This window comes from Ochotona princeps, chromosome 17 (genome assembly GCF_030435755.1).
Source record: "Ochotona princeps isolate mOchPri1 chromosome 17, mOchPri1.hap1, whole genome shotgun sequence".
Lineage (NCBI taxonomy): Eukaryota > Metazoa > Chordata > Mammalia > Lagomorpha > Ochotonidae > Ochotona > Ochotona princeps.
In genome coordinates, this window is record NC_080848.1 from 20,127,460 (window position 1) to 20,182,841 (window position 55,382).

Here is a 55,382-nt window from a genome sequence, read left to right on the forward strand (position 1 = left end):
TTGGGCCATCCTCTACTGTTTTCCTAGGCCACAAGCAGGGAGCTGGATGGGAAGCAGGGCTGCCGGGATTAGAACTGGCGCCCCTATGGGATCCTGGCGAGGATTTCAAGGCAAGGACTTTAACCACTATGCTGTCGTCCTGGGCCCTATTTATAACTTTTTGAAAGGCAGAGTTACACAGAGAGAGATCTTCCATCTGCTGATTCAGTTCCCTAATGGCTGCAATGGCCAGACCAGGCCAGTGCCCTGCAACTCCATTTGGGTCTCTCTCATGGTTACAGGGGCCCAAACACTTGGGCCATCTTCTCCTGCTTTCCCAGGGGCATTAGCAGGGAGCTGGGTCAGAAGTGAAGCAGCTGAGATTCTAACCAGTGACCAAATGGGATGCCAGGATTGGAGACTGCAGTGTCATCTGTAAGGTGACAATCCAGACCCCACACTCAGTAATTTATTCACTATTTTCCACCATCTATTCATCTCAGTTGAATGTCAGTAGCCTTGTGAGAAGATGGAATCAGCATTGTTCACCGACTTGCCTGAAACCCAACACTCCTCCTGGGGCCTTCCCCGAGCTGTGGAGATGGCATGGAGCAGTTTCCTCCAGATTCAGTTGCTACTCCTCTAAGGAAACACTTCTGACTTTGACCTTCCTTAGACAGAGTGGGCAGCGTTTAAAGAAACACCTGCAAAATGGTAGGAAGGTTTTATTCAAAAGCAGAGGACAGAGGCCATGCTCAAGGTCACCGAGTGACATAATGCAAGAAGCAAAGTGGAGAGGTAAGTGGACAGGAGGCTGGGGAAGGGGAAAGCTTGCTAAACTGATTTAGCAGGATTCTTGTGCAAGGCAGGTGTGGTAGGCCAGTGCTCAGTGATGAGGGATTCTCTGGACTTGGCAAGATTCCTGCTTGCTGAGCCTATTCTTAACTGGAGTGTTTCTTTTTTATAAGATTTATTTTATTTTTATTGTAAAGTCAGATAACAGAGAGGAGGAGAGACAGAAAGATCTTCTGTCCACTGATTCATTCCCCAAGTGATGGCAATGGCCGGAGCTGAGCCGATCCAAAGCCAGGAGCCAGGAGCCTCTTCCAGGTCTCCCATGCAGGTGCAGGATCCCAAGGCTTTGGGCTGTCCTTGACTGCTTTCCCAGGCCACAAGCAGGGAGCTGGATCGAAAGCAAGGCTGCCAAGATTAGAACCAGTGCGCGCAAGGCAAGCACTTTAGCCGCTAGGCTACCACACCAGGCCTTAAGTGGAGTTTTATAAAATGCACCACCACCACAGAATTAACTCTAAAGATTTTTTGGTGCTCATTTATCATCATCTCCTTGACATACAAAGTCAGTGAACCAGCTCTTGCACTGGCTGGCTCACACCCAGCCAGGGCTGGGCCAGGCCGATACCAGGAATAAGGATCTCCAATGTGAGTGGCCTGGGCTGGCATCTGTTGTTCTTGCAGGCCTGATGGAGCTGACGGAGGGCAGCAGCCAAGAAGCCAACCAGCACTGTGATGTGCAGCCGCCTAATTGCCTGTCAGTGCCCCCTCCCCAGATTCTGTGATAGGAAATAAGAAAAATTAGGGGCCCTGGAAGATTGTGGGCCTTCTCTGGGGATAGGTGGGAGCATGACTGAATGCCAAAGTGTTTGTGGAAACAGCAAATGACCTCTTTTCTCGGTGTGGAGTTTCCTCTGTTCAGAACCCAGAGAAATAAAGGATTAAAAAAATGAGTAATGAGGCTGTTGCCACAGCATATGGGGTAAAGTGTGGCTTGTGACGCCTGTGACATCAGACCCCATATGGGTGCCGGTTTGTATCCCAGCTGCTCCACTTCCGATTCTACTTCCTGCTAATATCCCTGGGAAAGCAGCAGAGGTAACCTGAACCCACATGGGAAAACCACAGGGAGCTCCTGGCTCCTGATTTCCCAGACCTGGCCAGCGCCAGCTGTAGTGGTCTTTGGGGGAGTGGACCTTCCTAACTCTATCAAATAAATAAATACATATATAGATAAATACATGCTTAATTTAACAAAAATCAATAGTGATAAACACACATCATTCTAGGGGATAAATGGATTTCTTGGGGTGAGATTGCTGCCCCAGGCTGCGAAAAGTCATGAAGACAACTTGCCTGGCGGCCCAATTACCTAAGCACTACAACTCCCATCAAGCACCGCGAGAGGGCGGGGCTAACCGTGACGTCATGGGCGGGGCTTCCTAGAGTTTTGAGCCCCGCCCCTTCCCGGTGCCTGCCCAGTTGCTGTTGGCGTCGCAATCGGCTGCTTCCCACGGTGAGTTTCAGAAGTGTCAGCGGGCAGTGAGGTTCCCCGAATGCAGACTTTGCAGGCCTGAGAAAAGGCCGTGGGTGGGCAGAGGTTTCGGTTTCGGCTTTCACCTCAGTCCACACGAAGGAGATAGCAAGTGGGAGTGGCGTCCTGGAGGCCCCGAGCCCCTGCCGTGGGGTTGGAGGGCTCCGGGGTGTTGGACTCCTGAGGAGGGCAGGCCGCCGTGCTAGGGACAGGAGAAGCCCCTCGGAGCGGGGGAGGGTCTGCAGGCGGCTGCCGTGACGTCAAGGCCGCCGGCTGGGGGAGGGGAGAGGGCCTCGGACACGTCACGCCGGGTCAGTTCCTGCCTCGTCGGACCTCAGTTTTCCCGTCTGCCAGTAGGTTTAGCGCCTGAAGCCTCTCTCCCGTGAGCAGGATGCGTTTGAAAGAGGCGACATCTCCAGGCAGCCGGAAAAGGAGGAGGTGCGGCCACCCGCTCCCTCTCTGGCCCTTGGACCCTCCTGGACGCGCCCCTCCTCCCCCACTGGCCCGACTGAGTTTGGGGGGCTGCATCGCCACTGCCTTCGACCTCAGCCACCCCTGAGGGGTGCAGGTCTATGGTCGGAGCTAAGTGCGACACGATGGGTGATGTGTCTGTCGTGTCTTATCTCCACTGCTGCAAAAATAGTTAGAAGCAAAGGACTCCAAGCAGGTCTCGCTAGTTCTGTAGAGTCAGAAATATCCAGATGGCTTTCCTTCCCAGGAGTTTCCAGGAAGCTTGGAGACTCTGCCCTTTGGCTGCCGTGCTAGGGGAAGGGCCTTGACCAGGGTGGTGAGCAATCGGGGATGCCCGTCATGATGAGGTCATTGTCTCTGGAGTGACACACTGCATCTAGGTTCTTGAAACCATTGATCTAATGGCACGCTTCCTGTTTTTCTCAGAGGAAAAGAGACAGTGAAAACCAACTGTTTTCCTTCCTTTTCCTTCCGCTTAACATCTTCCTTATTGCTGGAAAGATCCGTTGAGATTTTCTGGCCAACCCCATGCGTTTTTGTATTTATTTTTCTTTTAAAGATTTTATTTTTTATTATTATTGGAAAGCCGGATATACAGAGAGGAGGAGAGACAGAGAGGAAGATCTTCCATCCGATGTTTCACTCCCCAAGTGAGCCCCAACGGGCCGGTGCGTGCCGATCTGATGCCGGGAACCAGGAACCTCTTCCTGGTCTCCCACGCGAGTGCAGGGTTCCAAAGCTTTGGCCGTCCTCGACTGCTTTCCCAGGGCACAAGCAGGGAGCTGGATGGGAAGTGGAGCTGCCGGGATTAGAACCGGCGCCCATATGGGATCCCGGGGCATTCAAGGTGAGGACTTTAGCTGCTAGGCCACGCCGCCAGGCCCATTGTATTTATTTTTCAAAAAAAAGATTTATTTATTTTTGTTGGAAAGGCAGATATGCAGAGGAGGAATGACAGAGAGGAAGATCTTCCATCCAATGATTCACTCCCCAAGCAGCAGCAATGGCTGGAGCTGAGCCAACCCGAAGCCAGGAGCCAGGAGCTTCTTCTGGGTCTCCTACATGGGTGCAGGGTCCCAAAGCTTTGGGCTGTCCTCAACTGATTTCCCAGGCCACAAGCAGGGAGCTGGATGGGAAGCAGGGCTGCCGGATTAGAACCGGTGCCCATATGGGATCCTAGTGCATTCAAGGTGAGGACTTTAGCCGCTAGGCTACCGCACCAGGCCCAGACAGACCCATGCATTTTGCTAAGCTGCAAAGTGAGGTCTCCAAGTAGGGAATGTGACTGGGCAAGATGGCAGACCTAGCTAGTGGCAGAACTGGCCTCATCTTCTTTCCTCTGCCCTTCCAGCACTGTCCCTGACTGTGTCACACTGGGTTATTCTCCTAGAGGAAAAAGTGGGGAGTTTCAGCTCCATGGAGATTTAGCATACGTCTTTGAACCTTTCTGTCTTTTCTGCTTGCCTGCACCTCATGTCCCCTAGTATTGCTAGCGTTGTGGTGTTGTGGGGTACAGGACAGGAGCCTTCTTAGAACAAGCTGACTGGCCAGTTCAAACAGCTGATGAGTGGAACTGCTGGGGTGTCAGCTTGAGGCATTCTGAAGTATCAGATCAGTAGCTGGACGTTTCGGTCAACAGGCAGTACCTTCATCTTCGCAGGGTCAGTGACTGTGCTGTGCTTGCTGCCTGTCGAGAGGCCAGCTCAACGGCCGCACTGTCCACTGCCCGGGTTCTCTGAGGGAGCTTGTGTGTAACGGTGTCTGCTGGGGCTAGGCAGGAACCAAACTCCAGTCATTCCTTCCATGTTGCTGATAGCTAATGGTTTTAGAAAGTGAAGTGACAGAGTCAATGTGGGTGTGGCTTCTGCTCCTCTCGGATTCTACTGCCCCCAGAGAAAGGGGGGAGGGCATTCCTCTTCCCTCTGGGAGCACTGCGAACACTGGTTTCCCTTTGTGAACTAATGGAGGCAAGCCACATAGAGCCTTATCATCTCTGGAAATAGGTGCCTACTGGCAGAAAAATACTAACACAGAAATGCCAGGCATGGAAAAGTGTCTCCGCTTTTTTTGGTGTAGTTGGTAGATTCACTCAGAGCAGAACTAGAACTGGCTACTGTTCGTTTTCTTTTCTTTTTTTTCTCTTTTTTCCTTTTTTTTTATGATTAAGCCACTACCAACACCGGCATCCTATGTAAGCCCAGTTCAAGTCCTGGCTGCTCCACTTCCAATTCAGCTCCCTGCTGATGCGCCTGCGAAAACATGGTGCATGTGCTTGGAGCACTGCCACCCGTGTGGGAGACCCCAGTGGAATTTCAGGCTCCTGGCTTCTGCCTGGCCCAGACCCAGCTTTCACAACTGGCGGAGAATGAACCAACAGATGCAAGATCTCTTCCTGTCTATTTTTTGTCTCTGTAACTCTGCTTTGCAAATAAATAAATATATTTTAAAAATACTTGGGCCCGGCATGGTGGCCTAGTGCCTAAAGTCCTCGCCTTGAATACCACAGAATCCCATATGGGCGCCAATTCTTTTTTTTTTTTTAAGATTTATTAATTTTATTACAAAGTCAGATATACAGAGAGGAGGAGAGACAGAGAGGAAGATCTTCCGTCCAATAATTTGCTCCCCAAGTGATCCCATATGGGATCCCAGGGCATTCAAGGTGAGGACTTTAGCAGCTAGGCCACGCCGCTGGACCCAGGGCACCAATTCTAATCCCGGCAGCTCCACTTCCCATCCAGCTCTCTGCTTGTGACCTGGGAAAGCAGTCAAGGATGGCCCAAAGCCTTGGGACCCTATACCCGCATGGGAGACCTGGAAGAAGTTCCTGACTCCTGGCTTTGGATCAGCACAGCACCGACCGTTGTGGCTCACTTGGGGAGTAAATTATTGGACGGAAGATCTTCCTCTCTGTATATCTGACTTTGTAATAAATATAAATAAATCTTTTTTAAAAAACAAGTCTTTAAAAAAAATACTCATTGGTTGAAAATGTCAGGTTCTTTTGGAAAGCAGAAGCCAGTTCAAGAGGGTTTTTTTGTTTTTGTTTTTTTAAAATTTTTTTTTTTTTTTTTTTGGTTTTTATTGGAAAGTCAGATACACAGAGAGGAGAGACAGAGAGGAAGATTTTCTGTCTGCTGATTCACTCCCCAACCAGCTGCAATGGCTGGAACTGAGTTGATCCAAAGCCTGGAGTCCAGAGCCTCCTCTGGATCTCCCACGTGGATGCAGGATCTTAAAGTTTTGGGCTGTCCTCGAACTGGTTTTCCAGGCCAGAAGAAGGAATCTGGATGGGAAGCAGGGCTGCTGGGATTAGAACTGGCACCCAAATGGGATCCTGATGTGTTCGAGGCAAGGACTTTAGGCACTAGGCTACTGTGCCAGGGCCCTTTGTTTTTGTGTTTTTTTTTTTTTTTTTTGTTTGTTTTTTTTAAAGATTTATTTTATTTTTATTACAAAGTCAGATATACTGAGAGGAGGAGAGATAGAGAGGAAGTGGAGCTGCCGGGATTAGAACCAGCAGCCATATGGGATCAAGGCGAGGACCTTAGCCACTAGGCCACACTGCCGAGCCCTCTTTGTTTTTGTTTTTAAACATTTATTTATTTAAAGGGCAGAGTTGGGCCCTGCATGGAGACCTAGTGGCTAAAGTCCTTGCCTTAAACACACTGGGATCCCATATGGGCACCAGTTCTAGTCCAAGCAGCCCCGCTTCCCATCCAGCTCCCGTGGCCTGGGAAAGCAGTTAAGGATGGCCCAAAGCCTTGGGACCCTACACCTGTGTGGGAGACTCAAAAGAGGCTCCAGAATCCTTGTTTCGGATCAGCTCAGCTCTGGCTGTTGCAGTCGCTTGGGAGTGAATCAAGGGACGGAAGATCTTCCTCTCTTGTCTCTCTCCTCTCTGTATATCTGAATTTGCAATAAAAACAAAAAAATCTTTAAAAATAAGTAAATAAAGGGCAGAGTTACAGAAAGAAATCTTCCATTCACCAATTAACTCTTCAAATGGCTACAACTGGGGCTGGACCAGGCCAAAGGAGTCAGGACCTTCTTCTGGGTCTCTCATGTGGGTTCAGGAGACCAAGCATTCAGGCCACGCTCACTCAACTCTGTCGCTGTCCCGCAGCGATGAACTTGGTGCACAGAGCCAATAATGATACGCGTGGACCCTGACTGATGGTCAAAGCTGAAATGTATTAGTGGCATCAGACTTTCTACACTGAGGGTCATATAGGATAAGGGTGGAGGTATTAAGTTTAGCAACAAAACTCTTGTACTCCTTGGAACTCCTTTTGTCTTGTATATTCCACCAAGTGTTCTCATACACATGCTGTCCACTCAACTGTTCTTATACAAATGATATCCAATCAGTTATACAAAAGGTAGCCATTCGATTGTTCTCATGCAAATATTATCCAATCAACTGTAATCCTGTGCTTGCTGACCTTCCAGGGTCACAATGTCCTCCTACAAGCTCAGCATTAGCAGTGAGCTGGATGGGAAGTAGAGCAGCTGGTCTCGAACCAGTAATCATATGAGATGCTGGCATCGCAGGTGGCAGCTTTACTAGCTAGCTACACCATAACACTGGCCTCAGGGATCTCTCTCTCTCTCTCTCTGTCGATAAGAAAGGCAGATCAGATTTATGGAGGGAGAGAAGTAGAGAAGATCTTCCATTCACTGGTTCACTCCCTAAATGGTCGCAATGGCCAGAGCTGAGCCGATCTGAAATCAGAAGCCAAGCGCCTCTTCCAAGTCTTCCATATGAATACAGAGTCCCAAGGCCTTGGCCCATCCTCTACTAGTTTCTCAGGCAAATGCAGGGAGCTGAATGGAAAACAGAGCAGCCAGAACACACACTGGCACTTACATGTATCATGACGATTTAGCCATTGAGCCATCACCGGCATAAGGGGACTAATTTTTAATATGCATTTCTATTATTGCCAACTGCTTTGTGGGCCCTAACCATTTTGGAGGTTGAGCTGGGGGGGTGGGGAAAGCAGGATTGTATCAGGGCCAAGTAAAGTGCTCTGACCGTGTATAGATCTCTGCATTTGCTCCCCGTGCTTAATTCTGTTTCTCCCCATTGTTTTTTTTTTTTTTTTTTTTTTCCTGATCCATTCTTTATGCAGCCAGGCTTTGATCTGGGCATCAGTAGAAGTAGGTAAAATACCATGTCACAGTTTCTAAGGGACCTGATACTTCCCACCCCTTCTTCATTACTCAGTAGCTCTTTGGGCTTCTAAATTTAACTTTTGCTCTTCTAGGGTTTCTTCTCTTCCCCTATAAATCATTACTGGAATTAGAAGTAGATCACGGCGAGATTCTGTGGTGGGACAAGTCATTGAAGGAAGAGCAAGTTGATGCTAAAATCATTCCAGTTTTTCTTCCGTATCCTCCTCCCTCCTCTCCCCACTCTGCAAACACTAATTTCTAGACTGCTTTGTCAGGAAGATAATTTCCCAGTCTATGTCTTCCGGGGAATTTCCTCATTGAAGGGACTTTGAGGATCACTGACCTTAACAAGCAGTAGAAGAGGCAGGCGTTTGATGCAGTGGTTGTCATCACCTGGGAGGCCCACATCTCTTATCAAAGAGTGCCTGCGTTCAAATCCCAGCTCTGCTACTGACTCCAGCTCCCTGCTAAGGCACACCTTGGGAAGCAACAGCTGGTGGCCCAAAGACTTGGGTTTCTGGCCACCCACAGAAGACTTGATTGAGTTCCAGACTCCTGCTGGCTTTGACCTGACCCAGCCCTGGCTGTTGCAGGCATTTGGGGAATGGACCTCTGTTTCTGTCTCCTGCCTTTCAAATAAATATATAGTGTTTTAAACATCAGCAGATGCGTTCTCCCCAAGACAATTTGCATGTACCCAGTTCAGAGAAGTGGAGTGAAGTTCTAGGCTCATGCATGGCCCTTACTGTCTTCCTCTTGGAGAAAAGGAGAGAAGCCACTGCTGTTCTCAGCTTACTTCATCCTCATCCCTTCTCCAGTGTTATTATTTCTCCATTGGCAAAGTGAGATTCATTTAAGAGAGTGGTCTTCTGCCTTAGTGACAGGAGGGGGCACCAAGGGAAGAAAGGCCTCCCCCACCCCCTTCTCCAGTCTAAGATTTATTTATTTGTATTGAAAGGCAGATATATATAGAGAGAGGAGAGACAGAGGAAGATCTTCCATCCAATGATTCATTCCCCAAGTGACTGCAACAGCCGGAGCTGCACCAATCTGAAGCCAGGAACCAGGAGCTCTTCTGGGTCTCCCACATGGGTGCAGGGTCCCAAGGCTTTGACCGTCCTCAACTACTTTCCCAGGCAGGGAACTAGATGGGAAGTGGGGCTGCCTGGATTAGAACCAGGGCATCCCAATGCGTTCAAGGTGAGGATTTTAGCCTCTAGGCTAATGCACTAGGCCCTTCTCCAGTCTTATTGGAGGAGAATGCTAACTAACCTTTATTTGGAGAATAGCTGAGTTCTAAATACCCAGTGTTCTTGGATACTCTGGGAATCCTGGGAAGGCAAGGAGATCTCTGAAATGGGAACCGTCCTGCATTTTTGATAAGAAAGGAACCAAAGCTGTTGACGTTTCCAGACAGATGGGGATAGGTTTTCAATGAATAAAAAAAGGTCGTTTCCTTTGCATACTCGAGCCTCAGAAAACCAACTATGTCATTTTTATATGTGTGTCTGTCCTTTCTTCAGTGTTTTACTCGTGAGCTAACTTAAATTGATTGTTTTTCTGCCAAAGAGAGACTGTACTAAGCCACCCGTGTCCTTAGCTGATCTTGCCTTTCAGAGTAACATCCATTTGCGAAACAGCTTGCTAGAGTTTGAGTGTAGGGGAGGTGGGTAATGGAGTGTGAATTTGATAAGCTCTGAAGGAAGTTAAATCTGTGCCTTTTTTTTTTTTCTTTCGGCAACATGCCACTTGAACCAGCCATACCAAGAATTGACATCACACAGGGAACTATCTCCTCACGCTATTTTAGCAAAGAGAAAATTGAGAGCTATAGCCCCTCCAGGGGATCCTAAGGGATTAAAAGCAAAATTTAAAAAATGAAACCAAAACGAGAGGTCAGCCCTTGCATCACCTTACTGCCGTGCACTGTCAAAGCCCCTCCCTTTTTTTTTCAGTTCTGTGTCTACATGCTTGCTTCTCTTTGCTCTTTTGTTCGGCAGTTACTTTTAGCCGCTGCTGTGCCTGTGGCCTTGTGTTGTGTGTGTAGCAGTGGGAGTGTTGGGAAGGAGCTGGGAGGAAAGTGTGTAGGTGAATTGAGGAAGGCCCTGAATTCTCTCTTGTCTGCAGGTGTTTTTGATCTCTGGTCCACGGACAGATGAACTGTTCTGTGCTCAGAGAAATTGGTGCTGCAGGCTTGGAACCGGGGACGTGCTGGCCTCGGTAGGAGTGGGACTCTGTAGGGAGAGAGGGTTTGAGAAACCCTCCTCACACAAGAGGCAGCTCCGATCATTGCGAAGTCAGGACAGAAACTGCAGTGTATGCCTGCCTTGAAAAACTCAGGTTTGAGGTTGAGGATGTGGTGAGACTGTTACAAACGAGAAAATCAGTGCATTTCTTAGTTCCTCAGCTTCATCTTCCGAATGGACAGTTCGGCACCCAAGAGCGCCCTTGCCTGGGCCGTGGGGAAAAAACCCAACCCTCTGGTAGGTTATAGGGTGAGTGAGTGAGAACTAAAAGAGCTGTGTAGCACTATTTGTTTCTGCTGTTGTTGCTATGATTGTTATACTTTGAAAGAATGTGTGTGTGTGTGTGTGTGTGTATGCCCTCTCCCAACGAGTTCCAACGGCTGGATCGGTAAAGTATCTGGCTTGTGTTTGCATATATGCAATCCTTTGCTGCGGCCGCTGTGTGTAGCTGCACTGATGTTTTAATTCCTGGTAAAACCCTTGGATTGAGAATCATGGTCTCACTGCGTGTTGGACAATGAGGCGTTTAGAAGATAGTGAAGCTTGTTGAGGGGTGGGAAGGGTCAGGTGGCACGAACACTTTGGTTCTTTTATGTATATTTTGCTGCCACCCTTGGTCCCATTTTCTCTGCATTCTGAGATCTAGAAAGATGAAATACGAGCTGTTAGAGGGCGGATCCAGACCTGCTTGCTGCCATCCCATCAGGGGCTACCCTCTTCTGTTGCTGTCATGCACCCAATTTCTTTCGTCTGGAATGGCCCCAGTTGCAAACCCACTTGTCAAGATCCTGTTCTTCCATTAAGGCTTGGCTAGGATACCACTCACACCTTGAAGCTTTTCTTCATTTTACCAAGCCCACTGCATTCATTTGAATTGCAGAATTTTCTGCACCTTAGGATTGATTGGTTTGAAAGGCAGAGCAATGGAGAGAAAGGGAGAGACAGAGAAAAAGACATCATCCACCTACTGGTTTGCTCTCCCAGTGGCCTCACCTGCCAAGGCTGGTCCAGGCTGAAGCCAGGAGTGTGAGACTGCATCCAGGTCACTCATGGGTCATCGCATACTTTCCTAGGTGTACCATCAGGGAGCTGGATTGGAGGTGGAGCAGTTGGAACTTGAACTGCCACTCAGGCATGGGACCCGCAGGCATCAAAGCAGTGGCTTGGCTGTGCTGTCCCCTGCACTTGTGTGGTATCCTTTTTTTTTTTTTTTTTTTTTGAAGATTTATTCAGTTTATTACAAAGTCAGATATACAGAGAGGAGAAGAGACAGAGAGGAAGATCTTCCATCCGATGATTCACTCCCCAAGTGAGCCGCAACGGCCAGTGCACGCCAATCCAAAGCCAGGAACCTGGAACCTCTTCCGGGTCTCCCACACGCGGGTGCAGGGTCCCAAGGCATTGGGCCGTCCTCAACTGCTTTCCCAGGCCACAAGCAGGGAGCTGGATGGGAAGTGGGGCTGTCGGGATTAGAACCAGCGCCCATGTGGGATCCCCGGGGCGTTCAAGGCGAGGACTTTAGCCGCTAGGCCACGCCGCCGGGCCCGTGTGGTATCCTTTGATGCTTACTCATAAACTCATCTCTCCTCTGCTCTGGAGCAGGACCCCTTTGAGGGCAAACACCATGCCAGAAGCAGCAATGATAGTAATAATCTCTACCATCTGTTAGTGCCTCCTTGGTGCAGACTGCTGAATACTTCATTCTGGCGTTCAACACACACCTACTTTGTCTCAAGTGTTTCATCTAGCAGGTGTTAACTTAAAGGCCGGTTAATTTACACTTAAGCCACACACAAACCCAAATAGGGTATGTGTAAGGGTTAATTGTAAAGGTGACTGTACTCCTGGAAGTCCTGTACAAAGCTAGCAAATGGAAGATCTCTCCTTCTTTCTCTCTGTAATTATTACTATCAAATACATAAATCTTAGGAAAAAAAGATCTGTAGCTCCTACAGTTCCCTGCTCAGGTTCTGTTCTTTAGGCTGTCCTGTTGGTTTGAGGAAGGAGGAACAAATTAGCCAAGAGCAGAGAGTAAACACACGTGACAGTAGTCGTGTCTGAGACAATGAGGTCCACGGTATTCTGAGCAGCTTCTTCCAGCGCAGCCTGGTGTAAATGGGAAACGGCTGAAACTAAAAGAGAAAGCAAGCCGTGTGATCTCGATCCTTGTCAGGAGTTTGTTTTTCCTGTCTTGCCCTGAACGGAATGTTCCCTGGGCGAGAGCCCAGAAGCTTCTGGCATTTCAGCAAGAACTTTCTGAGTGTCATTTCATATCCCTGAACAGGACACCGACCATGGACAAGACGATGGAAGATCCCCCCACATCTGCCGTCTTGCTGGACCACTGCCATTTCTCTCAGGTCATCTTTAACAGTGTGGAGAAATTCTATGTCCCCGGTGGGGACATCACGTGCTACTACACCCTCACCCAGCATTTCGTCCCCCGGCGCAAGGATTGGATTGGCATCTTCAGAGTAAGTGGTAGCCTGTACCAAGCGACCAGGAACTGGGGGGGGACTCTCGTGCCTGAGAGCACGGCCATGAAGTGTTACCAACAGTTCATCCTTAACATTTGTCCAGTGGGGAGATGCTAAGCTGGGCTCTCCAGCTCCTCCCTCATTTGACACCACGGCCTATTGTAGAACTTGGGTGTTAGTTTCAATTTTCAACTAAAATAAGATGGCAAACCATTCCATCTGTTTGTTTTGTTATCTCTTTAAAGACCAAGTATACATGTTCCTATGGTGATGGATTCATGAATGATTTGACTGAGAAAGGCAGCTCCTTATGTCTGTGACTTTAAGCATCGCTGTGCGTTTAAACACTGTTTGGTCATATGGTGTTTGTTTCCATACAGACTTCACAAATCTGGATTTCCTGAGAAATCCTTCCATCTGCCACACCCAGAAGGTTTAGTTCTGAGTGTGTCTGATTTCTTCGAAAAGGTTTCCAAGGATGGAAAGTTTATGACCTACCTCTGTGGCCTCTTGCAGTGTCTTATCACCCTCTCAGTTCAGAAATAGCATTTTGAGAATTTCAATCAACTTCCTGTCTGTGTCCTTCATCCTCCTCCTTCCTCTTCCTCTCTTTCCTCTCCCCCCTTAAGTACACACACACACTCTAATGACAAATCTCCCATTTCCAGAGATAGAAGAGAAAGGTCACAAGGTCACATAATGTATACTGCAGGGTCCCGACAGCAATGACGTTTGATTTGGCACCTCAGTGTGTCACGTGCCTGTTCGCCAAGGCTGTCCATCTGCAGTCAGGCACCACACTCGATTTCCCTTGTCCCTGCTCGGATTCCTTTTCCGTGATGGTTTGGAGCTCAAGCTTATTGATGGAGTGTTTGGAGGTAGAAATACTGAGCCTCTGAAGGGACGCTGGCAGCAGCCCTGAGCCTGCAGGATCCTGAAACATCAGACTGTCCGGTGTTGTGTCACAGAAAACTGACACACCCAGGGTGTTTTCCATCTCGGAAAGGAGATAGTGGGTGTCTGTCTTCTTCCCGCGACAGAGCAGAGTGTGCATCTCAGCATTGTCTGGGGAGAATTTTCAGTGAGGGGTGGAGGTTAGGCTACCACTGGTGATGCGTGGATTCCATACCAGACTGCCTAGGGTCAGGCCCCAGCTCCGCTCCCAGTTCCAACTTCCTGCTAATGCACACGCTAGGGGACAGCAAGAGATGTGACAGGAGATGGCGGCTCAAGTGGTGGAGTGCCTGTCCCCCACATGTGAGATCTGGTGCAGCCCCAGCAGTTGTGAGCATTTGGGGAATGAGTCGGTACATGGCAGATCTATCTCTGAAATAAATAAATAAAGTGAATGAATTGTGCAAGAAGAAAATGTTTTCTGTGAAAGATCTCTACCTTCTCTGTGAAGTACATACAACAGCCACTAGCCACATTAGTCCCAGAACACAGTTAACTCTTGGGTCTGCCCAGGACTGATTGGGCCACTGAGCATTAAGCAACAACAAATGTGAAGGAGGACTCCCTAAAGTGCCCCTTCCCAGGGTGCTGCAGGGTCTAGGAGCTCTGGGACGCAACCCCCAGTAGTGGGGGCTGTGTTTATGAGACCCTCAAACACGCCATGTAGCTTTTACCGTTAGCCTTTTCAACCCAGCTCCAGTTGTTTCACCTGAAAAAAGCAAGAATTTGTTTCTAGTTCCTTCTCTTACCACAGGGGTCATTCAGGATCAAAATATGGCAGTGCATGTAGTTTGGCTTCTTGTTTCCAGAGTGTTCTCTCCGTGAGGATGCAGTAGCTCCCTTCCTGTCCTCTGGTTTCCTTCTAGCCTGCACATTAGACCCGAGCCATCTCTTACCCCTCTGCACATTCAGTAAGGACACTTTCCACTTAGCCAGCTTTTTGCTCAGGAGCTTGTTTTGCTGGATCCTTATGATTTGTTGTGCCCAAACCTAGCAGGGACCTTTCCAGCTGCCCGGTTCTTGCTATCTGTATCACCGAAGGGCCTTTAATAAGTGTACATTAAGAAAAATACTCAAGGGGATGGTACGATTGCATATCAGGTTAATCCTTTACCTGCTAGCACCAGAATCCTATATGGGTACTGGTTCGTGTCCCAGTTGCTCCACTTGCAATGCAGCAGAGGTTGACCCAAGTACTTTGGCCCCTATACCCATGTGGGAGATGTGGAAAAAGCTCCTAGCTTTGGACCAGACCAGCTTTAAGCCATTGTGGCCATTTGGGGAATGAATCAGTGGATGGAAAATACCTCTCTCCCTGTCTCTTCATTTTTTAAAAGATTTATTTTATTTTTATGGAAAATCAGATATGCAGAGAGGAGGAGAGACAGAGAGGAAGATCTTCCATCTGTTGATTCACTCTCCAAGTGGCCACAATGGACAGAGCTGAGCCGATCTGAAGCCAGGAGCCCGTAGCTTCATCTGGGTCTCCCAAACAGGTGCAGGGTCCCAAGGCTTTGGGCCGTCCTCAACTGTTTTCCCAGGCCACAAGTAGGGAGCTGGATGGGAAACGGGGCTGCCGGGATTAGAACTGGTATCCATGTAGGATCCCGGCACATTCAAGGCAAAGACTTCAGTCACCAGGCTACCATGCCAGACCCAATAAATCATTTTTTTTTTTTTTTTAAGCAAAAAGAAACACTGAAAGATTATACCTTCCTGAATTCTCTTCTGGGTGCTTCATGATCTACGTACCCTCTTGCCCTTCTACCTCCCTCCAACACATTGTTCTAAAACCTGCCTTTTTACAGAAGGACTTAGTGAGCCTGGCACAATGGTCTAGCTGCTGAAGTCCTCGCTTTGCACACACCGGGATCCCATATGGGTGCCAATTCTAATCCCTCTGGCCCCACTTCCCATCCAGCTCCCTGCTTGTAACCTGGGAAAGCAGTTGAGGACGGCCCAAATGGGACCCTGCACCCACGTGGGAGAAGGCTCTGGGCTCCTGGCTTAGAATTGGTGCAGCTCTGGTCATTGCGGCTGCTTGGGGAGTGAATTATCGGAAGATCTTCCTCGCTGTCTCTCTTCCTCTCTGTAAATCTGACTTTGCAATAAAAATAAAATGAATCTTTAAAAATAAAAAAGGAAGTAGTATAACCAGTCAGGTTGGTAATATGACAAGGCCGAATGGGACACAGTAGATGGACAGGCACTTCCGGCTCTGCTTGCTTGTGTACAGGATTTTTTCAATGCTGTAGACTCTCAGGGTCACAGGGAACGCCTGGTAAATTACTACAACACAGTTCTTAACGCTCATGTGACCGTGAGCCTTGATGAAGAGGACAGATTCACTGTAGTTTGTAGATACAGTTCCTCCACCCTCTGTCCCACTTTCCTACTTAGAATTTCCAGAAATGCCACTGGCGGAAGATAGTGCTATCAAGCTTCACAGTCTCAGAACGTTCTCTCCAGCACACTCAACTCTGTGTCTGATGTGATTTTTAGAACTCTTACCCCAGGCGTTTTCACTTCCTTCTGTGTGTGTGTGTGTGTGTGTGTGTGTGTGTGTCTCAGCATTCTCTTAAATAAATAAAATGAATTTTACAGGAAAAAAAATATTCTGTGAAAGATCTCTACCTTCGCTGTGAAGTACATACAACAGCCACTAGCCACATTAGTCCCAGGCCTCAGGGATTCTTGGGTCTGCCAAGGGATGTTTGGACCACTGTGCATTAAGGAACAATGAGATGTGAATGAGGAATCCCTAAGGTGCCCCTTCCCAGGGTGCTGCAGGCTATAGGAGCGCTGGGAGGCAACCCCCAGCAATGTAGAGTTATTAAGTGAAAGAAAGCAGAATTTGCTCTGTGTTGTATGAACCTTGATGAACTCATTCTATTGTATTTTCAACATACGTGAATGAAGTCAGTGCATTCTGAGCAGACAGTCCCTTGAGCGCTGACCTGCAGCCCCCTGTCATTGCAGGTAGGATGGAAGACAACCCGTGAGTACTACACCTTCATGTGGGTCCCTGTGCCAGTTGAGCTACCCAAGGAGTCAAACAAACAGCAGGAAGTGCAGTTCAAAGGTGAGAAGTCGGCTGGATGGAAGATGGTGAAGATAGTAGTCAATGCTAGTTCACTGCCTTGAGCCTGAGCTCTCTGGGGCGGATACAAAGATTGCTGGCCTTAAAGTTTCTGAAATAGGATTAATGTGTTTTTATTACCCACGTCATATTTTCAGCTTACTACCTGCCCAAGGATGACGAATATTACCAGTTCTGCTACGTGGATCAGGATGGTGTCATCCGGGGAGCAAGTATTCCTTTCCAGTTCCGCCCGGAAAACGAGGAGGATATCCTGGTTGTTACCCCTCAGGTCCGGAAGCAGGTCATGTTGTCCTGGATAGGGTGGAACTTGGATCAGTACAATCTTATGAAATATCTAGCAGATACTGGGGAGAACATATGCAACACCCTTCAGGCCCATTCAGGGATGACTTAAGGATGTTAGCAAGAGGCCCAGCGTGGTAGCATAACAGCCAAAGTCCTCACCTTGCACGTGCTGGGATCCCATATGGGCACCGGTTCTAATCCCGGCAGCCATGCTTCCCATCCCAGCTCCCTGCCTATGGCCTGGGAAAGCATTTGAGGGCAGCCCAAAGCCTTGGGACCCCGCACCCACGTGGGAGACCCAGGAGAGGCTCCAGGCTCCTGACTTCAGATTGACGCAGCTCCAGCTATTGTGGCCATTTGAGGAGTGAATCAACAGATGAAAGATCTTCCTGTCTGTTTATCCTCCTCTCTGTATATCTGACTTTCCAATAAAAATGAATAAATCTTAGCAAAAAAAAAAAAAAAAGAATGTTAGCAAGAGTCACAGGGCCTGGTATTGTAGCACAGTAAGTTAAGCTTCCACTTGTATCCTGGCTGTCTACTTCCAATCTAGCTCCCTGGCTTACATGTCTGGAAAGGCAGTGAATGACGGCCCAAGTGCTTGTGCCCCTGCTACCCATATGGAGGACCTGGAGTCTCCTGGCTTTAGCCTGGCTGAACCACTGCCGTTGCGGCCATTGGGTGCAAAAACCAGTAAAAAGATCACTTTCCCCACTTCCTTCCCCATTTCTTCTCCCCACTTGACCTCATCACTCTGCCTTTCAATAGTGTATTTTTTTTTTTTCAAAGATATATTTATTTCCTTGAGAGAGCCACAGAGAGAGAAAGAAAGATCTTCCTCCATTTCGAAATGTCTGCCACAGCCAGGGTAGACCGTGCCCACGTCAAGAGCCTAGAGCTCCATCCTGGTTTCCCCTGTACATGGAAGGGGCCCAAGCACTTAAAGCTTCTGTTGCTTTCCCCAGTGCATTAGCAGGCAACTAGATCAGAAGCAGAGCAGCCAGAACTTGAACCAGCACTCACGGACTGCCAGCACTGTGCCGTGGCACTGGTCCCCAAATAATTTTTTTTTTTTAATAATAGTAACAAGTGATTTCTCCCTTCTCTGAAATTTCATCAGTTATTAACTAAGGTGAGATGTAGATGTGTTTTCCTGCTAGGCTAAACATCTCTTTGTTCTTTTGTAGGGACAGGTGGAAGAGATTGAGCAGCACAATAAGGAACTTTACAAAGAGAACCAGGCATTGCAGGACAGCTGTGCCAGTCTCCAGAAGCAGAACACGGAGCTGCAGGCTGAGCTCCAGAGGAAGCAGGTGTGGCCAAGGGTCATGATGAGCTTGGGTCCTGCAGGCCGGTCCTCTATTACCCACCGCCACTGACTGCTTTGCTTGTGATCTCACTCCCTTGAACTCACAGCTCTGAATAGGCCCCCGCTTGAGAAGGTTTTCGGGATGATTGTATTTAAATTTCATAACAATCCTTTGAGGGGGGATCCTTTATCAGCTCAGTTTTGGAGGTGAGGAACCTGAGGCTTAGCAGGATTCTGTTGTCGGTGGTGGAGACTTGATTCAAACCCAGACGACAGTCCCACTATCTCTTCGCATGGCCTATTTATAACTTGAGTTGTTTGCTCAGTAGCTGGAATGACATCAAGAGCAGAGAGAGTTAAAGTCAGGCTGCAGGAATTCTGCTGCTCTTGATCTGCGCCATCCTCCACATCAGCAGGTCATGAAGGAGAGCTGGTGGTGGGGGAGCTCGGCTGAAGGGGGGTCGGGGATCTCACAGGGCTGCAGCTAGCAGCAGGATCCAGGGTGATTTCAGGGAGCCACATGGTGGCCCCCAGCCCCATGAACGCTGAAAATGTGGCTGTATAGAGATAGACTCAAAGATTATGCATAGAATATGTAAAATATATTTCCTCCTTATTACTTACATGTTGAAATGATGTTTTAGCTAGATTAGTGTATACTGCATAGCCATATTGGGTTATATAAAGTCAATCTCATCTGTTTCTTTTCAATATTTTAAACTAAAAAATTTCAACTATAGATGTGTTTCTTCATCGATCAGACAGCACTGTTCTGAGAGAAGGGAAGAGTGGCTTCTACTGTAGAGCAGTGCCCAGTGTGTAAAAATACTTGATGGATGAGTTAAGGGACACATCCAAGTTCTGTTGAAATTAGAGTAGCTAGTATTTCATAAGGAAAGAACATGTTTAACCTTTCCATCTGGGAAATCCCTTTGCTTTGATATTTCATTCAGTACTTTGTGATACAATGCTTGGTGTACAATAAGTACTATTTCTGGCAGGCCCAGCACGGTAGCCTAGCAGCTAAAGCCCTTTACTTGTATGCGCCAAGATCCCATATGGGTGCTGGTTCTAATCCTGGCAGCTCTACTTCCCATGCAGCTCCCTGCTTGTGGCTTGGGAAAGCAGTTGAAGATGGCCCAAAGCCTTGGGACCCTGTACCCATGTGGGAGACCTGGAGGAGGTTTCAGGCTCCTGGCTTTGAATTGGCGCAGCTCCAGCTGTTATGGCCACTTGAGGAGTGAATCAGCAGATGGAAGATCTTCCTCTCTGTCTCTCCTCCTCTCTGTATATCTGACTTTACAATATAAATAAATCTTTAAAAAAAATATTTCTGGCTACCTAAGATGCTGACAATAGTCTTAGGGTCTGTCCCATTGGTGCCGCCCCAATCCACAGGAGGAACTGGAAACCCTACAGAGCATCAATGAGAAGTTGGAACAGAAAGTGCGAGAGCAGGATTGCTGGAAGACAAAGATGCTACAGTGAGTGTGTCCTGTCCTTCCTGGGTGCAAGGAGCTGGGGTAGAGTCAGACTTCACGGGCTTAGGGGCAGGCCAGCCCACGGGCAGGGTAAGCTCAGGGGTGCTGAGCGTCACCGTCTCCACCTCTACAGGCTGAAAGAGCACAGCCAGAAGCTGTCCTCAGAAAAGGACAAGATGAGCATCCTAGTGGATCAGCTTCAGGTGGGTGATGTCACACCTCCGCTGGATGGCAGTTCCTTGCCTTTGCCACCACCGCAATCCAATGGCCCAGAAAGATGCGTCTCACCATAGGGAGTGCCTCATGTTGAACCTTACAAAGCATCAGAGTAAAGTTTCAAGTTCTATGTTTTCTGTTCTGGGACTAGGTAACCTTCCTCCCTGCCCTATGTTTCATTCAATTTCTTGAAGAGACAAGAGAAAAAGCTGCCCTCTGCTGATTGAGTCCCCAAATGTCCACAAAAACGTGGATAGGGCGGGAACATACTCACCTGACCCATCAGAGCTGGCTGCCTCCCAGGGTCTATCAGCAGGATGCTGGAGTCAGGAGGCAGCGTTGGAGTCCAGGTCCTGTGCTGTGTGATGTGAGCCATCTGATGAATCCCTGGATCAGGCACCTGATCCCACCTGAGTTTTTGTTTTTTTCTGATAGTCACAGTCTCTTAAGGACGGAATCGTTTATTCAATTTGCATTTATCATGAACGCTTAGGTCAGCGACAGCCATTTTTTTTAAGACATTTCTTTCAGCTGCAAAATCTTTCCAAGCTCAGTATTACTCAGAAGCCTTGAGTGTCCAACAGATAACCCCAGAACTACCAGAATTACTCTCATTTTTAGAAAACTGTATTTTAAAAAAGGTTGGCTTTGGGCCCGGCGGCGTGGCCTAGCAGTTAAAGTCCTCGCCTTGAAAGCCCCAGGATTCCATGTAGGCGCTGGTTCTGGTCCTGGCAGCTCCACTTCCCATCCAGCTCCCTGCTTGTGGCCTGGGAAAAGCAGTTGAGGATGGCCCAAAGCTTTGGGACCCTGCACCCACGTGGGAGACCTGGAAGAGGTTCCAGGTTCCCGGCATCGGATTGGCGTGCACCGGCCCGTTGCGGCTCACTTGGGGAGTGAATCATCGGATGGAGGATCTTCCTCTCTGTCTCTCCTCCTCTCTGTATATCCGGCTTTCCAATAATAATAAATCTTTAAAAAAAAAAAAAAGGTTGGCTTTGCCAGCTCTGTGGGTAATCGGGGAACAGACCAACAGATGCAAGACTTTTTTTCTTTCTCTCTTTTCTCCTTTCAAATTAATAAAAATAAGCAGTAAAAGCATGAAGAGTCTTTAAAGAATAGTTCATCTCATTGATCTAAGTTGAATCTTAGAGTATAAGATGGAGCTGACAAAATAAAGTATTTCGGAGAAATACTTGTTGGACTTTGCAAGGGGAACGCATTTCTGTTTCTGTTCACAGAAGTTTTAATCTCATTCCTCGTGAGTTTTCCTTCTTTCTATCCTGGTCGCATTCACTATTTTTTGTTTTAGGCCCAGCTCTCAGCTCAAGAGAAAGAGATGGAGAAGCTCATTCAGGGAGACCAAGATAAAACAGAACTGCTGGAGCAGATGAAAAAGGAAAAGGACCAGCTCTTTCTCAGTTTAAGCGAACAGGTAGCATGATGGAAGACAGTGGTGTTTGTAGGCACCTGTAAGACAGTGTACATGGTTCTTGTCTCTGTTATGTACCTGGGGATCACTGCCCCTAGGAAGGCCTCCCAGGGCACCACCTGAAAAGAGCCAGCTCATGGCCTCCCTCAGAAGCAGGCAGGAGCTGAGCCCCTCCCCTCCCTGTGCACCTGCGTGCGGGGACGCCCCCACCTTGTGTGAGCACATTCTCCCAGCAGTGCTTATGAGATCTGTCTTCCACAGATGGAGCAGCAGAAGCAACTCGAGCACACGGTGGAGGAGTTGAAGGCAAAAGAATCCAGAGTGACCAGGAAACAGGAGGAGCTAACGGCATGTCTGTCTTTGGATGGCTTTGTGGGAGGGGTCTGAGGACAGGAAGGCAGGAGGGCCCGTTTGCAGGAGACAGAATGGTATTCACCTCTGGATGTTTTACCTTCCACCCACAAAGACAGAGAATCTGCCACCCACAAAGTATTAGGACAGGTGGGCATGTCTAGGAGTGGTGAAGGAATAATGAAAGTTAAAAATCATGACAGTTATTGTTAAGTCAGCCCTTGGACCAGGAATCATGTGGAATAACCCCTGCCCTCTCCTTACAGAGTTGTTGTACAGCAGACAGATTAGTGTTTATAAAGAGCCCTATAGCAGCAAAATATAAATAACATTAGCAATCATCATCATTATACATTATTCTGAGTGACAGTAATATAGAAGCAAAAGCCTAGTTCACTTAGAGTGTACTGTAACATCATGTGAGAAAAAAAAAGCCCCATGATGCTGACAGGTACCCGGGAACTCCTTTTCTCTGAATTGATGTCAGGGTAGAAGAAATCCTGGGGATTGTGCAACAGTTGGGGTGGTAACTAACATTCTACACACATCATTCATTCACTCAGTCATAGTCAGTTACTGAGTGCCTACCCTGTGTAAGGTAATGTTTCTTAGCACAGCGAAATGTAGAGCAGAACCAGTAAATCAGCAACTCATGGATCAAGTTCAGCCCACAAACACGTTTTATTCAACTTAGCTGGTGTTTGTGTGGAAGTTCAGTTGCTTACCAGCATTTGAAAACAGAATACCTTCCATGAACAATGTGCATTTTCTTTGAAAAAACAGAGAACCTGGCCACACTGTGCCCACATTCCAGCACCCAGAGTCTGGAGCTATGGCCTCCTTTGCGTGGATCCCGCGTCTGCCACCTGGCTGCAGCCTGCACTGAGAAGTCACCGTAGCCCCTCCTCTCAGTTTACATTCTTGCCTGACCCCTACAGGCCCAGTTCCCTTTGTGACCTCCGCTGTGGCCAGTGCACTCATTTTAAATAATGCAGAGTCCTTTGAAGGTCTGGCTGTTTCTGAGTCCTTCAGGGACAGGCCTGCATTTCTTTGGTTTCCATGAAACAGTTGTCAACACGCAGGGGACTCCCGCCCCACCCCATCTGTATTCCTCATGCTTGCAGAAAGCCTGTGATGCCGAGGACTCTGTCTCCTACTTCAGGAGCCTGGGGACAAGAACACCACAGTGGAGGAGCAGTCAGTGCAAGAGGTGGCACGCCTCGAGGCAAAGGTAGAGGATGGGAAAGCCTGTTTGTTAGAGAAGTAAAAAAAAAAAAGTGCCAACGATTCCACAAACAGATCAGGCAACTCAGGGCTGGCACGCTGGTAGGTGAATGGGGAGGAGGGGCCTAGGACAGCAAGGGGTGCAAAGGTTTGTGAAATCTTAGACCGAGGCCCAAAGATGGACACCCTCACTAAGAAAGCTTATGTTCCTGTTAAAAGTGGAGGGAAGCCAGCCCAGGGCTGGGGGGGAGTGGGTGAGGGTAGGGAGGGGTCCTTGGAGATAGCCACCCTGGCTCGATCATAGTCTGTGCCTCCTGTTGTCAGGGAAGGTAGGTGTTTCTAACCATGCAGCAGGAGTCAGTATAGACTCAGCTAGTCCTGTCTTATCTCTGCCTTTTGAGGAAGCAAAGCAGGACCAGAAGAGCCAGCAGGCGCCCGTGGGGCTGGGGAACAGGGAGCTTACAGTTAGCACTGTCACCAGGTAGCCCCACCCAGGTCGGGCTCCCTCAGGGTCCGCTAGAAGCACACAGCAGTTTGGGCACCAGCATTCCAATAAAAACTCTTGGAACAAAACCACAACTAGCAGGATTAGCTTAAGTGTGTTGGTGAGGTCTCCGGCAGGTAGGAGATGGGAAACACGTGACACAGGTTAGACACCCCCACCTCCCTGAGCCTGGAGCCATGCCGCCCCACCTTCTTGCTTCCTCCCGTAATCTGAGTCCAGATGCCCGCCCTCGTGCCTGTCTCAGGTACGGAGGGAGCCGTGTCCATCTAGACCTCAGACCCCCGAGCTTCCCTGGGCGGACTGAGGTGACTGTTCTCAGGGCTGGGTGACATTCAACAGGGCTCTGCTGTCTGAACATTGTGATCATTTGGTCAGTTTGCTTCTTTGAACCCTTTTATGCTGCCTCTCTTGAGGCCTTTGGGCACCTCGTTACGTCACTTTTCTCCAAGTTAGAATCTTGTCCCAAGCACCACCCTTTCTTCCTGTCTGGGTCCTTTCTGCCATCTCTGCCCTACCCGTTCTGGAAGGCCCCCACTCTGCGTATGGAATGCCATGTGCGATCCTAATCCTATTTTTGTATTGTTGGCAGGAAGAGAACTTTGACCTCCTAAGAAGACTTAGTGATGACAGGATTCTGTGTGACGCTCTGCAGAGAGAGAAAGAGAACCTGGAAAGAGAAAATGAGGTACGCGGGCGTAGGAGGGTTGAAACCCCTGAAGTTTTACAGTGGGAGGAGCAGCGTAGCCCAAAGGTGTTGTGCTAAAATAAAGAGTAGAATAGAGCTTCCATTCCTGGGACAGTGAGTGAAATAGTTGCTCCTAAAGAAAGAGTAGATTTAATCTGGTTTCCAAATCCACCACAAACCCTCCTTGTTCTGTAACCGAAACTTGCATAGGAGCAGCCGCGGGGAGCGCTAAATGATTTCTGGCTTCACGGCTGTTGTAAGTATTGCTTTTTGTGGGTGAGGGTGGCGATGATATCCTGATGTTGGCAATGACCGCGTCGCCACGTACCCTGAGCCCAGCAGAGGGACTAGGGTTACAAAAAAGACAACAGGCAGTGGACCATTCTTGTCAGGAGAATGCCGAATGGCAATGATCTTTATTGAAACTCCAGGCTGCCTTTTGTACTCTGCCTAGCTCCTCCCAGTGTTTATCCTTCCTCAAGTGGCCACCCTAAATCCCTCGAGCTCCTCCCAGGAACATGCGGTTAAGCCAGGGGCTAGATGTATCAGGCCAAGATTGCCCATCCTGTTACCCTTTGAGAAACAAGCTAAGCTGTGAAGTTAACCCTTAGGAGACCGGGCCCTGCATCCTGAGTCACTTTTGTGCTAGTGCGGGACCCCTTTCCTGCAATACATCTGGCAAACCAGGAACAGGAGTGATCTGTAACCTGCGGGGCCGTGGCAGGCCCCTGTCAGATGTCATGCACTCATATATCAGTTCTCTCATGCATCCAGCTGATAGTGGGTATCTGCTGTGTGTTTAACACCAGGCAGATTCGTTTTGATGGATGATTGATTGATTGGGTGTGCAAGATGGAAGGAAATCAGGTAGTTGCACCAGCATAAATAACAACAACAATAATAAAACAAAAAAGCTGCATGCCCATGTCTTCAGGCTGCTACTCCTCCACCCTCACTTCCAGCCACTTTCCATCTGCACACACTCTGTAACCCTTCTGCACTGTGCTTGCAAGGGGCCATTGCAACTTTTTTCTTCTCTTTAATTCCATTTAAACACACACACACCTCATGCAAGAAGAAACATGCCATCTTCATAGTTGCACCACCTTTGGGTCATTGGTGTGTGTTCCCTGCATGGTCACGTGACAGCTGCCCAGGCAACACTGAGACCCGCACCTGCTAAACCCTAAGTGCCCCCTGGAGGATTTCTCCTGGGGCCAGTCTGATGCCACTGTTTTCCTGATTGTAGAAACCTTCTGTGGTCTGCTGTTGCCCCTCACGGTGTCTTGGTTGGGGTCAGTAGGTCTTGGCAGTTTGCGACCCCTTTTATTCCTGGGTTATTCCTACAATAGCACAGGCTATACACGCAGCAAAGATGCAGTGTTTAGAGGCTTTGCTTGCTTAGGATGTTGCAGGGAAGTGTAGATTGCCTATCGTCCAGGACTTTCCAGTGTCTGCACCGTGTGTATCTTGTGCTCGCTTACTCCTATCGGTCCTCATTGCCTTCCTCCTACTTCCCTGCCTTCTCTCATGCTCTTGGTATATCCACTTAAGGGAAAAACACATGGCAACATCATATTAGAAAATTGTCCCCAGAAGGAAATGAAAACATTCTAGTCTCAATATTGAGCAACACTTGTAATAAGGCCCTTGCTACCCTCATATGTCCCCAATGCGGTGGCACCATCCTTCTGTTCATTAACATTTGGAGATGTGTGTGGGTGTAAATGCAGTTGAGTAAGTGTGTTTCAAACCGGAAAGGACTCGGCTCACCTTTGCTGTTCCTGCCGAGGAATTATGCTTGGCCGTCTCTCAGGCCTTGGCAGTGCCGCTGTGGGAATCCAGATGTGTCGGTGTTGGGCACCCCCAACCAGGTGCTCGGTGATTGTTCCTTGCTGCCTCTCAACATGCCTCTGAACACTCTATCCTCAGCACCTGAAGGAGGAGAATAGGCGATTGATGACTTACATGGGTCTGGATTCGGACTCTCTGGCCTATCAAGTACCTCCTTCACATCAACGAGGTGCGGGACAAAACACAGGACTTGTCTTTGGAAACCCCTATTCTGGTAAGACCACTTTGCCATTGCAGCGGGACAAGCCCTCCCTGCCTACTTCCCTTTCCCCAGCTACTTTTATGTTCTGGCTTGTTTTTCTGTGAGATGCTGATTAAGGAAAGACTCATTGTCAAGACTTGGGCAGAAACCAAAGAGTGTGTTAATTGAGAAATAAATCTGAATCCACAAGCCACAAATCAGATCATTTGCCTAGAGGCGGCAGACACAAATTGAGTCCCACGGCTATATTCTCCAATGTATAAATCAGATAAATGTCCTTATGTAGAAGACATAAACATACAACGCTGTAAGCACTAATTAAAGCTTAGCAGTAGAAGCACACGGGGCAGAGTGGGCGGTGCGTTGCCACAGCCGCCCTGATGGCTTGACCAGGGGTAGCCCTGGTGTGTGCACCTCAAGACAAGAAATAGGGGTTGGAGGAGTAGGATAGTGCATGGGAGACCTCCCTGTCTCTGTCTCTTTCAAATAAATATTACTTCATTTTGTAAGTACCTAAAAAAAATAATGGGGGTGGTAGAACTTGGGGTAACATGTCCTTAAAAACATGTCTTAAAAAAAAAAAAGAAAGAAAGAAAGAAATGGGTTTTCTGACCAGAGTGACACCCGTGGTGACTCCCTGCCTGCAAGGGGCGACAGCTCGGGGGACAGACCATAAGTGCATTCTTTTTTTTTTTTTTAAGATTTATTTTTAAAATTTTATTGGAAAATCAGATACACAGAGAGGAGGAGAGAAATATCTTCTGTCCACTGATTCACTCCCCAAGCAGCTGCAATGGCTGGAGCTGAGCCAACCCAAAGCTAGGTTCCTAGAGCCTCTTCTAGGTCTCCCACGCAGGTGCAAGGTCCCAAGGCTTTGGGCTGTCTTTGACTGCTTTCCCAGGCCACAGGCAGGGAGCTGGATGGGAAGTGGGGCTCCAGGATTGGAACTGGCACCCATAAGGGATCTCAGTACATGTGAGGCCAGAACTTAAGCCACTAGTTCTAGGACCTCTAGTACATTCTTTTGAAGTTAGTTCCTTTCCCCAGGAGGCTATTTAGAAAAGTGACTTGTTCTATATAGGGTACTTCAAAACACGCATGTAATGGCAGGGATAAATTCAAACCCTCCTGTGTCAAGGGGAAAAACACTATGTATAAATATTTGAAAGCAACACTGGTAGTATTTTTTTTTTAAGATTTATTTATTTTTATTGGAAAGGCACGGATATACAGAGAGGAGCAGAGACAGAGAGGAAGATCTTCCATCCGATGGCTCACTCCCCAAGCGGCTGCAACTACAGGAGCTGAGCCAATCCGAAGCCAGGAGCCAGGAGCTCCTCTGGGTCTCCCATGCAGGTGCAGGGTCCCAAAGCCTTGGCCGTCCTCAACTAATTTCCCAGGCAGGGAGCTGGATGGGAAGTGAGGCCATCAGAATTAGAACCAGTGACTATATGGGATACCAGCACATGCAAGGCGAGGACCTTAACCACTACGCTATGGGGCCGGCCCCAACACTGATAGTATTAAAGAATATCTAGGGCCCGGTGGTGTGGCCTAGCGGCTAAAATCCTTGCCTTGAATGCGCTGGGATCCCATATAGGCGCCGGTTCTAATCCAGCAGCTCCACTTCCCATCCAGCTCCCTGCTTGTGGCCTGGGAAAACAGTCAAGGACAATCCCAATGCTTTGGGATCCTGCACCTGCATGGGAGACCTGGAGGAAGTTCCTGGCTGCTGGCTCCGGATCGGCACAGCACCGGCCGTTGCGGTCACTTGGGGAATGAATCATTGGATGGAAGATCTTCCTCTCTGTCTCTCCTCCTCTCTGTATATCTGACTTTGTAATAAAAATAAATAAATCTTTTTTTTTTCCCACCATGTTTTTTTTTTTTTAGATTTATTTTATTTTCATTACAAAGTCAGATATACTGAGAGGAGGAGAGACAGAGAGGAAGTGGAGCTGCCAGGATTAGAACCAGCAGCCATATGGGATCAAGGCGAGGACCTTAGCCACTAGGCCACGCTGCCAAGCCCCCATAAATAAATCTTAAAAAAGAAAGAAAGATCTAGAGGGTCCAGCATGGTAGCCTAACAGTTAAAGTCCTCACCTTGCACATGCCAGGATCCCATTTGAGTGCCGATTCTAATCCTGCTGGCCCCACTTCCCAGCCAGCCCCCTGCTTGTGGCCTGGGAAAGCAGTCGAATATGGCCTGAAACCTTGGGACCCTTCACTTGCATGGGAAACCTGGAAAGAGTCTCCTGTCTTCAGATTGGCACAACTCCAGCCATTGTGGCTGGTTGGGGAGTGAATCAGTAGACAGAAGATATTTCTCTCTTTCTTTCCTTCTCTCCATATACCTGACTTTCCAATAAAAGTAAATAAATCTTAAAAAAAAAAAAAAAAAAAAAAGGATACCTAGATTGGGAAGATATAAAGATGCCCTTAGTAATGGAGCCGCCCTCATTGCAGTAGATAGGGGCCAGGCAAATCCTTTTATAGCTAGAACTTAGTGCTTTTACATAGAAATGCTGAAATAAACACAGCAAGGTATTGCCACCCAGAAGGCCAGAGCTGTGGATCAGTGAGTTGAGCCACTCTCTGCAACACCAGCCCTCCATATGGTGCCAGTTGGAGCCCCGGCTGTTCCACTTCCCATCCAGCTCCTTGCTAATGCACCTGGGAAAGCAGCCTGGGCACCTTCACTCACAGGAGAGACCTGGATGATGCTCCTGGCCCCTGACCTCAGCCTGGTCCAGCCCTGGCTGTAGTAGTCATTTGGAGAGTGAGTCAGCAGATGGAATATCTCTCTATCCTTCCTCTGTGACTCTGCCTTTGAAATAAATTAAATCTTTATTTTTCAAATTGTCATCCACTAAGCCACTTCATGAAAAAATAGCTGAATACATAGATAACAGTTTGACAACCCATTCTGAAACTGCTACGTCGTTGCCTCTCCACTCTAAAAATAGGTTATTTTTGGTAGTATTGAAAATTCCATTTCATCATTTTTTTCTTCCTTTCTCTTTATGATTGAATCTGATCCCCTTTTCCAGAAGTAAATGTTATATTCAAAGCATGTGCAAGAAGAAATATTCAAGGGGGGAGAGAAAGGGAATGATGTTTTTTCATTGACTGAAATCTTTATTTCCCTCAGGTATCCAAGAAAGTTCTTCTGCAGGCCTGGTAAGTATTTGATTCATAGGATTTCTCAAATCCTTGAGAATGTTGCCCTTCTGGCTCCAGCTGGCGGGGAGAACCACAGAGAGACGGGACCATTTCAGTAGCTCCAGAGGGCAGCTGTGTCAGTTCCTTCTCAGCCCCCACCCCCTCCACCTCACCCCAACCCCCTGGCGTTCTGCCCAGGATCCCCAGGTGTGATTTGAATCTGGTGAAATAGCTAGGGAGGAGATGTGAGGTTGGCTGCTCCCCAAACAAGGCATAGCCAACGTGCTGTCCAGCCTGGAAGCTATGTGTTTTGTTTTTCAAGTAGATATTTATTTTGTAATGGAGAGGGAGGGAGAGAGGGAGAGAGAGAGAGAGAGACCGAGAGACCATCTGCTGGTTCACTCCTTAAATGGCCACATCAGCTAGGGCTGAGTCAGGCTGAAGCCAAGAGCCAGGAACTCCACTTTCATCACCCATGTGGGTGGCAGGGACTCAAGCCATCATCTACTGCCTCCCCTGTGGCAGTGCCTTCCCTGGATGGGAAGTGGAGCAGCCAGGGATTGAGCCAGTACCCCGGTGTGGGATGTTCTAAGGCAGTGGCCTAAATCACTGTGGCCCCATACCTGCCCCTGAAAGCTGTGCTGACTGCCAAAGCAGCCTTGGGCCCCTTCAGTGCCGGGGCTAGACGAAGCCCCAGGGATCTCTGCAAATATGGGTCTGGTCATTCATGTGCTATTTCTTACGCACCTGAGTATACCGTAGAGAACAACAAGCTGCACATGTCTCAGCCACCCTTTGTATTGGTACTGACCTCTCTGTTCTTCTGCCCAGTTCTCCGACAAGAAGTGCTCCACCTTCAAATCAGACCTCATGGGCGACACCTGCGATCATACCCTGGAGCAGCACCTGCTGACCCGCAGTCTGAGGTGTCCAGTTTGTAGCAAGATCTTCCCAGCAAGAGAAAAGCAGATCTTCGAAGACCATGTGTTATGCCACTCTCTATAGGTGTCCCAGCCTCGTGGATCTATGCTATACATAGATTTATATGCATAGGGTTTATAGGGTAGGGTTCTATGTGTCAAGATCCTGCCTAACCTGAAACTGTCAGGGATTTACTCGGTCCGACTGCCCCTAGTGGTGGGATCACGTCGGTCACCTGAAGGGGGAGTACTAGGGGCTTCTACTTCCATCCCCACAGGAACCTCTAAGTCAGACAGCTCTAGCCGTGCCAGCCTCTCACCCATAGTGCCCGTTCTTGAAGGGTCTCAGTACAAGAGCCTGCGAGCAGAACTCTACCTGCTGTTCATGAGTCTTTACCTGATACTGATTGGATCATTCCCCCAAGTTGTCCCACTGTCACTCCAGGGCAGGCCTCAGCCCTAACCCTGGGCAGCTTCTCCTCCTCCTCCTCCGGCCTCCTTCTCCAGTTGATTTTGCACTAGACTAACAAAACAGGGCACAGCCTGGATACTGAACACAGGCTCCTCGTCTGAATTTCTCAGCTCTTGGAAGAGGCCTATTCCTGAACCTTGGACGAGAATTATTACTCCAATCACAGAAGACCTCCTTTCTTTCTAGATACCTCCGAATGACACTTTCTGATCTGGTCTTTTCTATGCACTACACATAGCTTTCTTTGTTGTAAGTCCTTTTTTAATGATTGGTTGGCATTATGAACCATATGGACTTATAACTTTTTGAGCAGGTGAGTTTGGAGATGGTTGTTAAAATAATGAGACAAGCATTGTTAATGCTAAAAATAAATTACTCCTCTATTTTAGGGACTAAATGACTCGAACCTTTGGTTTATGGCCTTTTATTTTTTTAACTTATGGATTACGCAAGGAGATTATGGGAATGGCAGACCACACCAAAGATTTCTCTCCACAAGCCTTACGCTTCCCACGCAGGAAAGTCCTGGCAGTAACCTGGAGCTGGGGAGGGAAAAGAATGCAGCATTAGTTTGAGGAATCTGGGGCCTGACTTCATGCCCTAACCTGCTGTGCATTAAAAAAAAAAGAGCAGTGTGAATTTTGGCACCCTTTGTGAACCAAGTTCAGTGACCTCCATCCCGATTTGCTTAATTGAACTATTAGAAAGCAATTCCATTTCCTCTCCCCTCGGGGACTGAATAAATGGAAATGACTCCCAGGCAGTCAACCAGCTGGTCTCCATAGAGACATCTGCAGAAACCTCGAGATCAGGAATATGACGTCATGGAGAATGTTGAGCCAGCTATAGCCGTGCATGCCTTTGGGGTTTTTCCCAGTCTCGTTGGAACTGTGCCCTGGATCCACGGCCCTGTCCCAGCCACACAGCTCCTGGCTTTGATATCTTGCACTCCTGCTGTGGCCTCCAGAGTCCCACGTGACACTAACAGTGACGCCACCTCGGCAACACCGGGGTGATGGGACTTGAAGCAGCCTTCCCCTTGCTCCCAGCACATCACCTTCCTCCCTGCCCCAGGTCTGTCGCTCTCCAGACAGCTGCAGTGGAGAGCTGCAATTGTTTTGGCCTCGCCAGCTCTCTGATCAAGCCCAGGCATTGGGAAGGAGCAGCCGTATGACATAATCCCAATTGGTGGCTTCCCCTGACCCATGACCCCTGCTGCTCTGAGGGTGACCATGATTGTCCTCCGTGGCAGCAGGACCCTTCCACAAAGCTGCATGGCAGTGACCCTTATCACAGAGTGGAAAACAAAAACACCTTCAACCAGTTTAGTTTTACCCCAACTGCTCTTACCAAGGCCAAGGAGGATATGTCCCTGCAGGTCTATCAATGCTAAAGAAAACTGCGATTTTACATGATCCATTGTTGTGCTTCCGCTTCCACCTCCACCTTGGATATTAGCTGTAAAACACCTGCCAAAAACAGCAGGAAGTTAAGGAGTAGGCAATACTGTATCTTCATCAGATTTTTGAAATCACAGTATTTATTAAGCTGCAGGTGTTCCTAATTCATTTTCTCTGATATTTAAATGATGTAGGCCTCGCCTTTTTTTTTAAGGTTTATTTTTATTAGAAAAGTAGACGTACAGAGAGAAGGGAGAGATAAAACGATCTTCCCTCCATGGTTCACTCCCCAAGTGCCCACAACGGCTGGAGCTGAGCCGATCCAAAGCTAGGTGCTATGAGCCAGGTTTCCTACATGGGTGCAGCGTCCCAAAGCCTTGGGTCATCCTCCGCTGCTTTCCCACACTGCGAGCAGGAAGTCAGATGGGAAGTGGAGCAGCTGGGACATGAACCGGTGCCCATATGGGATTCTAGCACATGCAAGGCAAGGACCTAGTCACTGACTTATCCTGTTAAGCCCAGTGGCTTCCTTCATGGACAGTGCAGGGACGGGTCACCCTGGCACACATTAGTAGGGAAGAAAACTAACCTGAAGTCAAGAAGAAAGGAGAGCTTGCAGGATGTTTGGTAAACCAAGGCACTCCAGAGCACTGATCACTCCAGCCCTTATTCTTGATCTGGCTGAGACTTAAGAGAAGATGTGGCTGAATGTTCAAGCTTCGTTCTCCTGTGGTTTGAGTGCTTTTTGCAGTGCCAGTGGATGGAACTGATCTAAGCAGACGCTAACCTGGTCTCCTAGCAACAAATGTGGATGAGATGAGAGGCCAGTGCCAAGAGATACAGTCCATTACCTAGGAAAAAAAGCAAAATGCACTTTACATGGAGAGGAAATCCAAAGAGAGAACTCAGCTAATTGCCCTGAGTTAAAGAACATTAAGCCTTTGGTTCAGGGAGGTCACGTCAGCCTCAGTGCTTTCCTTAACTGGCCTCGTGTAAATATTAAAATGTCTGTACACTCTTGCAGGGCTTAATAGTTCAGACTATATTGCACATGTTCCCCAGGCACCTCTCATATCCTCTCCAACAGACAAGATCCCTCCCACCCTTACAGATGAGCAAGATGAAATGTGGAGAAGACAGAAACACCCCAAGCATCTGTCAGGTGCTGAATGGAGGCAGCAAGCGTGGTAGAGCCACACAATGGAGTCGGATTCAGCAGAAAGATGGAATGAAGGGTGTGGCACAAGTGCATGAGCCTTGAAAATATGCCAAGTGAAATAAGCCAGTCACAAAAGGCCACATATTGTGTGGTTTCTTTTATAGGCAAATCTGTAGGCCTGGAAGTAATGAAGGAAATAGAGAGTAACCATGAGTGAGAGCAGTTTCTGGTAGAGTGCACACGGGTATAAAGTTGGCTGTGGACATGGCGGTACAACTGTGTGATTATAACAAACTCCGTCGAATCGCTTCAAATAGATGCCTTTTACACTGTGTGAATTACATAAAGCATAAAGAAGTAAATTATGGTGGTCACACATTCATTAGTGGAGGATCTCTCAGCTACAGATCGCACAGCAAGCACGGCTGAACTTGGCTAGATATGCTTATCTCAATACAGCCACTGCCACATCGTGTGAGTAACGGGAGGTGGGGGGCAGTGGAGGTTCCGCTCCCGTCTTGAACTGGCAGCAGCAGTGTCCTTTGTGATGGAATCAAGATGAACAGGGTCAGGGCAATTCATACTGGTAGCCCGGAGCTTACCATTTGGCCAGCGGCATTAGTGGTCTCTAGGAATTTCTGTAAAGATGAATATCCCCAATAAATTGGGGCGAAGAGCTATCTGCCCACAAATCCGAGGTAATCACATTAGGAGATCCAGCTTGCTCTGCCTAATGTTATCACTTCCCCCTGGGGGACAGAAAGCAGATGATCCTCCAGTGGACCAAGTTTATTTTTCACTCAGTCAACATGGATCAAGTACTCACAGTGCACAGAGCTACCCTCGGGGGTCCCTAGTGGGACCAGGTGTGATGTCCATGCTGAGAAGAATTTTAGACACAGGGGATGCAGAGGCAAGGTGAACCAATGCACACTCCATCGAGTTACACTGGGCAACTTGTACCATAATTTTGGCAGAACAAGCAGGAGGATGAAAGTTACTAGCTAACTAAACAATAGCATCCAAGCTACTCTAACAATAGGTCACAAGGGATTTGGAAAACTAATCACCAGGTCTCAGGCAACAAGATAAGTAAACATGAGTTACAGGAACCAATACCGGCAAACAGATGTAACTAGAAAAGGAATCTAACAGAACTTTATACACAGATATTCAGGCCACAATCACTAGAGGAAGAAGACAATAGGATGCCTCACACCTCTCCAGGCACGCTTTGTCAACAAGGTGGCCCGCAATCTCAGCAGAAACTCTGCCTTCTGCAAAATTCTCAGTCCGCCGAGAATGTTTGAGATTCGGGGTCCTCCAACATTTGTGGTCTGGTTTGGGGAGGGGGGCAATCCTTCAACACTACTATTAGGCCAGAATTAAATATATTAAAAAAAAAAAAAAAAAAAAGAAAGCTCCAGCCAGCACATTAGCTCAATTGGTTAATCCTCTACCTCCAAGCACAGTCATCTCATGTGGGCACTGGTTCAGGATCCAACTGTGCCACTTCCCATCCAGTCTGCAGCTCTCCTCTTTGCTGATATGTTTATCCAACTGCCTTGTGACAATCCCTCAAAGCCCCTCATATTCAACTCGCTGAAAACTTCTCTGATGGCTCCCAGCCTTTCCTGGCTGTCCAGCTTGTCTGTCTGGGTCAGGATGCTGACAGTCACCTGCCCTCCGCTGCCTCTCTGGAATAAGTCCAGTGGTGGTTCCCCAAGGGACTACATACCTTAGTCTCCTAAGCCTATGATTATACTTTGTATGACACAGCCTGGCGTTGTGGTGTAGTGGGAGTTACCTTAGCCAGTGAGGCTGGTTAGTCCTTGGCATCAAGACTCTGCATTTTAAGATTTTTTTTTTTATTGGAATGTCAGGTATACAGAAAGGAGGAGAGACAGAGAGGAAGATCTTCCATCTGCTGGCTCACTGCCTAAATGGCCAAAACATCCAGAGTTGAGACAATCTGAAACCAGGAACCAGGAGCTTCTTCTGAGTCACCCAACCGGGTGCAAGGTCCCAAAGGCTTTGGCCGTCCTGGACTGCTTTCTCAGGCCACAAGCAGGGAACTGGATGGGAAGTGGAGCAGCCAGGACATGAACCAGCACCTGTTTGGGATCCTGGTGCTTGCAAGGCAAGGATGTGGCCATTGAGTCAATAGTGAATGGGTCAATAGGGGCAAGAGCCTTGTTTTCTCTTTAAAAACCATGTCCATAAAAGAAAAAACGTTTGAAATGCATCAGGAGGAAAAAAAAAATATCAAGCGTACCCATGTCAACCAACAATCACAACACTCCGGCCTAGCTGTTTTCTGTAAACAAACTGCAGTGCTCCTGGGTTTGCATCGCAACCGCCCTCTAAATCCTTCCTGAGGCTCTGCTTCCTCCCCATCTTGCCGTCAGGGACTCAGGGTCCAGGACACCTGGAGAGCATGCGGCAGCTGGGGCGCTGGTCCAAGCTCCTCCCCCGAAGCTGCAGGGCCGTTGGGCCTGTGCAAACACCGGGCGCTAGTCGCCGGATGCGTAGCTCACACCCATTGCCAGAGTGCAGTGTACACGACATCTGCTGCCCAGGTCGCTGCTGCACCCTGCTCTGGCCTCTGGCCCCGCGTGGGTGGGCCTCCCCTCCCCTCTCCGCCCCTGCAGAGGATCTTGCCCTCGTTTAACTCACTGGGCTTGTTGCGCTTCTCCAGGTCTCCTTCCGAAACCCTCTTCCCAAATACACCCCTCCTCCCCTTTAGCCAGGATCCCTGCCCTGCCCTGCCCTTGCTTGCTTTTCCAATTAAGTGGCCCTTTCTCTGAGCTCTGCCAGTGGCCCAGTACCCATTCACATCCTGTGTCTGCCCGGCAGCCTCTGCTCCTGCCATCAGCATGTGCGAGTCCTGGGATCACAGCTTTATTTGAATAGCATCTCCAAACAGACCAAGAACAGGAAAAATTGTTTTTTAAAAAAAAAAAAAAACAAGTGCCCAAATGAGCTAGCGTTGTGTCACAGCAAGATCAACTGCCACTTGTGTGGCTGGCATCCCCTGTCAGAGCACGGGTTCAAGTCCTGGCTGCCCCACTTGTGCTGCAGCTCCCTGCTAATGTGCCTAGAAAGGCAGCAGGTGCTGGCTCGAGTCCTGGAACCTCTGCCACCATGTGGGAGACCCTGGCTTCCAGCAGACCCAACCCTGGCTGTTGCAGTCACTTGGGGAGTGAAATAGCAGATGGGAGATTTCTCTTCCTGGTTCTGCCTTAAGCATACATCTTTAAAACGTGACAAATACGCTGCCAGAGGTAACCAGGCATTGTCTCAGCCGCTACTGTTTTTGCTCTTCCCCTCTGGCTGGAAGAATCCACCAACCTTCTGTCTGTCTTTTGCTCTTTGCCTATCTGGCCGTCCAATGGCTGGTGCACACTGTTTTGCGTTCCTTCCCCAGGACTCATGGTTTATGGTATGATTGAGAGCTGACACCTGCTGAACCCTCCCAGCGCTGTGAGCACCTCCTCTTACAGGTGAAGCTTAGCCGGGATGAGAGGCCACTCTGGGAAGCCAGGCTGGCCTCGAGTTGCAGTTCTTGGTCCTGGGGAAGCCACGAGTCAAGCCACGGCAATGGGAGTGGTGGGTGTGGAACCTGAAGCCAGTTTCCTGCCACCCGGTCATTCTAGTTTCTGCCATAAAGTTCATAGTTCAGCAGGAAATTCCCTGCGAGTGACAAGGACTCTTAAACTGGACTGGAGATAAGAGCCAGAGCCACCCTTTCCAACACCGCCCTTGCCTTGTCCTGGTGTTGAGCCAGGACATACCCTCTTCACAAGACCCCTAGGAGGTTCCAGGCATCCCCATCCCTGTCCCATCACCAGGAGCCCATCCCTCCAGCCTCACCCAGCCCCACCTTACCTGCCCCTGCTTCCAGGAGGGCTTGCTGTTGAGCTCCACAAGTGGTGCCTTTAACACACAAGGTACGCAGGTGCAGGAGGCAGCTGGGTCTGTGGATCCTGAAAGGCGAGGCTCGTTACCTGGTTAGAAACTCCAGGCGATGCTCCAGGGGAGCATGAGAAGTGGCACTGTTTACCGGGAAGCCCAGCAGAGGTGCCCAGCATGGGGGCCCGCTGGTTCTCCAGCCCCCTTCTCCAGGACCCACCATGCCAGAGAGGAAACTTCTTTGGGGAAGGAGCTGAGGAGGAGCGGTTCCCATCTGCTCAGGGCTCCAAGCTCTGCTATGGCCTCTGCTCACACATCCAGAATGGCAGGATCATTCTGCTGCTGCAATGTAGTGCCTCCTTTTGCTTTTTTTCTGAGTCAACTTTGTTGTATTATGATAAAAAAAATAATGGACTGGGCCCAGCACGATAGCGTAGTGGTTAAAGTCCTCACCTTGCATGCACCAGGATCCCATATGGCCGCCGGTTCTAATCCCGGCCACCCTGCTTCCCATCCAGCTCCCTGCTTGTGGCCTTGGAATGCAGTCGAGGATAGCTCAAAGCCTTGGGACCCTGACCCACGTGGGAGACCCAGAATTGCTCCTGGCTCCTGGCTTCAGATTGGCGTAGCACCAGCCATTACAGTCACTTGGGTAATGAATCATTGGACGGAAGATCTTCCTCTCTGTCTCTCCTCCTCTCTGTATATCCGCCTTTCTAATAAAAAAATTTTTTAAAAATCTTAAAAAAAAATAATGGCCTACCATGAGCTCTACACTCTTTTATTAGTTGTAATTGTTATCTGAAAAGTTGTTACAGAAAGAGAGAGAGAAAGACCGACAAATCTTCGGTCTGCTGGTTCACTTCCCCCAAATAACTGCCATGGTCAATGCTGAGCCAAGGCCAAATCAGAAGCTTAGACCTCCACCCCAATCTCTTAGGTCAGGGGACAGGGACCTAAACGCTTGGATCATCCTCCACTGTTTTCCCAGGTACATTAGCAGGGAGCTGGATAGGAAGTAGAATAGCAGGACTCAAACCAGTGTCTGTATGGGATGCTGGCATTGTACACAGTGGCTTTACCCACTGTGCCACAATATTAGCTCCCAAGTTCTACACTCTTAACAACATTGTAAGTGTGTTATCTCCCTTTCAATCTTGAAAAAATAATAGACACCGAGTACTCCTATCCTTCACTCTGTTCAGTGCTTTGGTCAAATAATCCCCATGCATTAATCATTAGCATATGAAGAGTTACCAATTACAGGTGAGTCAACAAGACCCACAGAGGTGAAGGTGATGCCCCTGGCCATGCAGGTGGGGAGCTGGGTTTTGCCTCCAGGCAGGCCAGCTGCAGAGCCCCTGCTCTCAGCTACCCATCCTTGAGTCTCCACACCTTCCTTCTCTGCCCCTGGGAACATTCAGCTTCCACAAAACTGCCCTCGCTGCTTCCCTGTGAGCCAGGGAACCTGGAGCTCATCTCAAACGTGCTGAGCAGATTCCTGTTATGGAGCAGAGCCAGGGCCTCTCCATCAGTTGGTCAATCTTCAAGTTCACACTGGCCCTTCCCTAGACAGTCTTGTCTTGCCCGTGTCTTCAATAATGTGGTTCCTAACACTAACTGCAGGACTAGACAACAGTTCTTGGCAGATCTGTGGCCCTTGCTGATTATAAAGCACTTCATAGTGGCTGATGCCATGGAGAGTGAGCTAATCCTCTGCCTATAGCACCAACATCCCACAGAGGTACTGGTTCCAGTCCTGGTTGTTCCACTTCGGATGCGGCTCCCTTGCTAATAGCCTGGGAAAGCAGTAATGCACAGCTCAAGTGCTTGGGTGCCCCCCACACCCGCATGGGAGACTTGAAGGAAATTCCTGACTCCCAGCTTTAAATCAGTTCAGCTCCATCTGGCTGTTGTGGCCCTTTGGGGCATGAACCAGCAGGTGGAAAATCTTTCTGTTTCTCCTTCTCCCTGTAAATCTACCTTCCTGCTAAAAACAAGTCTAGAAAAAAAAAAAAAAAAGATTGGTTTGAGGCCAGCGTTGCAGCATAGCGAGTAGCTAAGCCATCACCTGGAGTAGTCATAGCATCCCCTATCCTCAGGGAAAGTTCAATTTCAGCTGTTCCCCTTGTGATCCAGCTCCCTGCTAAGACACCTGGCAAAGCAACACAGGATGGCCCAAGTATCTGGGCCTTTGCCACTCCCATCAGAGACCAGGGTGGAATTCCTGGCTCCCGGCTTTGGCTTGACTCAAACCTAGCTGTTGCACACCTTTGAACCAGCAGAGAGAAAATCTCACTCATTATGCCTTTCAGACAAATCTTCATTTACAAAATGAAATGATTGATGAATCACTGGCGAGATGGAAATGCCAAGTTCTCTGATTTGATTGTCTCATACTCCCTAGCAGGCATTGAGCTGTGGCCATGCATTCCACATGTACAAATCCACATGAAGCAGGTACAAATATTGCATACTGGGTTTGAAAAAGGTTAAGGCTGATGGCGAAGGCAGCGGGCTTAGCTGAAGGTGATCCTGGCTTGGGTTCCTGGCCTGCAGCAGGAGGGCTGTGCTTCCCCCAGCTGGCAGTGAGCAGGGCCTGAGCCCTCAGCTGGAGAGTCTGGGCTTCAACTAAGCCCTCCTGCTGCTCCCTCCCCACCCTCTGGGAGTGTCCACATCATGTGGACCATACTGAAATGGACTTGCATCCCACATGGAATGGAGCTTATATATAAACTGCACGCAAGCTGCTATTGATTGGTTGGTTTAATTATTTGTTTAAATATGTATCCAATTTCATTGTTGCAATTTTTCTTTTCCCATTTTGCAATCAATACCTTCTTCCCAGGTTTCCATCACAGTCTCTAGGCGCTGGCCTGAGGGAGGGGTGGGTAGCACCTCCATGGTCTAAGCCGGTGTCTTCAGATGCTCAAATCCCTGAACTTGTCAAGTCCAGAGCCCAAATGGAATTGGGCTGTCATCTATCCACCCATGCTATCTGACCATCCATCTACCCACCCATCCACCCACCCACCCACCCATCCATCGACTCATCCATCCACCCACCATCCTCTCACCTATCCATCCACCCATCCATCCACCCACCCATCCAGCCAGCCATCCACCCATCCACCTACTTGTCTACGCTGTCTGTGGTAGAGAAAAAAAAAATAACTGGGCAGTGGCCGGAGCAGCAGAGCATGGTGTGAGACTGCCCTCTAGAGACCATCTAGGAAGGTACAAGCACAGAAGCAGCCTGCTGGGCTACTCACCCCCACACTTAAAAAGTTATTACTTTTATTGTTTGAAAGGTAATTGTGAAGATGTAAAGAAAAAAAGATATTCCATCAGCTGGTTCACTCCCCAAATGGCTGCAATGACCCAGGGCTGGGTCAGATTGAAGCCAGAGCTCCCTCTGGGTCTCCCTTGCAGATGCAGGGACCCAAGTCCTCGGGTTAACTTCTGCTGTTTTCCCAGGAGCATTAATAGCAATCTGGATTAAAAGTTGAACAGTTTGAACTGGAGCCAATACCAATAAGGTTTGACCATATCACAGGCAGTAGCTTAATCTGATTATGCCACAACACCGACCAGTGTATTTATTCTTTCAATGAGCACTTTCACTTCTTTATGTGAGAGACCAGGAGAACCAGTTCACTTCCTTAGACACAGTGGCCTCTGTCCAGAATGAATGCGGGGAGCCGGGAACTCAGTGAACATCTCGCATGTCGGTGGTGGAAACAACTCCTGGAGCCATCACCTGCTGGCTCCCAGGGTCTGTCTTAACAGGATGGTGGGCTCAGGAACCTGAGGTGGGCATCAAACTCAGGCACCCAAGTGTTTGGGTTCCTACCGCGCATGTGGGAAACCTGGATCAATCTCTCGGTTCCTGACTTCAGCCTGGCCAAGACCCAGCTTGTTGGGGCTTGTGGAGGACATGTTGAGGACATGTGGAAAGCGACTCGATGGATGAAGATATTTCTTCCCTTCACCTTCTTCTGCTCAAATATTTAAAATAGAGCAAAGAATTTAGTATTGAATCGTACTGGATGTCAATGTCCATGTTTTCTGATTCTTCATGCTTCCCTCACATCCCAACATGAAGCCAGAGTAGTGATTAGAAAGCTGTCAGAGCCTGGCATAGTGGCCTAACGGCTAAAGTCCTCACCTTGCATGTTCCAGTATCCCATATGGGCACCAGTTCTAATCCTGGCAGCCCTACTTCCCATCCAACTCCCTGTCTGTGGCCTGGGAAAGCAGTCAAGGACGGCCCAAAGCCTTGGAACCCTGCACCCACGTGGAAGACACAAAAGAAGCTCCTGGCTTCGGATTGACTTATCTCCAGCCATTGCAGCCACTTGGGGAGTGAACCAGCGGATGGAAGCCCTCTCTATCTCTCTCCCCCTCTATCTTAATTTTCCAAGTAAGATAAATACATCAGAAGATAAATGTGTAAATAAATGTATAGCAGGGCCAGCACTGTGATGTCGGGGACAGATTCACTGTTTGAAATGACAGTATTCCCTATGGGTGCTTGTTTGCATCCCGGCTGTTCCACTTCCTATTCAGCTCCCTGCTCATACACCTGGGAAAGCAGCTAAATGCCGAAGTGTTTGGGCCCCTGCCACCCACAGGAGGGCAGAAGGTTCCGGCTCCTGGCTTCAGCCTGGCCCAGCCCTGGCCATCGCAGACATTTGAAGAAGGTACCTCTGCTTTTCAAATAAATAAATACATAAACCTTTACAAAAATGAACAGAGTCCAATGTTAAGAGCTGTTCAGTGCAGAAGTCTGGAGGAAATAGAGCAGGGTTAGCGATTTAGGGAGAGTAGGAAAGCGAGGATCACAATTTTACTTCCATTTCATTAAAAAATGTATTTATTAGAAAGATCAAGTGAGCGAGAGATCTTTCATCCACTGATTCATTCCCCAGATGTCCCTAGCAGCTGGGGCTGGGGCTGGGCCAGGTCAAAGCCAGGAGCTGGGAACCAGGAGCCAGGAGCTCTATCCAGGTCTCCTCTGGGGGTGACAGGGATCTAAGCACTGGGGCCATTTCCCAACCTCTCTGGCTGCTTTCCCAGGAGCAGGAACTGAAAGCTGGGTGGGAAGCACAGCAGCAGACACTCTGTGCAGACGTGAGCGTCTCAACTGCTGGCCTGACCGTCTGCATCCCAACACCCACCCCTGAGATCCCAACTTTAAGTGAGACGGGCAGGTTCCCTCCAAAGGCCAAGTTTGAGTAAGACATGAAAGAAATAGGGATTGAACCACTCAGCTAGAAAAGGGGACAAGCGAGGATGTGCCTGATATGGTCAGTCTGGAACCAAAACAAGCAGAGCATGAGAGGCAAGTTCAAGGAGAGGTCAGAGAGCAACAAGTGGGCTGTGGGGCTCTGACTCTGCCCCTGGGAAGCCACGGCAGGCTGCTGGCAGGCAGAGGGCATGCCCTGATGACTTCTAAGGATCTCTGTCTCCTGAGATGATGAGGAAAAGAGACATACTAGGAGGTCTCTGCGATAATCCGGGTGAGACACGGCAGGGGCTCAAGCTTCGAAGGCATCGCTGGTGGAGGGAACTGTGGCCAGGGCCCAGGGGCACTCTGCAGGCGCGAGCAGCACCCTTCCCTGAGACAGAGCACAGAGTGTAAGAAAAGCCAACCCTATTGAGGCCTGAGTTGTGGAGCAGCATGTTAAGCTGGCACCCCCATACGGCAGGGACGTTTCAGACACTGGCCTCTCTGCTTCTGATCCAGCCTTCCTGCTGGATCAGGTATACCCGGGTATACCCCTGCCATCCAGGTGGGAGGCCACAACGGAGTTTCTGACATCTAGCTTTGACCTGACCCAGCCTAGGTTGTTGTGGCCATCTGGGGAGTGAATCAGCAGGTGGAGAATCAATCTCTCGCTCTTGTTCTGCATTTCATATAAATAAATCTTCGGGGGCAAAAAAAAAAAAAAAAAAAAGGCCAGCTTTGTTCAAAAACCCTGGGGTCCTCTTGAGTCTCTCCTCTTGAGCCCCCTCTGCTGGACGAATGTGAAATTGTTTCCCTGCCTTAAACGCAAAGTGTGAGGTGTAAGGGTACAGGGGTGAACTTTCAAAACAGATTAGAGAGACGTCCATCACGTCCCTCCATCCCAACTCCACCATTATTCACGGCCTCTACTCTGAGGCTGAGGGCGTTAACCCGAGAGGAACAGAGGTGGTGAGCGGACTCCCAAAGCTGGCCCGGGAACTAGGGAAGAAAGACACGATTCCTAGGTTGGGCTTTCTTAGCAACTATCCCGCAGGTGAGAAACTCATTATGCTAGAAGAGAAAAATACAACGCTGGCACATAGAGATCTGAGTGGTTTTGTTTTTTCTCTCTCTTTCTTAATATGTTTTGAGAGCAGGCACAAGGAAACACTCCATTAACTGGTTCACTTCCAAAACGCTGCCAAGGCTAGGCTAGTGCCAAAGCCAGGAGTCAAGAGCACAGTCCATGTCTACAGTGAGACGGGGAGGCACACAGGCGCTTGAGCTGTCCCCTGCTCCTCCCACTCTGTGCACTGGCAGGAAGCTGGGATCGGGAGGTCCTGCAGGACTAAAGCCCTGGGATTTCAGCATGAGATGTGAGTGCTAAGCTGGTAGCTTAACTGCTAGCTCAAATGCCTGTTTCCCAAATTGTATTAAGTCAGTGTTACAGGAAGACTCAACTGCAAGTTCACATACAGAGGACAACAACCTGCATAGCTGCCTACAGGTGCCTGCAGCCATTGCCTTCTTTTTTTCTGTGAAATATTTTTTTAAAGATTTTTTTTTATTGGAAAATCAGAAATACAGAGAGGAGAAGACACAGAGAGGAAGTTTTCCACTTACTGATTATTCCCCAAGTGGTCACAACAGCCAGAGCGGAGCCAATTAAAGGTAGGAACCTCTTCCAGGTCTCCCACGTGGGTGCAGGGTCCCAAGGCTTTGGGCCGTCCTCGACTGCTTTCCCAGGCCACAGGCAGGGAGCTGGATGGGAAATGGAGCTGCTGGGATTAGAACCGGTGCCCATATGGGATCCCGGTGCGTTCAAGGCAAGGCCTTTAGTTGCTAGGCCACGCTGCCGGGCCCCATTTCACATCTTTTGAACATCACTAGTGAGAGAAATGAAGACAACAGCTTAAATCCTTAGACTGAAGGGCTAAGTCTGGATAAAATGGAATGAAATGAACAGAATAGCTCAAAAACATCTCAGCCTTGCATCTGAACAAATGAACCCAGTGCCCATGAGCCGGAGCTGGTCCTTGCCCAGGCCCTTTGCTGCAGAGAAGGAAGCCCCTACAGGCACAGCGTGAAGGCAGTTAGACAGTTTTGTTTCTGATTTAGCCCATTAAAGATGTGGAGCCCCCACAGGTGTAAGACTGAACTGAAACTACAAGACCAGACATCACTAGCAGACGGCGTTCTTGGGGCCAGTACCTCGCTATGCTGCCTGGACGTAATAGCTGGACTTGACTTTGGCCGATCTGTGTTTGGGGAGGTCCTTGGGCCATGCTTGGTGGGGTCACCTCAAGCTGTGTCAGATGTGTGTACACGTGTTTATGTGTGCACATGTATGTGTATGTGCACAACGTGAACTAGTCTTTGGCCTGCTCCAACTGTGTACCCTTGCTTCAGATGCTGCTCCCCAACTCTTGATATGGGCTCCGGTAATAACATTTGAAAGTGTGTTTTGGGGGGGCATAAATACATGGATTTTAATGTTTTTGATTTCTTCTTTAACGTCGTGATCAGAAAATGTGATCTAACCGATGCTGACTCTGATAGTTGCTGAAGTTGGCTTCATAGATTAGTAAGTGTTCAACGTCTGTAACTGTTCTGTGTGGGACTGAGAGTGTGTATGCTCTGATTGCTGGACACAGGGCTCGAAGTCCAACCGGTAAAGATGGAAAATCATATTGTTCAAATCTTCTGTGTTTCCTTCTCTCATCTCTGCCTTTCAAATAAATAATAAGATAAATATTTATTTAAAATCTTCTGGGGGCCCGGTGCGATAGTGTAGTGGCTAAAGTCCTCACCTTGAATGCGCCAGGATCCTATACGGGCACTGGTTCTAATCCGGACAGTCTCACTTCCCATCCAGCTCCCTGCCTGTGGCCTGGGAATGCAGTCGAGGATGGCCCAAAGCATTGGGACCCTGCACCTATGTGGGAGACCTGGAGGGGGCTCCTGGTTCCTGGATTCAGATCGACGCAGCTCCAGCCATTGCAGCCACTTGGGGAGTGAACCATCAGACGGAAGATTTTCCTCTCTGTCCCTCCTCCTCTCTGTATATCTCCCTTTCCAATAAAAATAAATAAATCTTAAAAAAAAAATCCTCTGGAGCTGGCATTGTGGCAGAATGGGTTAAGCCACCACTGCAATGCTGCCATTCCTGGTTGCTCCATTTCTGATTTACCTCTTTGCTAAGGCATCAGGGAAAACCATGGAAGATGGCCCGGGTTCTTGGGCCTCTCCACCCACGTGGAAGATCCAAAAGAGACTCCTTACTTCTAGCTTCAGCCTGGCCCAGCTACAACCATGGCTAAGCATTTGGGTAATGACTCAGCAGGTGGAAGAGCTCAATCTCTATGTCTCTCCCCTCTCTTTCTCTAACTCTGCCTTTCAAATAAATTAAACAAATCTTTTCCAAAAAATATCTGTTATGGGCCCTCAAGCAATGGGGTTTTTTTTGGAAGAGACTTTGACTGGATAAAGGATTCTTGGCTGACGGCAACACTCTCAGCACTTGGACTGTATCATCTTACTGCCTCCTGGCCTCCATAATCTCCATGGGAAATCAGCTGTTCATCTTATTGGGAAGCCTCCAGATCCAGTCGCTTAGCTTCATGAATGTCCGTGTTTGACTTTTCATAGTTTGGCTGTGGTTTGTGATATTGTTTGATCTCATCCAGTCTCAGGAAATTAACTTGGTGACACACAAATACTTATATATATATATCTGTGTGTATGCATTTTATATATGTATATATATGTTCTGTACATAATTTTTATGTTATAAAATATATAATTTTAAATATTATCAGATTATGTGTATCTATACTATGTTTTATATATAATTATATATATTAAAGACTTATTTACTTTTATTGCAAAGGCAGATTGACAAGGAGAAGGACAGAGAGAAAAATCCATCTGCTGTTCAGTTCTCAAGAGGCTGCAATAGTCAGAGCTGAGCCAATCTGAAGCCAGGAACCAGGAGCTTCCTCCAGGTCTCCCACGTGGGTCAGGATCCCAAGGATTTGGGCCATCCTTTGCTGCTTCAGAGTAAAAGCCTAACTCTATACACAGTCTCCTCCTCCACTCCCACTGCCCTGCCACAATCTCTCTGATTCTACTTCCAAGGGCCCTCCCTCTTGCTCCTTCCTGTCAATTTAAACCAAACCATGTACTAACCACGTGCCCAGCAGTCCTTTCTGCCTGGAGCACATGCCCTCAGGTATCCTCAAAACTGCCCCCTTATCCTTGTCCTTCAAGGTTTTTTTTTTTTTAGATTTATTTATTTTTATTGGAAAGGCAGATACACAGACAGGAGGAGAGACAAAGAGGAAGATCTTCTACCTCTTGATTCACTCCCCCAAGTGACCACAACAGCTGGAGCTGAGCGCCAATCCGAAACCAGGAACCTGAAGTCTCTTCCAGGTCTCCCACGCGCGTGCAGGATCCCAAAGCTTTGGGCCGTCCTCAACTGCTTTCCCAGGCCACAAACAGGGAGCTGGACAGGAAGTGGAGCTGCTGGGATTAGAACCGGCGGCCATATGGGATCCTGGTGCGTTCAAGGTGAGGACTTAAGCTGCCAGGCCACTACACTGGGCCCAATCTGCAATTTCAAAACTCCACATTTCCAACACAGCAGGCTAGCAGGATATTTTCAGGCTTTACATAATCTTAACATGTTCTCCCAGGAGTCCACAGTTCTGACAGTCCAGAATAATCTAATTTTAATCATTTTTTAAAATGATGTACAGAGAGAAGAGACACAGAGGAAGATCCTCCGTCCACTGATTCACTCCCCAAGTGGCTGCAATAGCCAAAGCTGAGCCGATCCAAAGCCAGGAACCAAAAGCTTCCTTCGGGTCTCCCACCCGGGTCAGGGTCCCAAGGCTTTAGGCTGTCCTCGACTGCCTTCCCAGGCTACAAGCAGGGAGCTGGATGGAAAGTGGGGTCACCAGGATATAAACCAGTGCCCATATGGGATCCTGGTGCATGCTAGGTAAGGACTTTAGCCACTAGGCTACCATGCTAGACCCTTAATAATTGTTTCTGTAATACATTTAATACATACTCATAAAATGAGTCAAACTTACATCACTTAAAATTAACTATTAATACTGTTTTATATTATTTTTTATTGGAAAGTCAGCTATATAGAGAGGAGAAAAGACAAAGAGAAAGATCTTCTATCTTGATTCAGTCCCCAATCAGCCACAATCGCCGGAGCTGAGCCAATCCAAAGCCAGGAGCCTGAAGCTTCTTCTGAGTTTCCCACATGGGTGCAGGGTCCCAAAGCTTTGAGCCGTCCTCGAATGCTTTCCCAGGCCACAAGCAGGAAGCTGAATGGGAAGCGGGGCTGCCGGGACTTGAACTGGTGCCCATATGGGATCCCAGCATGTGCAAGGTAAGGACCTTAGCCACTAGGCTACTGTGCCGGGCCCAATTATTAATATTTTTTTCTTCTTTTTCCACATGTATTTTTCACAATGCCTTATGTAAGTTTTTGCAGTTTTCATGTCTTACAGCATAAACACTATCGTAACACAAAAGTCCTCGAATGTGGGCCTGGTGATGCTAGGTAGTCAATAAAGCAGGCATCTATGACGTCAGCCCCCTATGTGGGCTGGTTTGTGTTCCAGTCGCTCCACTTTCAATCCATTTCCTTGCTAATATCCTGGGGAAAGCAGTGGAGGATGGCCCACGTGTTTGAGCCTCTGCCACCCACGTGGGAGATCTGGATGAAGCTCCTGGCTTTAACCTGGCCCTCGGGGCCAGCTGAGGAATGAACCAGCGGACAGAAGACTTGTCTGCCCAAATAAATAAGACCTTTTTTAAACGTTTTTAAACACATGACTTTATATGCTGTTTCTGTTTATTTCATCAAGACACAGTTAATTTCTTTAACCGTTTGCCAGCGGTGGGACGGTCATTTGTTTCCAGTGTCAATACACTCTGCTATGCACCTGCTTTCCACAACAGCATCTGGTTCTCTACTGAGAGTAAATTCCTAGAAGGGAAATTACGGGGTCAAAGTGGACCGGAGACCGTACAGGCTCCCAATTACTCAAGACTTGCTGGGTCAAAGTGGATGGCCCATTCCAAGTCTTTGAATAAAAAAATAAACATTGCCAAACTGCTTTCAAGGAAGGGTTTCTAATTCATACTTCCCCAGCTGGCGTGGCAGTAATCTCCGCCAGGTAGAACCCTGCTCTCGCGCCAAGTGCGAAGGGGGCTTCAACTTCCACTCTCCGTCATCAAAGGTGGAGTATGTTCTTCACCGTAATTCTTACTTCCTCCTCGGTGAATGGCCTGACCCTGTCCTTGGCTGTCGTTTCTCTTTCGGGCTATTCCTTCATCCTGAGGATGCTCGTTTTACAACAGAAAACGTCTACTTTCTTCAGAAGACGCGGAGTTTGCCGTGGGTGCCTGCTGGACACCCACACGACAGCCCTTGTCACTTGGGGAATCTTGATTCTACATGGCGGACACAGGCTCCTCAACCAATCACCAGGATGGGAACTACCGCAAAGGCGTCACCCTCTCCGCCTGGGGAGCCACGTCTCGCGGGATCTCCGCTGTCCTCGGGGACTCCGACCTGACTACAAATCCCGACGTGCAGCGCGCTCCGAGGTGGGTCTACGTGCCCTAATGGAGAGGCCGGGGACTCGGGTCACGTGTCTGTGCGTCAGGCGTCCCGTCCATCTTTCCCACGCCTTTTTTTCCTTCAGCTTGTACCTTGGTCGCCATTTTGTGCGGGAGACGATGGAACCCTTGAGTCCCGCCGACTCTATGGTTCCCCGCATTTCAGGGATCGACCAATCGTAGCCCAGCGCTCGACGGGAAACTCCGCCTTTACCCGCATGGAGGCGGGAATTGCCACGAAGCTCCTGTGGAGAGAGAGGAAGGAGCTGCGGAAAGCCAGTAAGAAAGGAGAAATGGGTGACGCCGGCCAATGGGGACGCGCCAGGATGCCGGCCAATGGGAGCGGACAGGCCCCGGGACACGTGGGTGGGGCTGCCGATCGCGGAGCCAAGGGCTAAAGCTGGGAGGTGAGTCAGTCACCTTGAGCCGGGCGAGCGCGGCGGGCCGAGCAGGGCTGCAGGGCCGTGGGCGAGCAGGTGACCGGGGGCCGGGAGCGGCCATCGGCAGGCCTGGGGGCTGGACGGACGCGGGGGGCATTTGCTCCAGGGCTGGGAGGAGCAAGGGAGGCTGTAGCCTGAGCCACGCGTGTTAAATGATCAACGGTAATGAGACTAACTGCCCCGGTCCGGGGCGGGTAGAGGACAAGCCGTGGAAGATGGACAAGAAAGCGCAGCATCCGCCCAAGGCCCGCCTCTGGTCCTCCCGGGGGGATCGGCCCCTTTCACCACCTTTCTCTCCCGGGACTCGGGCCTCCTGCCTCGCTTTGCTTCCCGTCTCGGCGGCTTGTTCTTGCGCAGGCCAGCTGCGCAGACGGAGGCGGTGGTGTCCACCCGGGATCCCGCGCTGCCCCTCTGACCTCTAATGCTGTCTGCTCTGGGGCACGGTGCAAGAAAGAGGATGGTGGAGGGAGGAAGAGCGGGGAGGAGGGGACGACCGAAGGTCGCCCCTGGAAACCGACAGCCAGGCTCTGGGTGCAGCTGTCATTTTTGTTTGTTTGTTGCCCTTGCAGACTGAAAAGATGCAGGCCAGCAGGTCCCTACTCATTTCTCCGGCTGTGGTAAGCGGCCGTGCGGGGTGGTGGGCGTCATGACTGCTTGGATGAATGGATGCAGGGCGGCCAAACGGACGTGGGGATGGATGTCCTTGGCTTTGGGGGTGGGTCAGGGAGGGCTGTAGGTGTGATGCCGGGAACCCCCTGCTTCTTTGGACTGGAAACCAATCCACCTTGAGTCTGCAGTGCCCTCAGGAAGTCTATCTGACCTTTAACCCCCAGCCTGAGAACCCACTGAGCAGAGCTCTTGCCTGTACCTTGGAATCATCTGGAAGGCTTTTTAATGTAAAAAGCCTGATGCCCAGTCGCAGTACACCTCAGGAATGAGGGTGGACCATGGGCACATATCTGATGTTCTTCGTTCTTTTTTTTTTTTAACTACAAGGTAATTCTAGTATCAAACTAGCATGTTCCACAGCAAGTTCCCCATTCCATTCAGGGTCCATGTCTTTCAGCAGGGTCCCCACCACCACCACCATGCCTTTGGGATTGGGTAAAAACCTTTCCTGTACCTGGTTTGGTGTTAGTGGGAATTGTTGTTCCAGAGATTGGGCTCCTTAAATAGATTTTGAAAGATTAATTATTTTTAATTGAAAAGTCATATTTACAGAGAGCAAGATCTTCTGTCCACTCATTCACTCCCCAGGCAGCCACAACGACCAGAGTTGAGTTGATCAGAAGCCAGAAACTTCTGGGCCTCCCATGCTGGTGCAGGGTCCCGAGCCTTTGGGCCGTCCCCAGCTGCTTCCCTAGGCCATAAACAGGGAGCTCAATGGGCAGTGTAGCAGCCGGGATTAGAACCAGCCCCCAAATGGGATCCCTGCACGTTCAGGTGGAGAATTAGCTAATGAGCCCAGCATGTGCAAAGCGAAGATTTAGCATTAGGCTATCATGCCGGGCCCTCTTGTGGACATTTTTGACAAAAACTCTGAAATTTTCTTTTCTTGCCTTATTTGGAGGAATGTGTTTTTCGAATTTTACAGGTCCGCTGTTGTACCAGGGGCCTACTCAGGCCTGCATCTGCCTCCTTTCTGAGTAGGCCAGAGGAGTTACCTAAGCAGGTAAGAAAATAGGGCCCCTTGTCTCAATCTGCCCAGGTTTAGGAATGTGGGAGAGGCATTAGGGAACCTGTAGGGTTCTTGTAGCTTGAATGGAGGTGAACATTGTAGGTGCAAAAGTGAGGTTTGCCTGGCTCCCAACATTCCCCTAGCCCTGTCGGAGAACAGGCCCTGAAGCTAATTCCAGGCCATCTGTGCTGTCATCACCTTCTCTCCTTGACAGCTTGCCGGTGGGCTTGGAGCTCAGGTGGGTGGGGTGGGAACCAGGAGTGGGCCACGTGTCCCGGAAGCTCACCACCTCCTTCCTTCCTTGACTTCCCTCCTAAGCCCTCCTACAGCAGCTCCCCACTGCAGGTCGCCAGGCGGGAGTTCCAGACCAGTGTTGTGGCTCGGGACATTGACACAGCAGCCAAGTTCATTGGTGCTGGGGCTGCCACGGTTGGTGTGGCTGGCTCAGGAGCCGGCATTGGCACAGTGTTTGGCAGCTTGATCATTGGCTATGCCAGGTAAGTCTGGAGAGGCCCACCCTGTTTAGGTGAAGCCTTGGCGGAAGGGAGACTCCCGGTTGGTTTCAAGCACCTCCTGGTTTCTCTGAATCCAAATTTAAACGAGTTTGACTAATCAGGTTCACTTGACCTTGGCCAACTGTGATTGTGCCCATCTGTCCCAGGCTCTAGCCCTGTCCCATTCAGGGCACAACCCGGTCACCCCAGTCCCCGGGGCCCTCAGCCCTTCCTTGCCCTAGGGCTGGCATGGATCTCTATCTCTGGCAGGAACCCGTCTCTCAAGCAGCAGCTCTTCTCCTATGCCATTCTGGGCTTTGCGCTCTCCGAGGCCATGGGGCTCTTCTGTTTGATGGTCGCCTTCCTCATCCTCTTCGCCATGTGAGCCTCCGTCCTGGCTGCTTGGGCCCCATGCCGTTCCTGGTGCTGGAGTGCTGAGCTGCACCATTAAATGACATTTCTCTAAACCCACGTGCCTGTGCCTCTGTCCTTTGACCTTGGAGGGCCCTGGTGGGAGGAGGCTGGGGGGCCGGTCAGTTAGTTCTTGGGGCTGAACTGTAGCCATGGCCGTGATGGCAGGAACCAGAAGGGCCCTGGGGCTCTCCCCGGAGGCAGATGGACTTGTCTGGGGGGATGCTCCCTGCTGTTCCCCTCTAGATGACTACGTTAATATGTAGCACTTCTGAAGGGCTTAGTGGGTAGTAAGCACTGTACCCAGTGTTCCACATTTATTATCTCAACCACCCCATGACTTGTAAGGACAGCTGCCCACTGCTTGGCAAATGAGAGCCCCAGGGCTTCCACAGGTGGGGTGACTCCAAGGTCACCGAGCTAGAAAGTGGCAGAACGGAGATCGCCCTCTGGCCAACCCAAGCCTGTGGCTAACTTAAGGGGCCATCTTGTTCCATTTTTATCACACAACAATTAAGATGGACATTTAGTCCCTGAGAAGTTGTACAACATGTTAGAAGTGGAGAAGGGCTTCCGTTTGCCTGTATTTAGCCCCCACTTGTTTCATTTTCATTATTAATTAACCAAGTTTCTGAGTAGTCTCAAATAAAGCGGATAAAGTATGCAGTCCCTGTTCCTGGAAGATTCATTGCTGAGGATATAAAAAGGTGCTTCATGCAGCGTCTTCCTTATGATCTCAAAGTCTGTACCCAGGGTCTCTCCCAGCAGGATAACAGGGACTGACAGCCCCGGTGAGATACAGCCAGAGGGGTAGGTCAACAGCCACTGCTTTTCTAAGCCCTAGCAAGAATAAGCCAGCCATGGACAGACATTGTACAGAGGTAGGAGGGAGGGGGAGGTGCACATGGGCCGTCTCAAGATAGATGGCTTCCAACGGAACAATAACACTTCGATTAAGTGGGACCCATTGGGGGAAGCTTTATGCGTCTGAATCAGTGGCACCAAGGCATTCCCAATTACTGTTGCAAGAACTTCCAACTTAAAGGAAACTAACGAGGTGGGTTCAGACAAGTACTACATAGAGTTTATACAGCGCAGGTACTGAGGTGCCTTCCTTGGGAGGAAGGGAAATGTGAAAAGTCATTGCCCTTGAACTTGGGCATGGACAGAGAAGAAAGCACCATAAACAATACCTGATGTCATCAGAGAGGTACTGAAGCTCTGTGCTAAGTTCCAAGAGGAAAAGGCAAGGCGGCTGGAGCATTGTAACAACACGGGCTGACATTTGAGCTCATGTGTGTCGGGCATGGTGCTGAGCAGGTGGCTCATTCAGCAACCCTAGGAACCAGAGAGGCATCCTGCATGCTTGTGAAACCCTGAATGTAAGGCTTTGGAGCCAGGGTTGTGCTATAACAAGTTAAGCTGCCACGTGCAGTGCCAACACCTTGTGAGCACCAGTTCAAGTCCTAACTGCTCCGCTTCCAATCCGGCTCCCTGTTAATGTGCCTGGGAAAGCACCAGAAGATGGCCCAAGTCCTTGTGCTCCTATACCCACTTGGAAAAAGCTCCTGGCTTCATACTGGCCCAGCGCTGACTGTTGCAGTCATTTTGGGGGGGATGAGCCAGTGAATGAAGATCTCAGGTCTCTAGCTTTACCTTTTACATAAATAAAACCTAAAAAAAAAAAAAAACAACCTCCAAGGTCCATATGCTTATCACTATGCTAACCTATCTTAGGTTCTAACAAGATCAATGATTTATCCAAGGTCGTACAACAAGCCAAGATTCCAACCCAAGTCCATCTGACTTTCAACAATCACAGCCTTTCTAACCATAGAATTTTCTCAGCCTTGGCATACTGAAGCCAGATAATCCACAGCTGTGCAGAAGACCTGCTGTGCAATGTGTGTGTAATGAGATCCCTAGCTTGTGCCCACCAGTTGCCAGTAACAGTGCCCTCCTCCTCCCAAACCCCAAAGTGGGGACAACCAACAGCTAAAATCAGATCAGATGGTGCCCACTGTTCGGACTGGGAGTGAAATCACAATTAGAAAGTGAACTGCCATAGCCACTGTCAGCTTCCTACCCTAAATAACCCTCAGGGTTGCATACAGCAAACCAATGATAGAATCTGAAATACAGCCCAGGAATCCCAAGGAGAAGGAACAGCACCAAGGTTGAACTGGCAGCCAAGCTAATTGCCAAAGGAGCAGTGGTAACGCTGTTACACAAACAAGGCTAAAACCCCCTCGGGATGTCACACTGGCAGCCCAGCTGGTCACTACCCCTCAGAGGTAATCAAGGAATATTCCCTAGGGACGATGGTTACATCATTCCAATGAGGTTCTAGGAACTTGTTTCCCACTCCACCCCCCCAGGGGACAGTGTTTTATTTCAGAAGCAGAGACAAATCCTCTCTTACCCCCAGATGTCTAAAACAGCCAGGGGCTAGGCCAAGTCAAAGCCAGGAGTCCAGAACTCAATCCGTTTCTACCATGACAGTGGTAGGAACCCAAGCACTCCTTGCTGCAGCCTAAGGTGTTCGTTGTCAGGTAGCTGGAATCAAGCCCAGAACTCTGATGCGGAAAGCAAGCGTCTTGGCTACTTATGTCAAACAGCCTTGGAATCAAATTGCTGGACATGAGCTGAAGCGTTGCTGCTGTAGGTACGATGGTGAGCCCAAGGACCCCACAGGGTTGAGGAAGATCGCTAGCTAGTGAGAATACTTATTCCTTGGCACCAAGACTTTTTTTTTTAATATTTATTTTTATTGCAAAGTCAGATATACAGAGAGGGGGTGAGACAAACAGGAACATCATCCGTCCAGTGATTCACTCCCCAAGTGAGCGCAACGACCAGTGCTGTGCTGATCCAAAGCCAGGAGCCAGGAACCTCTTCCAGGTCTCCCACGCCAGTGCAGGGTCCCAAAGCTTTGGGCCACCACGCTGGACCCACCAAGACTTTTTTTTAAATATTTATTTAGTTTTGGGGCCCGGCGGCGTGGCCTAGCAGCTAAAGTCCTCGCCTTGAACGCACCGGGACCCCATATGGTCGCCGGTTCTAATCCTGGCAGCCCCACTTCCCATCCAGCTCCCTGCTTGTGGCCTGGGAAAGCAGTCGAGGATGGCCCAAAGCTTTGGGACCCTGCACTGGCGTGGGAGACCTGGAAGAGGTTACT

The 55,382-nt window shown here is 49.1% G+C and overlaps 2 protein-coding genes across 3 annotated transcripts; both read left to right on the forward strand.

The window, feature by feature from the left end:
- The first annotated feature begins 2,233 nt into the window (after positions 1-2,233).
- Positions 2,234-31,238, forward strand: CALCOCO2 (calcium binding and coiled-coil domain 2). Its single transcript, XM_058675863.1, has 13 exons — positions 2,234-2,287; positions 12,485-12,674; positions 16,611-16,713; positions 16,869-17,002; positions 18,207-18,332; positions 19,727-19,812; positions 19,943-20,012; positions 21,335-21,457; positions 21,716-21,802; positions 24,124-24,219; positions 26,152-26,287; positions 29,430-29,458; positions 30,272-31,238. The coding sequence occupies exons 2-13, from the start codon at positions 12,495-12,497 to the stop codon at positions 30,443-30,445; spliced, it is 1,344 nt and encodes a 447-aa protein (XP_058531846.1). The 5' UTR covers positions 2,234-2,287; positions 12,485-12,494; the 3' UTR covers positions 30,446-31,238.
- An 18,261-nt stretch (positions 31,239-49,499) lies between these two features.
- On the forward strand, positions 49,500-52,264 carry ATP5MC1 (ATP synthase membrane subunit c locus 1). Of its 2 annotated transcripts, none has more exons than XM_004591089.3 (5): positions 49,500-49,588; positions 50,191-50,238; positions 51,216-51,293; positions 51,618-51,796; positions 52,064-52,264. In XM_004591089.3, the coding sequence occupies exons 2-5, from the start codon at positions 50,200-50,202 to the stop codon at positions 52,176-52,178; spliced, it is 411 nt and encodes a 136-aa protein (XP_004591146.2). In that variant the 5' UTR covers positions 49,500-49,588; positions 50,191-50,199; the 3' UTR covers positions 52,179-52,264. The 2 variants fall into 2 exon arrangements, with proteins under 2 accessions (XP_004591146.2, XP_012784131.2); XM_012928677.2 differs by having other exon boundaries at positions 49,550-49,657.
- Positions 52,265-55,382: the final 3,118 nt, after the last annotated feature.

Excerpts from the sequence above, each read along its gene's own strand:
- ATP5MC1 (XM_004591089.3), top strand. The coding sequence starts at position 50,200 with ATGCAGGCCAGCAGGTCCCTACTCATTTCTCCGGCTGTG. Across the intron at positions 51,294-51,617 it reads CAGAGGAGTTACCTAAGCAG|CCCTCCTACAGCAGCTCCCC; the intron begins GTAAGAAAATAG and ends TTCCCTCCTAAG. Across the intron at positions 51,797-52,063 it reads TTGATCATTGGCTATGCCAG|GAACCCGTCTCTCAAGCAGC; the intron begins GTAAGTCTGGAG and ends TATCTCTGGCAG.
- CALCOCO2 (XM_058675863.1), top strand. The coding sequence starts at position 12,495 with ATGGACAAGACGATGGAAGATCCCCCCACATCTGCCGTCTTGCTGGAC. Across the intron at positions 17,003-18,206 it reads TCCTGGTTGTTACCCCTCAG|GGACAGGTGGAAGAGATTGA; the intron begins GTCCGGAAGCAG and ends GTTCTTTTGTAG. Across the intron at positions 26,288-29,429 it reads CTTTGGAAACCCCTATTCTG|GTATCCAAGAAAGTTCTTCT; the intron begins GTAAGACCACTT and ends TATTTCCCTCAG.